The 72,089-nt window shown below is 35.9% G+C and overlaps 5 protein-coding genes across 21 annotated transcripts in view; 1 reads left to right on the top strand and 4 right to left on the bottom strand.

Annotated features, from left to right (window-relative positions):
• Positions 1 to 11,834, bottom strand: part of LOC104889703 (hypothetical protein) — a 13,451-nt gene extending 1,617 nt beyond the window's left edge. For 3 of the 13 annotated variants that reach the window (XM_048639687.2, XM_048639695.2, XM_010674990.4), the window contains exons 1-12: positions 11,412 to 11,831; positions 10,072 to 10,383; positions 9,528 to 9,716; positions 7,848 to 7,983; positions 6,505 to 6,842; positions 5,998 to 6,127; positions 5,669 to 5,797; positions 5,291 to 5,335; positions 3,873 to 3,952; positions 1,102 to 1,198; positions 901 to 990; positions 753 to 806 (exon numbers count right to left, since the gene is read on the bottom strand). In XM_048639687.2, the coding sequence (XP_048495644.1) occupies positions 753 to 806; positions 901 to 990; positions 1,102 to 1,198; positions 3,873 to 3,952; positions 5,291 to 5,335; positions 5,669 to 5,797; positions 5,998 to 6,127; positions 6,505 to 6,842; positions 7,848 to 7,983; positions 9,528 to 9,716; positions 10,072 to 10,383; positions 11,412 to 11,743 (1,932 nt within the window). In that variant the 5' untranslated portion in view covers positions 11,744 to 11,831. Of the gene's footprint in view, positions 1 to 752; positions 807 to 900; positions 991 to 1,095; positions 1,199 to 1,354; positions 2,626 to 3,872; positions 3,953 to 5,101; positions 5,178 to 5,290; positions 5,336 to 5,668; positions 5,798 to 5,997; positions 6,128 to 6,504; positions 6,843 to 7,847; positions 7,984 to 9,527; positions 9,788 to 10,071; positions 10,384 to 10,747; positions 10,894 to 11,411 lie in introns of those variants that run through there. The other 10 variants (XR_789599.4, XM_010674996.4, XM_048639704.2 and 7 more) reach the window with 10 other exon arrangements.
• A 6,217-nt stretch (positions 11,835 to 18,051) lies between these two features.
• Positions 18,052 to 43,433, bottom strand: LOC104889732 (DNA-directed RNA polymerase I subunit 1). The gene is given in 22 exon segments (XM_010675033.4): positions 18,052 to 18,531; positions 18,534 to 18,762; positions 19,279 to 20,029; positions 20,742 to 20,882; positions 21,758 to 22,023; positions 22,115 to 22,313; positions 22,790 to 22,992; positions 26,091 to 26,293; positions 30,926 to 31,070; positions 31,194 to 31,637; positions 31,755 to 31,973; positions 32,077 to 32,224; positions 32,328 to 32,416; positions 33,508 to 33,771; positions 36,409 to 36,593; positions 38,110 to 38,272; positions 40,205 to 40,384; positions 40,547 to 40,762; positions 41,421 to 41,666; positions 41,768 to 41,927; positions 42,959 to 43,128; positions 43,242 to 43,433. Coding segments are annotated over 22 exon segments (4,983 nt in total). The 5' UTR covers positions 43,257 to 43,433; the 3' UTR covers positions 18,052 to 18,184.
• A 5,424-nt stretch (positions 43,434 to 48,857) lies between these two features.
• LOC104890805 (uncharacterized) lies at positions 48,858 to 49,202 on the bottom strand. Its single transcript, XM_010676402.1, has one exon. It carries the CDS (start codon positions 49,200 to 49,202, stop codon positions 48,858 to 48,860), a length of 345 nt encoding a protein of 114 aa, XP_010674704.1.
• Positions 49,203 to 50,809: 1,607 nt separating this feature from the next.
• On the bottom strand, positions 50,810 to 55,004 carry LOC104889742 (PHD finger-like domain-containing protein 5A). Its single transcript, XM_010675041.4, has 3 exons — positions 54,756 to 55,004; positions 54,578 to 54,650; positions 50,810 to 51,463 (listed from the first exon to the last, which is right to left on the bottom strand). The coding sequence occupies exon 3, from the start codon at positions 51,426 to 51,428 to the stop codon at positions 51,096 to 51,098; it is 333 nt and encodes a 110-aa protein (XP_010673343.1). The 5' UTR covers positions 51,429 to 51,463; positions 54,578 to 54,650; positions 54,756 to 55,004; the 3' UTR covers positions 50,810 to 51,095.
• A 3,747-nt stretch (positions 55,005 to 58,751) lies between these two features.
• Positions 58,752 to 64,868, top strand: LOC104889750 (pentatricopeptide repeat-containing protein At3g20730). 5 transcript variants are annotated; one of them, XM_048639751.2, is made up of 5 exons: positions 58,752 to 59,772; positions 59,950 to 62,173; positions 62,883 to 63,035; positions 63,179 to 63,279; positions 64,385 to 64,868. In XM_048639751.2, the coding sequence occupies exons 1-2, from the start codon at positions 59,121 to 59,123 to the stop codon at positions 61,038 to 61,040; spliced, it is 1,743 nt and encodes a 580-aa protein (XP_048495708.1). In that variant the 5' UTR covers positions 58,752 to 59,120; the 3' UTR covers positions 61,041 to 62,173; positions 62,883 to 63,035; positions 63,179 to 63,279; positions 64,385 to 64,868. The 5 variants fall into 5 exon arrangements, with proteins under 5 accessions (XP_048495708.1, XP_048495694.1, XP_048495702.1 ...); XM_048639737.2 differs by having other exon boundaries at positions 59,950 to 61,176; positions 61,946 to 62,173; positions 62,883 to 64,868; XM_048639745.2 differs by lacking the exon at positions 63,179 to 63,279.
• The last annotated feature ends 7,221 nt before the right edge of the window (positions 64,869 to 72,089 follow it).

Below are 72,089 nucleotides of genomic sequence, written 5' to 3'. Positions count from 1 at the left end.
AATTAACTACAATTTTTTTGTTCATTGCTTACTTGTATAGCACAAAATGAGCAAAACATGAAGAATGGGCACAAAGAATAACCTTGTGTACAATATATGTTTTGAATATTCAGGGACAAGGTTTATCAATATCACCAAAGGTCCAAAAAGATACAACTCCATATAGTCTTCATCTTATTCTCCACTTTTGGACAATTTATCTAGCTTATAATGGGAAATCTGATCTTTTTCCCCCCCGTAAACTTTGAATTTCTTTCTATTATTTAAGGTATACAGTTGAATATTTCTTTTCTAAAGCATAGTGTATCCACCTACGGAATCCATATCACACACAACAATGGCAAATATACCACCAATTTGACGGGTGAACAATTATTGGGTACCTGAAGAGCTTATTCGGTATTCTTGTTAGTAAAAGAAAGGAAGGAAAGAGAAGATTGAAGGAAAGTAATTATATTTCCAGTTTTTAGTTTAATAGAGTAAATTGAAAGAAATCCAGCGTTTTGTAAGCAATTAAGGAAAGAAAGTAAAAAATGGGACAGCCTTTTGCTACTGTTGGTAGTGATGCAGTCATGCAACTATGATATTTTCATAGCTAAAACAGCCGCGTACAGTGAAATGACAGAAAGCCAAGTAGCCAACTAACAGTCTCACAGACAGAGAAATCAATCTTACTAATAGCAACATCGTTCAATAACGTGCAAAGCAAAGGAACAATAAGATGCACAACAGGAACCAGTGAGAATAAAAACCTGATTATTTTCTGCTTTGAGAAGGAGCCCATAGGCTAAAATGCATTCCTTGTACTGCAAATATTAATAGTAAGAAAAGAAGTCAAGCAAACATGTGAAGTATAATTTAAAATGTTTTTACAGTATACTAAACAGAGACAATGCTCACTTGCTGTTGTTCTGAAGCATCTAGGAGAAAATGAACAGATCCAAACCCACTAGCCAAAGTTTTTTCATACAGCGTCCTGTTGACGAGAAGCTGTTATAATAAGGGATTGCATGATACAATTAGAATGTGGAGCTTGATTTGATAACATTACAACACTTAGTCCTTTATCTTTAATCAACAAAGAGAAACTTAAAATTTTACCTCATATCTATCCCGCGTCTGTTTGTATCCAAGAGCTACACGTATTACAAAAATGATGAGGGCGCTCACAGAAATGACATCTAGCAGTACATCTGACCTGAGAATGAAGTTACACAGGACTTAAAAGCTTAGCGGAAGTATCTAACAGAAGCAGATATGGTTCAGATGTGGACAAAGCAATTGAGAAAATCAAAGAGAGATACGGAGAATGCTGGGGAGAAAGAGCGGAATTGCTTAGTAAGACAAAAGTTACCGTGGATGAATCAGTGGCCTTGCCTTAGGCTAACCACGTTTAACTATCATATGGGCTCTCGAAGACAATCTGGTCCATTGTGGATGATGTGGTGTTCCAAGCAGCAATGTTCAGGCACTGGCACAGAACATTTAGGAGGTTCACCAGTTATGGAGGCAACCATACTATCTCTAGAAGGAGATATATGGAGGTCACCTCCAAATTTCCTTGACAATTTCCACCATTCTCAGAAGGTTTTAACAAGTATGACTTGTAGCTCTTTGCAAGGCTTCATCAAAACCAAATTTGAGTTTTAATTCCAGTGCACATATATTTTACTTGTTATTAAAGATTTTAGGCATCTCTGGGAGACTGGGAGATTTCGGGGAATCTCTAAATGCCTCTGATTTCAGTTGAAATTTTGCACTGTCCTCCACAAGAGTCTCCGTGGTGTAATTATCTTTGACATGGCCTTTGACAGAGATCATTCTTTGTCAGGTATATTCTGGGATCCTATGCTCCCAATGGACATTGGAGACACCAGTGACCCCTTAAAGAAGCTGCTAGGAATCCAACTGAGCTTGTTCATATTGCTGCAGAGGTATTCCACTTGACTCCAATTCTTTCTTAGACAACCTATGCAAATTGTAACTTAGTTCGTCATACAAAGATCCTTCTAAAACTATATTTTGCCTAGTATGCCTACTACTTATATTTGTTCCCTTAAACCCTTTGTTCCAGTTCAAGTTACATGTATTTTCCAATACCAAAACAAGCCTATGCCTGCCTTAAAGGATGACCATAAAGTTGTTATGACAGCGCAACTTCTTGGATTGCAGGTGGAAGAAAGCAGATGCGGAGTTCATGTCAGCGTGAAGCACTAAAGCATAGCAAAAAGGCCTTTCCATTCGTGATCTGCCCCACCAAATCTCTCCTCCGAGGGGTCACCTCACGGCCTTATTTCCAGTTAACCACCTCCCAGAAGCCTCCGATCTTTCTGTCTCTCCTCCTCCCTCTACCACCATCTTTCTCTCTTCTTACTACCCTCCTCTGCTTTAGGTTTGCTAAAAGATGACTGTTGGAGATGGATTTTGTTCACCAAAGTGCCTGATATGGAATTTTGGTAGCTGGAAACAACCAAATGGTCTCAATTAGAAGTGATTCCAGAAGTTTAAGCTATGAAAGTGGTAACTTTAAGCGAGGAAGAACTGACTTCCCTCCTCTCATTCCAGGGATAGGTGTTTAGACTTTGGAAAACCGAATTTCGCCCACCAGTACGACTGTATTGAGTACTACAATAAAAGTATAAAACCCATAGTTGAAGTTTTCTTACAATAAAAAAATTAACAAGCAATCAAGTGGGATGGATTAATAATCATTCTAATGTTAGTATCAAAGCCTTAGCATGGACCATTCAAGGCCTTAATGAGGCAAAGTTTGACATGATTTGGACATATCAAAAAGGAACGAGCTAAAAATGTTATGTTACATCTTGCTGCGTAGGCCCCAGGCGGTATGGATGGTGGTAATGAGAGTATTGTTAAATGTATGAAAGAAAAAATCATGCCAATATTCATGGTAATGCTTGGACATCCCCCGTCCCCTACCCTATTTTTTCATAACCTCCCATAACCATGAATGACCACTTTAGAGTGGTATTGAGCGGTAATGGCAATTTATGAAGAAAAACACATGTTTAAACTTTAAAGATGAAGTTCCATTACCAAGGGAATTGACATGATACTTTCTTCACAAATTCACGTAAATATTTAATACCACTACCACCATTCATTGCCAGGCTACCAAACTAAAAATCATAGGATGAGAAGAACTCAAATTAGAGTAGCTGAATGCTATGACTCGATATGAGGGGTAGAGGTACTTATTAGTAAGTAGCATTATAGTTAAGTTGTTAGTAGCTTGTAGAAGAAGATAGTTAGTTTGCTAGAGTAGAAGCTCTATTAATAAGGCAAATCAATGAGAGAGAAAGGATGTTCAAAATTATGGAGCGAAATTAATAGTTTGCAGCTTGGGAAAGTGCCAATCCTCTCTAAAGATTGGCAAGGCTGCAATTGGTGGTTAGTCACCTTGATTAACATTAATCCAGTCATATCTTGCTTGTTCTCTCCTTAATTCTTCTTCTTCCTTAATCTCTCATTTTCTGTCCACAAACTCTGTTTTTGTCACTAAGCTAAGCTGATTCTTAGCATTGAATTCGTCAAATGACAAGAAACCACCAACTAAGTCCGTGCAGTGGCAGAATCCCCTTGCGTACATGTTTTGTTTGAAGAAACACAGAATCCTAATCAGAGAAGTACATTAGTTCTATAAATCGAAGAGATTAGTGAAAGGAAGAGGTTTGAAGAAAATACTTGAAAGTTCATTTTAGTGGTTAGCTTGGGAGTGTGTCAAGTCACTCGAATATTTGATATTTATCCTATCATTTTCTGTAATTTCAGCTTCCATTTTCTTCAGCTTTTTTACTAATCTGTACAGAAATTCAGTTCATTACAAAATAGCATAAGTTTGAGATACATACGGAGAAGATAGGACATCCTCAAATTTGTAATTGATGAAGTAAGCCAGAAGTCCTACTGTTGTGGCAACATCCAAGCGCACCTACAAATAAAGTCTCAAAATCAGGTAAGTTACCCACGTAAGCCGAAAGATCGCTTGAATGATAGCATTATGACAGTTTATCAGAATTCAGAACCAAAAAGGTTGTGTATTATCACAATTTCGAACTAAAACACCACATATTTAGCATATAGAATATATTTCATCATAGTGTTCATGAGACAAGCAGAACCTTGTTGCAGATAAGTCCCAAAATCACTGTTAGGTTGGCAAGGTGAACCTAGTCTTTATTTTCACTTACAAAAAGAAAACTACTCTTTATTAAGTATTAACTCCGAAGAATATCATCTATATATCAGAACCACATAGTATATACATATACCTATTATGGCCTTGTCAACTAGATCCTGACCATATAAATACAACTGTCGCCAAAATAATCTAACTGACTAAACTGAGGTAAGAAAGAAACCTTTTGGCACATGATAACAACAGAATGTCAACTTCAAGGGAAGAACAGATATGAAGGCCAAAATACTAACCAGTCAGTCCAAGCCAGTTTTTTTTATGGATTCAGCAACCAAGATTCGACGCCATCAATTACAGGATAAATTGGGTTTATTCTTTTCAACTTATTTTTGCTTATCTGAATTTATCTCAACTCATCTTAACTCATTAGACCTCATCTGAACTTATTGTCACTGTAGTAGAACTTATTTGTGAGTGTATTAGACATTATTTTTGCTTCGTTGAACTTATTAGTCCTTATCTCAGCTTATTTTTTCTTATAAGGACTAAAAATAAGGTGAAAAGAACAGACCTGTGCAGAACTACATACATCTTACCAGCTCCCCGAGAGAACTTCTATACGTAGAGATAAAGAACTCTAAAATAGTACTCAGCATATTTCAGCTTAACATATAATTTTCATCCAAGTGATCCAACACAGCCAGCATCTTGCGAAAAAATAAGAATTAGTGACTAAAAGTCACAGAAGTAAAAACACTGATAATAAAGATGTATGGTGCCATTTAATTTGGAATACTTTCATTAAGAATCCTATCATCAACACTCGATAGGAAGATTTCACTTCAGCCATTTGGCATGAGAACAGAAAACTTCAGATCGAGTATCACTTGTCACATATGCACATTACAGCAAGTAATTTGAGCTGGGAAGAAACTACATTACATCTATACAAATGCATCTATCTGTAGCATCTGATCAACAACCAAAGACCCCAATGCCCATTGTCACAACTCGAAGTCTGTATCAGTTTAAGAAATTCAGATACTGCATGGAAGCTTGAAGTCTTGAACTGTAGAAGTGCTAATGTATAAAATCTTAGTAATAGTTATTTAATATATTGACAGTCCTTACCGTGTCCAGTATGCGGAATGATAGCTTTTTGTGAGGAAAAACGACCTGTGCAAGAGAATCATAAATGTAAGAGACTATGAAGCGCAAGAAATAGAAAGATTGATGACTCCCCCTCCCCCCTCCCCCCCCCCCCCCCCCCCTCCTTTCCTTTTCACTTTTACTGCCCTAGTTGACAAACATGCATATTAAGAAGAGTTCAACGACAAATAGTAAAGGTATTAGTGGAATCCACCAGATACAAAGGGTAGTGATAAATAATTGGGGTAGTCATTTTGAAACAAACCAACTTAAAAAGTAGGAGAACCAAAGTATATTAATGGATGATGTATTTCGCATGCTGAAAGACAACATGTCATAGCACTTGCTAATAAATGTTACCGGTAAATCTGGCACAGGAATATTCTCATAAATCTCTAATTGCAACGAAGAGATCTCCGCTTTTCCCGACAGTTTCGTATCTCCAGTTTGCTCGGTGTACAGCAAAATCAATTCCTGAAATGCAGGTTCCTGGGATGACAGCCACCAGATTAAAAATTATTGGTTATAATTGGTTTATACTACTTTGTAACTCTTCTCTTAAATTTGAAGGTCCAATTATATCAATGCATAAACCTATATAGTACTTGTTTGCAGGTAGAGACGCAAGTACACATCATTCACATGAAGGCTTCAGAAACTGCTAGTGACATTGAAAAACGGATAAATACCTGAATGATTGATTGAGAGAATATAATAGAGAATCCAACTCTCAACATTCTCCACAAATTGTTCCCACAATATTTTCTTGTAGCAGGTCTCCATATATCATTGAGAGAGATTCTAGATAACAGAACTGGCCTGAATGAAAAATACATTTGTTATTGCATCCCCAAAACAAAGCATAAAGAATACAATAATACTTCCTCCATTCCTCTCCGTCCATTATAATTGCATCATGTGGTAGTGGCACAGAATTTATGGAGCCCATGTGATGAGGAGAGAGATAGAAAGAGGGACTAATGTGTTAGGAGGGAGATAGAGAAGATCCATTACCAAATAAGGTAATGATGCAATTAATATGGAACTCCCCAAAATAGGAAATGATGCAACTACAATGGAACTCCCCAAAATAGGAAATGATGCAACTACAATGGAACAGAGGAAGTAACAAACAAGTGCTTCCAATATCAACACATTATCAAAGACACGAGGGGGAGAGTACAACTTGGACAAACCTTAAGTGAGGCTCAGTAGCAACAAGATTGTCAGGATCAAACTCATAAGGGGCTTCTGGTGTAGGTGGTATAACTCCAACCCAAGAAAGAAATTTTCTCAGTAACCTACTACGAGGTCCTATTGATGATAAGAACCCTTCATAACGACTTACAGCCTCTTGTGCAGCCAGTCGGATAGGCAAGTTTGCGTCTAAACCCTGGCCGAATTTTGGTATAGGATTTGACGTTGTTGTATTGGAAAAATATAGCTGTTTGAATAGAGATGTCTCCTGGGCCCAGAGCTGGATTCTTCTGGTCCAAATCTGCACGCCTTCTTTCTCACTGGCTCGTTGAATGGCCTGTTGAAGATAAAGCCGTAATTAATTAGTCTGGAAATGAGAAATTGAACATTAGTGAAGGTGGACACAGCAAAATAAGTCACGAAATATGTAGTTCCAAATTTCCAGGGTAATCCGGAACTGTCCAATGTGTTAGTATAGACATTACAAAAGTTCTAGAGGAAAAAGAAAGAGTTTCCATTGCCATAAAGAGAGTGCCCGCATATTTTAAAGTAATATTTTTTATAGAGTTACATCTTGGCTTTGCCTTTAGTCTTAAATTTATAATGACTTAATCAGACTGTTACTTCTCAAGATCGCAAATTACAATGGTGTATCCTGATAACTTGGCTAAGTTATTTGAGAGCCTTTAACTAAGAAAAACAGCCTTCAACGAAGTCAAACATGGCATAATGCACTAATCCGGATAATAAAGTTATTTAAAATCTTTCCACTAAGAAGAACAGCGTTCAACAAAGTTAAACATGGCTTCATACATTACCGGGGACGGACAAAAATGATTTATTCTTCAACTAAACTTATCAATAGAAAAGGCCCAAGATTTTTCTGCCAAGTATTCACAGATACTGACTAATGCAAGCACACAAGGGTATACATCTTAAGCAATCCCTTTACACTTATGACAGCAGCATTACGTGCATCAAGAAGCAAAAGATCATTTACTCATAAATGGCAAAAACAGCTTCAATTACAACAACAGAGGTACACTCACACATAAAAACAACTATTAGAAGAATCGAAAGTCTCAAAGAACTTCTAAGTTATATATTTGGGAGATTAATTTGTTTAAAGAATGTAGAAGTTCTAGAATACACTTTTGCATGCAACCTACCCCCCCCCCCCCTCTCTGTCTCTCTCTTATTTTTTGGTGTGTGGAATTGAAGTTTAGAGTGAGGTTTAGTGATCTACAAAGTGTATATCTATAGTGAAAACTACAGCAGAGAGTAGTGAGTTTATAAGAGTGATAAGTAACTATGAGATCAGCACAAGTGCAAAACCATGTACCTCTTTTATCCAGAGTCCAATAGTCATCAATGGTTTTGATATGAGGCCAAAAATTTCTAGCAGGACCTTTGATTGTAGATAATCAAGCTTTTCAACTATGAGCATCCCTTTCTGCTTTTCAGTACTGTAGCCCCGCCTAAAGATAGCATCATAATAGTCATTCATAAGATTTTAAGACTCCAAGCAAACCATGCAACGAAATTGTTATTTGTCAGCCAGAATTTTTTTTCTTTTTCCTTTTCCTTTAAACTTCTTTTCCCTTAGTGGGGGGTCTAAGAAACACCTATGTGATTAGCAACAATGAGATAAATTCAGCAAATTTATCTCTGGTTCCAGCAAATTTAATCTCCTATCGTCACTAAGATTGAACATTATCTTCAATTGCACCCAGTAAATGGTGACAAAATTGCACTGAAATTTGCCTCACTTGGCCAGTACAGCACCTCTTCAATCAAAGGGTTTCAGAGATGAAGCAATAGGTGTTATTAGAAGATTTTGCTCAACAAGCTAAGTGCAAAAGGCAAAAGTATCCAGAAGTTGTAGTTTGTAACAGTGTAGTTGTTGCCGGGCTATATAACAAGGATGGGATCATAATGAAGTAGTTTGAAAGATGACCAAATAGAATATATGAGCAGTACATAGGTGTTATATTTATTGGATAAGACTGTAAAAAGGACCTGTTAAGTGACCTATAGTAGAAAAATGTCCAGGATTATACTGCTGTATTATAATAGGCATAGAAATAGCAGGACAACTAGGCACAATTTTCCTTGCTTTGACCAGATGAAATTTGTGGCAGTTCTTAGATGGGAATGGCAATTTGGCAAATGTTGCTATGTGACAACACAAACATGGCAAATCAGCTCAGTTGCCTTAGATTTCTATAGTCAATGTCAATCACTAGGTCTCATGTTGCCACTTGTTGGGCCATTTGAAAGGCCGACCCCAGCTTCTCATGCGGCTCCTCAGTCAATGGCACAATGCTTTAATTGGTCAATTTAACTAAAAGGCAGTAAAGAAGGCTGGATGGAGTGCTTAAAATTTTCAAATTTTACAGGTTATGAATTGTGCTCTCTTATCTCCATTTTGTTACATGCACTTTGTTCTTGCTTCCCCACACCCCCACACCCCCACACCCCCACACTCCAACCCCCCATCCCAATTCCCACCCCATTCCCCCTCCCCCCTCCCTCCTCCCCCCCCCCCCCCCCCAACAGAAAAAAAGAGAGAGAGAGAAAATCTCACTCTTGTTTATCAACATAAGGGTTAGATATAGTTTCTTCAATCACAGTACGCTCCATCATATACCATCTATTCCTCATTGTTTAAATTTCAGATGAATTATCTACCTTGACAATTCTTCAGTCATTCACAATACCTAGAAAAGTGATACTGACAACTGAGCCCATTCAGCAGAGCTCAATATGTTAACTTCAGGTTACAAAAGACTAGATTAAATGTTAATTAACCTGTGCACATTATTCTTATTTGTTGACAAACATCAGTCAATCCCCTTTAAAATCAAAAGTCTAAAAGTAGAAACGTAATCTACAATCTTATGGGTAAGGCTGCTTATGCTTTTCTAGTTTTCACTAGGTAATGATGTAGAAAAAAATTATGATTTAACAGTTCAAAGATTATTCGAGTACGCAAGCACACAAAATAATACTAAGAAATTACCTAAATATAATTGCATTGGACTCAGAAGCTCGCTTCCAATCAACATATATTGGCAAAGTGAGAAGATAATCACTGTTTAGTGCTGATGTAAGCATCAAATCCCTCACTGAAAGCTCTTCAAACTGTGCATCCTGAAGAAGTTTCATAAAAGAGCGCTGGAAACGGGTTGCTGTAGCAACTTCAGAAGTACTGCACAGTAAGTTCATGTTGCCTAAAGGATGGCATGGCATTTATTTCATTACGAGATAACAAACATACAACTGCAGGAACAGATGATAGCCATTAACAAGCCCACTATTAATACTCCACCAAAATACTACAAGATTTCAGTTAGAGACTTTTAATAAAGATATGTACCACATGCAATCCCTGGAATACTAATATCCAAAGCCTCCCATCCAGAAGCGCCTATCTGTTCACGTTGTGAATTGAACTAGAGGAACATAAAAATCTATAGTGATAGCTTCATATGGCTAGCCTAGAAGTGTTAATGTGTTCTACTACCATTGGAAAATAAAGCAACTGGAGTTGTCTGCTGATATACCTGGAGTTCTTGTCATCATTATTCTGGGCATCACCCATTGAAGAACCAAAAATTTGCATAAAGTCGAACCCATCTAAGAAAGACGATTGATTTTCCATTAACTTCGTGGTGTCATCTCCATTAGTCTTCACACTTCCATTCCATCCATCATCAACAAACTGAAATTCTTCAGTAGAACCACCTTCTCCATCCCTTTCATGTCCAAATGTATCCAAACCCCCCTCATCTCTCACAGAATGAGTGGATAAATAATCAGCCCGCATTTCTTCCAAAATGCTTTTATGCTCAGCATGAAGAATCGAGTCTAAACGCCTACAAACAAGATAGAATTTTTTTACAACAATCATTTAGAAAAGACTACAAAATATAGACAGAAGTATGAAAACAACTCAAATCAACATCAATCTCAACGTCTGAATTTCAGTATTCTGGAAAAAAAAAGTAGATATAATCATGAGTTTGATTTGATCAGCTTTGAAATAAGATTTATAATACATCAAAATCATGAACTCCCTTCCCTCCCTCAAAAACATATGAACCCCCTTGGTAGACTGTTACCAACTTTATGAAGCTAACAAGATCAAAATTATCAATTTGTAAGTTTCTCATCTCATACAAGCCAATATATTTTTTTTTTTTTTTGATTCATATGAGCCACGAAGGCAATACAACATACAAGCCAATATAGTTTGTCAGCATATGCACTCCCTCAGTGATGTTTGCATCAACTCCGCATCCCTTGCAAGAGGGATCCCCATATTCCCCCTAACTTGTAAGTGTCTTCAACTTCTCTTAAAAAATTATGTACTCCCCCATACTGATATATTGTCAGAAGTGTTGCAACAAATTATAACAGTGGACTTTCTTTTACAAAGAAGGAGAGGGGGAATTTGAACCTATAGCCTATCATTCACAGCAACTCAATCTTAACTACTAGGTCAAAACATCTTTGGTACTACACATAGATAGTGGCATTATCAAAGGGGCATTTTGTATAATGTTGTGCAAAATTATGAAGCATCTTTAGGATTTCCAAAAATAAGTCATGTCAATTAACAAAAGTAAAAATTAACTTGCAACAAGATTTAAACTTGTGACCTCTTGCTATTATAAGTATGCATGATACAATTACCATCCTACCCAACTTTTAATTATACCTTAACTACATTATTATAATGGAAATGGAAAAAATGCATGTCAAGTTCGGAAACACAATACCAACTCGTGGCACATCGAAATAATAATTTGTAATCAATTATGTACTTTTGTTTTCAATAAGTATACGTTACACAACAATCAAACACTAATAAAGTAAATAAATAAGAGATAAGAATGTTTACGAGGATAGAAGGGTGAAGTGAGAGATAAGGGAATCGTCGGTGAGGAGAGAGAGAAGAGCATCGTGAAGTTGGGATTTGGAAACTGGTATATATTTTTGGCGTGACACTTTAATTTGAGAAATACTCCTTTCATTATTATTATTAACTTGGTTGTTTCTATTCTTATTGTTTGGAAGTTTGGAATTGGAAGTGGGAGACTCAGCAGTAGATGAAGAGGAGAGACAGCAACAAAAGCTGGGGAGTGTCTGTGTTTGCGTGTGTGTTGATGAAGAGGAGAGAGAATTGGGGATAAACGTAAAGTGGCATGAAGGTAATGACTGTGACATCAACATTTCTCATGGAAATTCTAATGGAGTTGGAGGCAACAGAGCTCAGAGAGTGTGCCAACTGCCAAGATAGATAAATACTTTTATAAACTGTCAGATTGCCAGACAACCATTGGCCTCACACGCCCAACCCCCTATAATCTATACTTCCTCCGTTTATATTACTCGCTACACTTTTCAATTCACAAACCCTAAACAATTTTTTTGGAGAAGAAATAGGTAAAGAGTAAAAAGAATAAGGATTCAGGTGAGAGAAGAGAGTCTCTATAAAAAGTTTATTGTCCAAAAAAAGTATAACAAGTAATGTAAAACTTCCCACAATGAAAATTATAACGAGTATTATGAAAAGAAAAAAGTATTTGTCAAGACTCAACAATATCATAAAAGTATGTTTATCCCTAGTCTTGAGATGAAACTTAACTTAAGACTCTCTCAAGTCTTAAAGGAATAATGTTGTATAAGGCTATGTTCAGTTCACCTTATTTTTGCTTATTTCAGATCTAATCAGATCAGATCAGATCAGAAAAAATAAGTTCAGATCAGATCAGTTCAGATAATGCTTATATTTAAAAATCACTATATCTTTCATTACATATTAGTAAAAATTAGAATAATTGAATATTAATAAAGTACTCATTGAGACGAATCAAACAAGACCCCACATGACTATATTTTTTCTTATATATTGGGAAAAATCTAAAAGATAAGATCATGTTATCAGATCAGTTCAGATCAGATCAGAAAAAATAAGTTCAGATCAGAAAATTTCAGGTGAACTAAACATAGCCTAAGACCCACTAGAGTCTCAAGGTGACTCAAGACTCATGTTGGACATGTGTCCAAATTCTATTGGGTCTTTTTTTCTTCTTTTTGTATAATTTAAAGATATATCATTTTTAAAAGAATCTGAATTGAAGTCTTGGGATAAAGTGTAAAAATACAGAGAATTTGTTGTGAGTCAGGAAAGTAAAGTTAGTCAAAAGCTGATGTGGCAGAGTTTGAAGCAAAGTTTTAGAGTTTGGGGATAAACTTACCCTAAGTCCATCATGGGTCGTAATTATAATATGGTGGTACGTTTGCAATGGTAACGGAAGTTAGATCTTAATTAGTTGACTAACAACCCTCCAACAAGGATTTACACATATGCAAGTTGAAGGAGTTAATCTTATTGTTATAAGAATTTTTTGTCTATAATTATCTTAGGCTTCTTTTGCGAGAAACTACCTTAATTACAAAATTTTGTGTCAAACTACCTTTCTTACGTTATTGCTTGTTGACCACTACCTAAAAACTTTTTCCGACGTTGACGGTAGTTTTCCGATGGGTAAACACACATGCAGGCCACGTGACTTGTTATTTTCCTTATCTTATTCTCCTTCTATTTTCCCCCTCCATTTTCTAAACTAATTCACCCTCTTATTTCTCTCTCATCTTTTATCCTAAATTTATCGAGTTAAGCATAAAAGAGTGTACTAAACTTTGGAAAAAAATTGCAGTTTACTCAGCCAAGTTCTAAAAGTTGCACTTTGCTAACTCAAAGTACAACTCTGTTAACTTTTCTGTTAACTTCAATTAAAAGCAATAAAAAAAAGGGTGATTTGGCACTGAAAACGAAAATAACAATCTTTCTCTCTCCTCCTCTCAAAACCAGATTCACCACCTTCCATCCACCACTCAACCTCCTGTCATTCACCACCTTCCAAAATCACCAAAACAAAATCGAACCCAAAACCCACGATTGATGTTGCATAAAAGTAAAACAACATGAAATTACCAAAATGGGAGACATCCAGAAAGTTCAAACAAAACCCTAAAATCTACGATACCGTATTTGATTTTAAAGACGAAAGAGAAAGAAGTTGAGCAAGTGCCAAATGTGTCAGTAACTTGGTGGGTAAATTAGATGAAGCATTAAAAGTTACAATTAAAACCCATTTCTCAATTTCTCTCATTTAATCTTTTTCTTCACTTTTTTTTCCTCAATTTTCTCAATTCGATTTTCCTGTTTTTGTCGTCGAAGATAATTTGTTGTTGAAGATGATTCTTGGGGTTGGAGTTTGATTTTTCTAGGTTTTAGGTTCGATTTTGGAGAATTTTGGTTCATTTTGGTGGTTGTGGAGGTTGGGATGCTCAAATTTTTATTCTTTTCTTAGATGTGATGTAACACCCCCAAAATCCACACGCGCCTACCACTGCTGCGTCGCGTCGACCTCGGGGGCGTTACCGCCGCGATGGAACGCAAGGCATAATAAGGGTTAACGATAACTTAAAACATTAACTTGAAAACTAAAATGCAGCGGAATTAAAATATAAATACAACTCGGAAATCATCAATGACCCCTTTCATTCAAACCACAAACCATATATAAGTCTTAGAAAAACCAATAATACTTATTTCAAAATGCTTTAAATGTAAATACCCAAGCCTAGTCCCCGTATGCTCGAGATTATGCAGCAGCACCAGCACACCTAGTCTGCTCCCCATTGTAGCATCAATGGTTCATCGCAGTTCATCAAACACATAATAACACACCATCAGCCATGCTGAGTACGTAATGAACCATTGAATACATGTAAACATAAATGATGCACACATGAACAATCTTAAGCATGATGCTACACTATGTTACATCCTTTAACCTTTAATCTTTAATCTTTAATTGGCATCGAACGGGCACCGTCATCTTACTAGAATCATACGGGCTACTGAATCCTTAACAGACACTAGGTCTGTTAGATGAAATGCAAATACGGTTTCGAGCCGTCTCACACCCATCACCTTAGTATGCATACCCCCAAGATCGAACGGAACCTTCCGCCTACTTGAGTGTCAAAATATAAGGACACTACTGTCGTCACAGTAGGCCTGCGTAGGAGCGTAGGACAAGTCCCACACTCCCCCCATTGTTCATCACTTGTAGGGAGTCCAGCTACAAGATATTGCCATAATTCATTTTAATATTAACCATTCATTTCATAACCACATATCGTATCTCTTGTAACACTCTTGTTACACTATGGATACATAGAATCAATTACCTGTTCTCTTCATTAAAATGCTCAAATCGTATCTCTTGTAACAACCTTGTTACACTATGGATACATAGAATCATTTACCTGTCCTCTTATGCTCAAATCATATCTCTTGTAACAACCTTGTTACACTATGGATAGATTAAAAATGCTCTTTGAAATACTACGATAGAATTACGCATTCCAATGCAACATATCAATTTCAATTACAAATGTCTAACCAGACAATCTCAATCAATCAAACATTCCCTATCATGCTTCTAGGTTCCAATAACATGGATTGCAACCTAATCATGATACTAATACTTGGGATTAAACTGTACGCGTACGTACCTTTTAACGGAGAATTTTCGCTGTCTTAATCGAACGTTCCGCTTATGAAATTGGGACCTAAATCGTTAAATAAAAGCTTTAGTGCTACGTCGTTGGAACTTAACAACTACTACGTAATTAAGACTATACGGTTTAATAATTCGAAGTAAGCGATAACTAAACCCCTTGTTTATGAATTTTCGTTACTTTTCTCTTATAGAGTGTTTAACGTCTTTTAAGAATCAAAGCTAGTGAACATACTAATATTAGTTAGTGTCATTAGTCCACTATCTTTACCAAACCAATTAAATTAAGTCCAACCATGTTTTATGTCCAAAATCTTATGTCCAAAACTCTTATAGAGTGTTTAACGTCTTTTAAGAATCAAAGCTTCGTCGCACAGCAGCAACAGCAACCTCGCGCAGCAACATCAAGCCTCGCACAGATCTGTCGCTCGCACGCTCGCAGCCCTCGCACCCTCGAACACTCACGGGCTCCCTCGTCGCGCGCCTTTCGCCCAGCCGCACAATACTCGACTCACTCGAGCCCTTAGCCTCGCTCGCACACCCTCGCACCACCAACGTACTCTCCGCACAACCTCGTCCCTTGCTCGTCTCGCACACACCGGCACGCCTGCAACCTCGGACTCGCGAAGCCTCGTCCACGCGAGCCTCGCACAGCAGCACACGGCGAGAGAGAGACGAAGAAAGAGAGGGAACAGCGACAGAGAAGAGGAGAGCAGCGAGAGGGAAGAGGAGAGCAGCGAGAGAGAAAAGAGAAGGAAAGGAAGGTGACGGCTGAAGGAGGAAAGGAAGAATTTAGGGTTTTATGAAATTTCTCCTCTTACTTTCCCTTTTTATACCCTTCCAAAAGTGGTAACCCTAGATCGGGTGAACTCGGTTTAACCTTTATAAATCCGAAATTAACACAACCGACTCGTATTAATATTATTATATTCTTATTAATCTGTAAATAATATTAAAATACCTCTTTATTAACTTCTTTATATTTCTTAATTATTACGAATTAATTCCAAAAATACGGAGTATTACATGTGATGTTGGGTTTTGGGGTTGAGATGCTTGAATTCTATTGTTTACGATTAGTTCTTAGATCTAATTTTGGAGTTTGGTTTGATGGTGGTGGTCGGTGAATGGACAATGGTGAAGGCGGATGGTTGGTGGTGAAGATGGTGGTGGGTGTGGTGGACGGTGGTGAAACCGTGAAAGTGGTGAAACCGTGAAAGTGGTGGTTGTGTGGTTGTCGATGTTGAAGATGATAATGGGTGTGGTGGATGGTGGTGAAAGTGGTGGTTGCTTGTCTGGTTGTCGATGGTGAATGTGGTGGTGGATGGTGGGGAAGGTGGTGGTTGGTGTGGTGGTCGGGGATGAAGGTGGTGGTTGGTGTGGGTGGTGGGATGGTGGCCTAGTTGGGGGAAGGAGAGAGAGGAAGACATAATATTAATGAAAATTTTATGCAAAAATATTTTTTTTATTATTATTTTACTAAAGTTAACAACAAAAGTAACGGAACTTGGGTTAGTACTATTATGCTTAACTCTAAATTTATCCTTGTTCCTTTGCCATTTTGTAATCATTTTCTGGGCACAAGTGCAAGAAAGAAATAAATCACTTGCCTTAACTTCTTGAATAGTAGAAGCAATCAACTATACCTTGGTCAATCCACCTTTAATACCCACAAGCCACAAATCGACGTATCTTCCCTACAAGAATTGAAATTACATCTCTAACCTCCTTTTGGAATTGATAGAAGTGTAGTTTTAGAAAAGGGAGAGAAAAATAAAAGGGGAGGATAAAATAAGAAAAATAACAGCATATGTGATCTGCATATGGGTTTTGCTCACCTAAAAATTATAGTCAACCTCGAAAAAAGTTTTTAGGCAGTGGTAAAAAAAAATAACGTAACAAAGGTAGTTTTGTATAAAATTTTGTAAATAAGGTAATTTCTCGCAAAAAAGAGCACAAGCAACTGAGTAACGTACCCCCTCCGTCCTAAAATATAGTTTCCATTTCCATTTTGGGTGTCCCAAAATATAGTTCACATTTTCATATTTAATTCCACATTTTTCCGCAATTTTTGTCTAGAAAAACCTTGTCCCATCATTTATTTGCTTCTTGAATTTTGTTTTTTCCTTTGTTTATTCAACCAAAATGTTACAATTAATGCTCTTTCACCAATTATTCTCCATTTTCTTTTCTAAAATCATATTTTCTCATACAACATTTATTTAAATAAACAAAAAACCTTTACTATTCCTCTTAGTTTCTAGTTGCATAAATTACCGTAAAAAAGGAAAATCAAAACTATATTTCTAGACGGAGGGAGTAGTTATAAACAAAAAAAATCTAATTATTAAATGTTGGTAAATCATCTCTCTAAAGCGGCTATTTTCTTTTCTGATGTAAATAATATTTTAGAAGATGCTTTGGTGCTTAGTAAGAATTGTTGTCCATCACCTAACTAGATTTATTCTTTTTTGGTATTGGACAGAGGTAGGAGAATCATTGTCCTTTGAAAGTGACTCATTATGTACTTGTGGACGCTTTGTCCATTGATTAATCAATACACCAATCTTTTACCCAAAAAAAATAATTCTACCCACCCATTATTTCATAAATTCTTGAATAAAATCGGAAAATTTACTTTAAATTTTGTGCCTGAATTCATAGAAGAAACCCTAATTCAAACAATATAATAGTCTCTTGTCGTGTTTTGTGCTTCAAGTACCACCAACACAAGTCGTCGAGGTCCGTCGGTTAGCATATTGGTGTCGACGAAATACTATACTTTGTAGGTTTTAAAGTGTTTGTTGTAAGTTCTTATAATTTCCTTTGTAAGATATATCGATGTAAAAAAAAAAAAAGTTTGGCCGATTAATGCACCTGATTGTCACTATCAAGCAAATTATATGTGCATGTGTAAAGCTTGTAATGATAGATGGATAACCGTAACAATAATAGCTAGGCCATTATATATATATATATATATATATATTTCTGTTGGTGTCATAAATTACATAAATGATTAATCCTAAAAATATTTACAGTCTATTGCAGCTCAAATTGCGTACCCCATCGGCCATCACACATCTAAACCATGGATCAAGTCAAAACATCCAGTACCAACATTGGATATTAAGCCAAGACAAATTCTAGCCGAAGGAGTCTTTAAGGTGTCAACTTCTCCACGAGCTGTTGCTTCAGTAAGGAAATTCGAAGATGTCTCAAAGGACATCTTGCTAAGCAAAGATATCGAATCCGTTATGCCCCCAAATCTATTCAATGGCCTATACCGGCCTGTATGTGTCATGTAATCAGCAATTAAGGTTAAGTGTCGTATATCCACTGAAACTCCATAGTGACCAAAAACTGTGACGATCTCTGTTATGATGGTCGCTCTAGCAGCTTCGACCCCATAAGTACCAAGCTTGCATGTACATCATTGGAACTAATGAGCCTAACATCAAGCACATCTTGCATATCCCAAAAGGCAGCAAAATCAACACCAGCAGTCTGGAGAGCAGGACGAGATTCTTTACCTTTTCTAAGCATTGGGATCCCTCCCTTTCCGGAATCATCCAAATGTACCTCTACTACTTCACATCGCTCAATCTTGCCAGCACTCTTCACATAAACTTTCTTAGCTGCCTTTTCAGCCATCTGCATCATTACAGCAACCACACGTGAGGAAATATAGCATAATAACATCCAGGGAAACAAGTACTAGAAAAATTGGATTACACCAAGGTTGTTTGATCAAGTTTAATGAACTCTGCCTCTATATCCCCATACCTTTTATTGCACTCTTAAGGTTTATTGTTGACCTCAGGATGGATAGCGGGAAAATGCAAGTCTTTGCTAATGCACTAATGGTTACCTTTTTTATTATTATTAACAAAATATTAATTGCCAAAAGAAAAAAATTGGCATCCCTGCAATATACCCCTCAATTCCACTGTTGACCCAAGATACAAATAATCTTCATTACGAATAATCATTGAAGTTTCTCCAATGCCCGAGTCATTCAGGCATGGATTAAAGAATAGCTGCTATTTTCGAAAAGGAGTCCTATAAACACAAACCATAGATAAACTGGGTATATTTTCCTCAAAGCGCTCCACCTATTGCTAAGACAAAATATTGAAAATTTACAGAAACAATGCAATCCCAGCATACCTGTGACAGCAATATGTGCGGTTGGTTGGTTATCTTAAAATGGATTTCAAAACATAGTCCATCACAAGCGACGTATATTGCTTTATTTTTATCTGATTTTTTTCTTTCTTTAACTTCTGGTTTCTCCTTACGCTCTTGTGAATCAGGAGGGCCAGAGTAAGTTTCCGTTACATCTTCCTCCATACTTTCTTCTTTATCTTCATGCTCATGCTCATTTTCATTTTCAACTACTTCTACGTCATACTCATGTTCATATATGAGTTTCTCTTCCTCAGCCTCCACCTCAGGGTCGTCCTCGTAATACATCCCATCTTTAGCTTTTCGTTTCCTTTTCTGAACCTTTGAACCAACACAGGTACCCCCTTCTTCATTGTCATCATCATCATCAGAACTATCTTCTTTGTCTGTCTGTGAACCACTCTCAACCCCATCTTCGTCCATGTTATCTGAACCCTTTGGCTGGGATTCAGAATTAATGCCGGATATTTTTGAAAGCAAAAGCAAATGAGCTTTTATTGCTGCTTCCATTTCCTTCACAAACTCATTTAGCAGGGCATTTTGACAGTCTTCTAATGTAATATCAGTGTGACGAGGATAAAGTTCAGGATCATAGAGCTTGACTTTAAGTTTGTAAATACTGCAAATTTCATGTTTCTCAATGGCAAATGGCACAACACTAACTTCCATCTTTTCTATCAAGTCAGCAACTGTAATTCTCTTCAACTTTGCAGCAAGCCACTCGATATCATCCCTGCAAACGTGGAACATATTAATCAGCAGAACTTCGTGAGCAGAAGAATGATATAGCCATAAAAGTTGCTTCATTTTAGGCAGGAAAGTGTCCATCCTCCGGAGGAAAGTAGCGATGCAGAAGTGGCAAAAAGAACAGCAAAGATTTCTCCATTTCAACAACCATATATGTTATATGGTAGCTTCATGTGGAGAAACAGGAAACATAAGCATCCTAATATTAGGGTCCCCCCCCCCCCCGTTCCCCCCTCAACAAACAAAAAAAACCATTGAAGCTTATGATGTAATAGCCATTAAAGCTGTAACAGTAAAGGAAATAAGTAGTCATCCTCCAGGGCATGTGGCAGAGAGAGCAGCAGAGAATCTGTAAGACAAATTCCTCTTGAACTTCGATGAAAAAGGTTTAGTTCGGGAATTCTTAATTTTCACAATCATTACTGTGATAAGGTCGCTTCAAATGTAGAAACCTAAGCATCAAATGTTAAGATGAGTTTTGCTTTTCTCCCCTAACGCAACTCCACTTCAATAAATCGCCGCAGGCGCAAACGTTCTTAATTCACTTCACATTCATCTTCCTGTTCTTTCTAAACCTTTTTGGCATCCTTTTCTTTTTCCAGGTTTGCTCTGGTTATAACTAGCTTTCACAGATAATTTTCAACAAAAAGCAGGGTGAACTGTGATTAAGGGCACAAGAAGGGTAATATAGAACTCACTTTGTCTTGCAGTTTAGCAAAGGGCATGTCATAGTAGGAGTCTTGATATACTTTGCTGCATTCATTAATATCTCTAGCAGACGTGGAATTCCCAGTGTCACATTCATCTCTCCTCGACCAGCATGATGGAATGTATTCAATCTGTATATTTTATCACAAATCCAGAAAGAAGGTGCACAATTAGAAAGTTCCCGGGAAAAGGAGAAGATGGATATTGTCTACAACAAGGCAATAACAAATTTGCACTATAACAAATGCTTCACCCATTAGTAGTTTCAGAGTAGATGAAAGGACACATTGTTTCTTTTGGTAAATATAATAGAACAAAAGCCAAGAACAGGTCCATATAAGATGCTAAAGATACCAATGGGTAACTCAGACTAATGAATGTTGACATAGATCAGAAATTCAAGGCAATTGCTTAACATTACATAGGGAAATTATTGATCGTCACTTGTCAGCTTACTATGAGCAACCCACTAACCAAGAGACCTAGAACCTGTTTTTGAACGGGTAATTACAGGTGTCAATTCAGACTTTTTGATGATTACAAATAGCTATGGGTATCAGTAAAACTTTGGGCATTGACATTGTTTCCAAATATGGGTTTGACCTAGACTGACATCTCAGCTCCATAAAACTTATCTAAGAAGTTTTGAAGATTTTGCTGAAGATGCTTCCTGCATTTAGCTTCTAACAGCTTATCAAAATACATTTTCACAAAAATCTCAATTCATGAGCATCTAATCTCTCAACTCCTCTGAAACAATAGACACATAGCGTCAAGCAGGTTCAATCAGCGGATTTTTAATTCTGTGCATGTACTGTCCTCATATACAGGTGAACTGCATGTCCATCGGCCAATACTACAGAAAATTTGTCATATTTACCATTGGTTACTGCGTGATATGGGAACCAACTACCTTTAAACTCTAGGTCACATAGATAGGTTTCCTGAAGCAGTTCACAACCATATTTATTAACAACTTGCTACTGAGTTAGCATAAGGAACTCACGTCATTTGTGTGGAAGGCTCTCCAATTGACTGAGCTGCAATAATTCCAACTGGCTCCCCAGGGTGGGCAAGACTCGTGTAGTATTTCTTCTTAACCAATTTTATAAAGTTTAAAGGGTCGTCGAGGTGCGATGCATAATAATTACAGAATTCCTTAGCTTCCCTAGCAAGTTGAGCTGGAAATTCATTATCTTCTTCGATATATTTGGATATGCATGCATCATCGATTTGACATAGAGGATGTCTGCTAAGAATCAGCTGTTGATTCTGGAAGGAAAGGTAAATTAAAATAATGTAAGTCTAATATTGATATATATAGCAGTTCTTAAACAAAATGCAAGAGAAGACACAGTCCAACCAATGCTAAAGCTTCAAATTCTTGAAGGTAGTTCTTTTGGTGAACATCAACCCCATCTTCTCCATAGCGGAACTGAATGATGGAACCATCTGCATCACGAACTGTGTAGTCATAACAAACACTGAGGCACTCCAAATTTTTTATCAAGCACCTTTGCAGGTATCCACTGCGAGATGTTTTAACGGCTGTATCAATCAACCTACAAACAAAAGAAAACACATTAATTAGAAAAACAAATACTACTTCCAACCTAAGTCATCAATATCTCCAGCAAACCCTCACCCAGCCTCCTTAGTTTATGTAAAAAATGTGCTACTCAGTCCATTGTAGAATAATAGTCAGAAAACTTAAAACAAGGACCCATATAAAACAATAACACTTCCACAAAAGGATACTAGGAGCTGGAGGTGACGGGTTACTCCCAACTCAAAGCAATACTACTCGGTATATTAAATTATCTCTGAACCCATACTGTAAGGATGATGATCCTAATAAAGTTCTCTTTTATGTTGAAGAAAACATAGGTCTGAATTAATCATTCCAGTTGGAAAAGAGTGAAAGACACAGCCTGCAGGTTCTTTCTTTTTAGCAATGTGATAGAGAGGGTATGAGCTTCACGTGCTTCCTTGTAAAATAGAATTATATGTCTAACAACAGGGACAGAACCGAGTTTACCCTTCACGACCAGCCATGCAATGGTAATAAAATTCTTGGGGGCGGAGGCCAGTAAGATAACGATCACCAATAAATCCACCAGCTCGAGCTGAACTGTCCCAAGGGACAAAGCATGGTAGTGTCTTCCCAGAGACCATTCGAGGTACACGCTTCCCTTCCAATTCTTGTTGACCCAGCAAGAGAGATATTTGTTGGAAGTTGAACTACCAAAAGTAAAAGGCAAACAAATACCAGTCAGGACAAATATGAGATAGCAAGTGCACTAATCTATGAGGAACTTGCCGAATGAAAAACAATCAAGGGGTATGGAAATTATAAATAACAAGCATTAATCTGCAAATAAAGTACGGCAAATGCATATTAGCATCACCATTAAATTCCTTCTAATAGAGAATAATGATACTATATCTCTCGAAATCAACCAAGAACAATTCTCATGTTACCATGCAAAACAAGTGCTCTAGAGGGATCCGCAAAGTATAACTAGACTATGAGGTCTATGTAGAGCTAACAAAAGTTGACCCAAATAGAACATAAGGCTTGAACCGGATATAGTACAATTCGATTAGTATTAAATCTAATTACCGCATTTCTTTAAGCGAAACAACATGACTCTTAACATTTTAATACTTGGTCGGTTTAAATTTATAATTTTCAAGCCAAACTAACACAATTCTACCAGCTAAACTAAAAATATAGTGAGATTATTTTATGTAAAGGTATGAGCAAGCATAATCTGAATTATTGTTAAAAGATGTTTAACATTCTAGCAAGCTAATGGTTAGATCAACATTGATTGATATAACTGTACATAAAATTGGACATAACAAAATAAATTAATTCATTAAACACTTCTTGATATTTTAAAATGGATAAGTTGGGACGACATGCATAAGAATTGACTTAGACACAACAGGTTAGTGTCAAGCCTTTTGACATGTTTGATTAAATGGGTCAAGTTAGTGTCAGGTTGCGTTTGTCCTCTGTTAAAAAAGAAAATTCAGTCATATACCCTTTGAATCTACAATAGTTCACCATGTAAACCCCCCTTTAGAAACTTGAAACTTTGCCACATAACCCTAAAACTAAATACCATCAAACTACGTTAATTAGATATACCAGGTTCCTTATATTTTGTGCCAAAAGAAGCGGTAAATTAACAACAACACAGAGGGAGTTTCTTTGCCTCGCACCCTTGAAAACTAAGGTAACCAACTGCAACCTCTGTGGATGAAGCAATAAACAAAACAAATGGATGCAGAAGGCTTGATTTGAGTGCAAATAAAACTTGAGAGAAATTGGAACTTGGAAGAGAAAAACATGGGAGCACATTACTCTCCAACCCAAAAAAAAAAAAAAAACTTGCCTTCGCAACCATATTTTGCATTGCAAATGATAGGCAAGAATAAAAGTGGTCCAATGTACCATTATCATGTGTTATGCTGTGGGAGAGAACTTCTAGTCGTGATACGGTGATAGTGCTGTTAATCAAAAGAGCAATGAGGACTAGGAGAGACTGGTGGCTATGAAGGGGTGATGGCTGGGAGGGCAAAAAAGGGAAAGTGTGAGGGTGGTTGGGTTGTGGCTTGTGGTATGATGAGTTTGTAAAAAAAATAAAAAAAAATCTAATACTATTAGAATACAAAGGCGATATAAAAAAAGAAAACTAAAGATTTACTAAGCTAAATACGTCAATGTGTCATTGATTGCACGGGAATGTCAAAGACCCAAGCTCACCCTCAGTATTACCTGGCCTAAGTTCGTTTTGGCTTTTGGTTGTTTTGATCTTTGCTCAAGTTGCTCATTTGAATTTGTAAAGATCGATACTACATGGTTATCTATATATGAGCTTCCCATAAACTATTCCCTATAGAATATAATAATATTTGCTGTGTTCCTAAATAAGTGTGTGTAACGTGAGTAAATCGACAATTTCACACTATTCATCAACTAACTTTGACTCTATTTTCTCATTAATATATAAAGTAAAACATAGTCAAGTGGATCTTATTAGATCATCTCAATGTATTCTTTCAAAACATCAACTTTTTGCAATTTTTACTTGTGCATAATTAAAGAAATTAATGATCAACGGCATACATTAATTTAGGTGAATAAGTGAAAGCAACACTTATTTAGAAAAGGAGGAAGCATATCATAAAACAAAGATGTAAAGATCTAATAAATCGGTACCCAAAATTTATAGTAAAAAATAGATACATTTCATACATTCAAAAAATCTCAAATATGGACCCGTGGCAAGTATCAGCAAATTTTTATTTTATCTCATATGAACTCATAAAGGAATACAATCAAGTTGTTTGTGAGCCTAAATGAGTAAGACCTGGCTTCTTCATTAATGAGCTTGAAAATCATACTCACATTTTTTATCATCACATTGATGATCGAGCCTGTTTGAGGGTTGTTCACAAGCATATCAGATCATTGACACCCTGCTTGGTCACCACAACTATTATTGGTGTTATTTAGGGTAAATTTTTTGCTGGTATTATATTTATGACCATAATAATAATGATATACTAAGAATTATTTTTAAAGAGTTATGTGCACACTTCTAAAAAACCCTTTCAGTTCATCCCACATTAGTTTTGAAACTTTCCTTTTTATTCAATCACCACTAATAATTTGATACATTCTTTTAATACTACTAATAAGTTAAGAGTCCCAAACTTTGTCACATTCAAATAAAAGACACCCCACTTTCTCCTAACACGTCTATTAAGTCAACAAAACAAATACCCCGCTAACCCACTAACTCCTATCCATCTACCTTACTAATCAAATGCTCCCTCTATAAGACATTTGATTTTCCATGGCCAAATTTCATTGATTTTCTGTATTAGCATGTGTGGTCTTGTTAGATTTATCTCAATGATTATTTTCACTTTCTATAATTTTTACTAATACATTGTTGAAGTTATTGATGGTCGAAGTTAGTCTTGGAGATCATGAAAATACAAAAGTTGCGATCCGGGATGGAGGGAGTAATAATTTAACAATCAAACAATTATTTTAAATGATACGGGTTAAAAGTCAAAACTAATATGGACATAGGTAATATCATTTAAAAACATATTAGCTTTGCCTACATGATGTCCACCCTTTTGGCTGGTTCACCTTGGCCCTAGAAATGTGTCATGACTCATGCCTCTAAGGGCATCAAGCGATTTGAAACTATGTGATTCAACATATGATCATAGTTAATTGCACCAAGAGGAAATAATGTCCAAGCACAAAGAAGAGCAAAACTGAAAGCTAGTTAGGAAAGTGAACAACTTACAATGCTGCCTTTAGCTCCAGAGAGTGTCATAAGAGAAAGACAGTTCTTCGGGAACGGCTTAACTAGTCCTTCAGGGAATAATTTAGTAACTGCTGAGCTCAATGTATTAAGCTTACTTCTCATCATCCCGTCAAGAAAGACACTTCCAGATTCTCCATTATGTCGAATTGCTTTTTCAACTTCGATTTGCATCTCCAAGAAGTCTAGGACAGAGAAGGGTACATAGAATGAGACTTGATAAAAACTTGACCAAATATGACTTGCAAGAAGGTAGAAACCCAGGTGACAAACAATTTACCAAATAACAAATCTACAGAATTAAGCCAAACTGGCCAGCCAGAAGCCACGTACAGCATCCGTCTACCAAAGGAACAACTTTGAAGCCTTCCTTCAACAACAACAAAGTCTTAGTCCCAAAATGACTAAGGGTCGCTCATGAATCATCATAAATCGTCATAAGGAATCCTTTATGTGAACATTAAAGTCTTTCATTAAACCTTAGGTGATCAGAGATCCCCAAGGACCATAGTGAGAACATTACGACGAGCCTACATATGTAATGCAAAAAGGCACAGATATATAATATATTTGACTACTAAATTTTGAAAAACATCAGATCTTGCGCCAGTGAGAAATACATACATCTAAGACCTAAACCCCTCCTTGTGAATCTATCTTCAATAACTTGTCCTTAAGTACTCTACTTCATGCATTCTAATGAGACAGAGGAACAAACTAAAAGTATACTAAAAAGAAATTAGAAAATCTCAGGGCTTTTAGGATTATGTTCATCTCTCTAACGCTAAAGTCATGGTTAGACCTGCTCCACACTAAAATTAGTGTGGACCAAAAGGTTATGTGCGCCAAAAATTTACGCGGAATACATAGTGACCTTTATTTTGATACAATGACCTTTCTTAACATATATTCTAGTTGTTCATGCCTGTGCCTAGTTTAAAGCCTTTAAAAAAATGGTTACTATGTTTTATACAAGGGTCAATATAATAAAAATTAGGATTTAAGGGTAAATGTACAAAGGTGACTTTACTTTGTGAAAATTATCTAACTATTGACAAAGCCATAAAGGTGACTATGTCTACACGGATACTTTAATTATGAGTTAGAATATATGTCATAAGAAAAAGGTCGATGTGTTAGAAAAAGGGTGATTGTATTGAAATAGGGGTCACTATGTATTCCGTGTACAATTCTGACACGCGTGACCTTTAGGTCCACACTAATTTTTGTGTGGACTAGGTCCATGCAAGTTTTACTCTTCTTCTCCAATACACCAACAAACCCAGCACTAAGCACTAGAGAGAGCATAAGTACATAATGAAGTATATGAAAAAATGCAATAAGTTTAGACACTAAGACAGTGTACAAATGCCTTATTCCCCTAGACACTAAGACAGTGTACAAATGCCTTATTCCCCTAGACACTAAGACAGTGCATAATAAAGTATTTGAAAATACCCAATGAGTTAGACACTAACACAATGCATAAATGCCTGTGGCTTGGCGTAGCCGTCATGCGTTATGCGCAGAGTCTAACGTGGACGGTAAGATACCAGTTTCTTGGTGAACCATTCTCTTTCCTCTTACCTGATTTCTTCCGTTTTTGCAGACTCTATCTTTAACGATTATTTCTATCCGATTTTAATATGATTAATATTTATCCTAATTACAAGATTTTGAGAAGATCCATTGAAAATACTTTGAACACAAATATATTTAATGTTTGTGATCATTAGTAAAACCAATTAATTAACTAACTTCAATAATTAAAAAATGGGGTAGAAAACAAGTTTTTGAAAATGACTATGGAATTTGAATTGAACATGGATCAAGGGACTTTAGACAGACTTGAATTAGAATAGAAAATGGATTCAGGCTTTGCTTCGTTCTTCCTTCATAAGGGGTTCAACAGGGACGGGGAACATAAACAAATTTTTGTGTCTACAAGTGTATATATGCACACATAGACATAATAAGCTTGTCGTAGTATACGCACACAGAATAGCATGTTGGTGATGCACAACTCTTTGGTTGGTCGACAAGATATGATTATCGACTAAAGAGAAATTTTCTCCCAATATTCAATAAGATACACATAAGTGAATGTCTGTGTGTGCATGTGTATATATGTATATATGCGTGTGTGAATGTCAGTGTGTGTGTGTTATGCATAACACACAATAGTGAGATCTATGAATGCTATCTATTCTTATATTGTGTTTCAAAAACAAAGGAGTCGTGGTAGAAGAATTTAAGTTTCATGTCTCTAGTCCTTATAGTTTCTTCTAAGAAAAGAACTTATTCCTTTGAAAAACAAGCATCAAACAGAACAAAGATACCTTTTGGAAACTTAGACAAAAGTATGTCTTTGTGATGACCCAAGTTATTGGACGAAAAACACCAGCATCATCTTTTAACTTTGATAGAACCAGTCAATTAGAAGTTGTTCATCGTGAGACAAAAAAGTGTCAATAATTAACAAAATACAAGTAAGGGGGTGATATTTTCAGAGATTTTCAGAGTTATTATAAGTGAGAGAAGTGTTTGCATATTCCTATGCAAATATGTACAAGAGAGAGCACCTGATAGGACCTCCCACCTCCAGACAGGGGACTCTCTTTTCTGTTCGCAGAGGATACAACAGAATTTGAGAAAACTTATCCAATTGGAAGTTAAATGAGCCTGGGCAAAGACAATTTCATGCTTATTTGAGCTGGCTCATTGTATAGAGACATGATGGAAGCTTTCTTGTACTCCCTCCGGATATTAATCGATGCAGTTTGACAGGACCAAAGTTTTAGGAGCTCTATTTGACTTCTTTATTTGTATTATTTGTGGTTGGTAATTGGTAATTAGGTACTATTTATTTTATGGATTGTGGTCAGTAAACTTTGAAGTAAGAGTGTGGTGATATTTCTTTATTATTGTTCGGGTACTCACAAAAAGAAAGAAATAATTTGGTGAGATTATGCCATTATATAAAGCTAGTCAATTAATGTGGGCTGGACGAACAAAGGAAGTGTATCAATTAATACAGCACGAAGGGAGTATTTTCATATAACAAGAAGCTTGTCAGGCCTATTAGTTTGATTGACAGTACCCACAAAATCCTTGCAAAGGTTTTTACCGCTAGGTTGAGATATGAGTTATAAGAAAATAGGTGGGTCCTTTCTACCATAACTCTGTTACTAGTCGTCCAGTTTCAAGTGCCACGCTCATTTCAAATGAGTGCGTTGATTTATTCCTAAGATCCAACCAAAACGGCTTATTGTGAAAAATGGATAAGAGAAAGCATACAATCATGTTTCTTGGGAGTTTATGATCTCAATACTTGATATGATAGTTTTTCCATACAAACGGAGGAAGTGGTCTATTTTGTAATTCTATAACTCATTCACAGGATTAGGACAGCCGGCCAGAAGAGAGTATATCAAGGCCATCCTCTCTTTCCATTTCTTTTAATCCTTATGATGAATATAAGTGAGCTTCGAACTAAGGCTACTAACCTAAGCATCTTGGATGACAAATGCATCAAAAGCAGCTATTTCAATCAGCTCATTGTTTCTCATCTCCTCTTAGACGATAAAATTTCATCCTATGATGCTCCGACTCAGATACGAGTGTCCGAGAAGGGTATGGATCCTAGAGTTGGTTCCTTGAAATCTCACAATCAAGGACCTGGGGACACATTTTAGAAGGATCTGAAATTTAAATATGGACTCGGGACTCGTCATTTTTTAAAGGTTAAATATAGTTTTAAATCAAAAAATTATTTTTCCTGTAAAATTGTACTCTCCTTTAAAAACTATTAAATTCCTCTAGTAAAAGTTTCTATAGAAAAAGAAAAATATGCTGACTACACAAGAAATACACAGATAATAGTGACGACTGCCTGACCCACCGTGATATTATTATTTAATAATTAAAGCAGCAGTAAATGAACCCCTTGTGACTACTGAGTATTGACTAGCCCAGCCAAAATAAAGTACTTATTTAATTGGGGGAGAGAGAATAGTCAGAAAGAAGAGGAGAAGAAGAAAATGGAGTAAGAGAAACAAAAAAAAAAAAAGCAGAAACCCTCGACTATAGCCACGGTCGCCAGAGAAAAATAGAAGCAACGAGTCCGTTTTCTCCCCCCCAAGTTGGACCCATATTCCGTGTCCAGACCCGGGTCTCCAACTGTCAACACGGGTACGGCTGGGTAGTATGCCAAGTCCGAGCATCATGACTGTATATTTTTGCAAGCGCAATGAGATGATATCACCTCTGTTTTGCACCCAAAAACATCTTAAGTTAAGTGTACCCAAGAAAAGAGTATTTGCTCATTGGAAACTTCAAATTCGTAAGGAAAAAAAACCCTTGTGTACACCTAACTCCATCTCCATGTGAACCTGGGTGCTAAAAACTCATTGAGATACATTTGGGTTATTCGAGATTTTCTTTTTAGGATCCGGATCCCTTATTCATCCAATGGAAACTATTGTTAAATATTCTACGGATAAAAGTCAATATATGGTTCTTCAGGGGAGGGGGAGGGGGAGGGGGGGGGGGTTGTTAACAAAACACGTGCCAAATTATCCTAAAATACAAAAGATTATGATTGAATAAGTAACATACACAATTCAAATTCAGTGGTGATTGAAACAAAAAAGAGCAATTGAACGAGAGAACTACAAATTGGCAAATCCTCAAGTGGCAAGAGGTTAGGACAGTGTGATAATATTCTTCAACAGAAAAAGTACATACAGAGAGAAAAGCAACATACACTTGACGAGTAAAAGAGGACAAGAGTTTCACAATGAAGAAGTATAACATACCTAAATGTTCCTTTTCACGGCCAATGAATTGCTGATGAACTTCCTTGCCACTATCAAGGCAAGCATCAAGCAATTTCTTCCTCTGTTCCTCATAAGGTTGTACAAGGAGAAGATCTTTAATTCCACAAGTAAAACCATGCATCATCTAAAACATACGCAAGAGATTTAACGGTATAAGTCAAAACGCACCATTGCAATATCCGAAAATATAAGCAAATCCTTCTACATCAACTGGAAGACCAAGGCAACCAGCAAGCGGGATAACCACCTGAAGAAAAGCAGTCAATACGCGGCCCAATGCAGAAAGCAAGTTTCCGGCAGCCTCAGACCCATACATTTCCTGAATGGTGTGAACTAATCCGTACTTCCCAAACTGCTCTTTGTCAATAACCCCTTGAACCAATTCATTCTTGAAAACAAACACATCATTTTCATCGGTGTTGTGCTTGGAGCTCCCCCACATCCTGCTTTTCTTGCTCTCTGAATGTCTTTTGCCACATCCCGAATATTCTTCCAAATCTCCAACAATCATCTTAGAAGTCTGATTGTTGTTTCTCTTCTTTCGACAAGGTTCACCAGCTGTTTTAAGACTTTCATCTTTCTTCTTCTTTGATTCATCCATCCCAAAATATTCTCGTGCAATTTTAGCACGCTTTTTGACAGTAAATGGTAGACAACCTCTCGTTATGTGATTCAAGATGGCAGTTATGACCTACACAAGAGTCATTGTAAACTGTCAAACTCTATCAATAAGGTCAAAGAAACAGAATTCCAACACCGAGATATACATATGACAGATCTAGTGCAATTGACAAACATTAATTCTAACCTGCTTCCCTGTCCAAAGCCTTTGCGGTCGAATTATAGCCGGTGGATAAGCCTGTATGACACTTTCTGAATCCACTACTGATATTTTCTTGCCAGATTTAGCTTTAAGAGCCAAGACCCCATAAGAACTCATACCAGACACATAAAGAAGTTCATTAAAATCTTCAAAGGTAAAAAAAGTATCCCTCTTCGTGAGAAGTACAGCACCTACAATGTGATCCTATACAAAAGTACAAACATTGGAGAAAACATAGATTATTGAAGAGAAATATAGCATGGAACAATGGAAATAGACCCTCAATAGATATTAGAATCATAAGAACCTGAATTAAAGCTCTTTTAGGATCGCCACGCGTTGGAACAATATATTGGTTATTAGCATTTACAATGTTCTGAGCTTCAGCCCGAGAAATTTCATCTTGAGGAAAGTGGACATTTATTTCATCTCCGTCAAAATCAGCATTGAAGGAACTAAATGAACACAATAAACAGATAATGACAAGCATCACCATCAAGTATAATCTTGCACAGCTAAATGACAAAAAAAGAATTACTGAAGAGGACGTGGACATACTCGCAGTTTGCATAGTGAAAACGAATGGTCTTCTCTCCAGGCAAGACACGAACCCTCAGTGCAATTAGACTTGGTTTATGGAGTGTCGGCTGGAAATTGAAAAGATATCAGAAGGACTAAAGCACATATAACGCGGAAGTAAACACATCCTCTTTCTTCTAGGGGATGAGGCAATGTGCTTTTCAGGAAGCAAGCTCAGTTCACCAATTCCCATCCAAAACCAAAAGTAGAGTCCATAGACAACCATCTACTGTTGCCTTTCTTGTTTTTATTATTAAAGAAATACATAAATAACTACTACTAAAATGAAAATGAAAATAAAATTAGTTTAGTTGACTTTACATAAAAAGATATAGGAGTAATTAACTGTAGCACATTCACTTTTAAAAAAGAAAAACTATCCCAAGACGAAAAGACCAATTCAAACATATATCTCCAAACTTCTACTCGCATGTAGCAATGACTCACTGCACTTAAGAAAGTAATTTCATCAAAAAGGGGTATAGGATTATATGAGAATCGAGAGAGCATACATAAAATCAACAATTTACAAAAGGCTGTAGGACCTTTTATATATGTTTCCCCATTCTCTTTTGTTGAATAATTCTAACAAGTAACGGGCGTAACTGGAAAAAGAAAGAGTCCGTGTTAAGTCATGGACGACACAGTGAAATGTATTTCTATGGCGGCGACGGCATTGCATGGAACGACAAGTTCAAAATCCCTTACATAAAGATTGTTGCATAATGGAACGGCCAAGTTTCAAGTCCATGATAGCCAAGCTACCCTCTAAACAGATTGGCCAAAACCACGACATTCATAATTTTTTCAAAATTGAGAAACAGACAAGAGGCGCCATGAGGGTTGAGAAAACAACCATTTAGTGACAGGGACATTGAGGAACACGAGAGTAATGTGTTTGTTCCTCATATCATTGGTGACAACAACCATCTCCCCAAGCAATGATCTTAGGTTTGAAACATTGATTATAGTTTGCCTTTTATTGATGAGGAAGGGGGGTTCTGTTTGGCATCTATTTTTGGACACGAGAGAAAAGGTAACACGCGAGTTCCCTAATACGCCGAATAAGGGACACAAGCAGACATATATACTCATACATATAAGTTTCCCCACAACCAGGTTGCTGCATTTTTAAGTAATGTGTTTGTCATACTCATACCTGGCGATTCACCAGAACTAAATCCCCATTGCGCAAGTGACGGTGTACTAGCTTCCCTTCGTAATCATCAGTGTAAGTCTTCCCAGCGTGTATCGTGACACCTCTTGAAGAAGGTAATTTTCTTGATATTGAAATACGAGATTTCCTGCTAGGTGGTAATTTCCAAGTAGAAACTTTATCAACATAATCTGTGGCCCCAGGGTGAATCCCAGGCCCATTAACAACGGCATCTCGTAAGCTTGCCACATTCCAAGAAGTCACTCTCTGTATCAACAACAGAAAATTTCAATAGGAATCACAACCTAATTGACCAATTAAACATTTAAGAAACTATCATCTCTATTTCTATATGTCAAGAGGGGTAGGACACCAAAAAAATTGAAAAAAAAAGTAACTACTTTCATTAAAAAATGGAAAAAGAAACTACTTGATTAATTAAAAAAGTAAAAAAAATATAAAAAAAGGCATTACAAAAAGAAAACAGTCAACAATTCAAAACTTCCTAATATATTAGATATAATTAACAATTAATTTAATTTTTACATCCCTAAAAAAGTTAATTTTCTACGTATTTTCGCACGCATCGCGTGCATATAAAACTAGTAAAGCAAGCATTGAAAGTTTGAAACCAGGGGGAGCATGAGTCCCAAGAGCCATTCTTCAGGTTACCAGATTGCTTCAACATGTCATAACTCGATTACTTATTACAGCACTTTCAATGTATTACTCCAAAGCCCAAATGAGTAGAAAGGCAAAATATAATAATATTAGTGTTAAATAGCACTCTTTCTGATTTTTTTCTTAGAATGGTGGGGTCATTGGACTGGACTCTAGAGTCACTCAGACACATAGGTACCTTTAGTGAGAGAAGAGGTGAAGGTGGAATGAACTATAAAACGGACCCAAATTGGACAGTAGAAAGAACAAAAAGAGCAAAGGTGGCATAAACTTGTACCATGTGCACACTGTCAAAGTACATGAAGCTTGTTAGCGGCTTGTACAGCCATTGAAAATGTATTTACGGGTGAACATAAATAAGACGTAAACTCTCCTTCCATGGAGATCTCTCATATTATGTGAAGCACATGATATAGAGCTTTGTTTGGTTCCACAAGCTAATAAACAAGGAGGGTTAAGGTAGCCAACAAGCTTTTGAAAAGATAGTTTCTAAAAAGCTGAGCAGAAGAGAAGTTACAGGTAGTCAGGAACAGCATGATGTTCACCATTATCCCTATCTCAACACGGGTGACAAAAGAAAAGACACCACTAACTTCCCCACTCATCCTATGAATCCTGTCGACATCAACTTTAAGATTTAGCTCAAGCCTTCATTACCCAAACTACTTAAAGAAAATCAATAACACTCATCTTTTCCCAACCACATCCTACCTTTGAAATAAAATGTGTTCTTATTTCTACAACCCACAAGTTCCATTACCTTAAATCTCAACTCATCTACTTGTCGGCCATGGTGCACCCACTGGCAAGTGGAAACATTGGAGAAGTTCATTAATCAAGAGCTGTAACAAATTTGATTTGCATGTGTTGATGAAAGAGAGCTACTAACTACAACTATAGAAGCTGAAATTTGATTGAGTTTCTAGTCAACGAAGGTGTTGTAGATGAATACAATCATTACCACCTTGAGGACGAGGTGGAAGTTTGGGAAGCCGGCAACGTAATGAACCGGCATAAAGAGGATGGACAGTGATTTGCGTATCACATGAGGTATTGTTAGGGGTACCATGGGGTGAAACAGGAGAGGATTAGTGACAGGGTGAAGGCATCTAAGAGTTTTTATAGTTAGATCAGATTTACGAGAGAGAATCATGTTAAATATGGATAAGCATTTATTTAGTTTCCTTTTGCATTTGCGAGAGAACAAGCCTCTCCAGAGGTTGTACCTATATATAATATAACTAGTGCTACTCACGGTCATTAATCACAATCTGTAGAAGTTAGTTTTATGATGTGGTCTAGTTTGAAAAAATAGTTCTTTGCATTTTCCATATTTGGGAGAATCCTCATAAGATGACACAATCATATGAAACACTCCGTCCAATTATTTACAGCGTTATCATCTGCAGTCCTATAAAAAAAAGGTGATGTAAACTCATAATAAAAATATGATAACCTAAGTTGGCTCATTTTACGAGTTCCAATTTGAAATATTTTTTTTATAAATCCTTTTGAGGGTGGATTAGACCTCTAATACTTAGGCAGTGAAAACAAGTCAAACGTTTATCTTAGGAATGATGGATTAGAGGCGTAACCTAAGTTCTAAGTGGTGGTTTCTTTTGAGCTTCCCTAGTAAATATAACAGTTCCACCCAGTCATTTCAAGATTATACAGTGAGTTATTGTTTGTACAGGCACCCAGTTCATGCTTCATAAGTTCAACCTCCATTCAGCGCATTTCTATATGTGATAAAAGAGAAAAGAAGTTTCCTACCACATCTGATTGTGGAGGACTGAAGGGATTTACAATATAAGATTTGCATTGAATTTCATGGGTAGATTAGTATTGTGAGCTGCTGTTTGGTCTTCAGTTTGGAGACTTTATCAGACAATCCTTATCATATATAAGTCCCATTGGCGCACACTTTTTTCTTCTTTGATCGACTACTACTTGCTTCCTTAGGTGTGAAGTTCTTCCATTTATTAATGAAAAATTTACAAGGAATTATTCGGTGGAGGCATGGCCTGGATACAAAATGTAAGTAACCGTCCCTAATGATCCTTTCCAATACTACAATGGAACAGGTAAACAGAAAAAAAAAAAAAAAAAAAAAAAAAAAAAGTGTAACAAGCCTGTAACTGAATACTGCTGGCTAAAAGGAAAATGGACAGCATGTTCAAGATGTCAGGTTGCAAAAATTCAATTAAAAAGATCAACTCTCACCTCTGGATAGGTCAGCTTCAATGCAAAAGCTGGTGGAATACCAATCTCGTCGACAGCCAAATAAGGATCTGGAGATATTACAGAACGACAAGCATGATTGACTCGCTTCCCCATCATCTTCTGCCGGAACAAGCCCTCCTTTTTTTCCAGCAAATTACATATGCCAGAAGCCATCTCCCTTCGTCCTACACATGTTAGCAAGACAAAAAATGGGCATGTATTCAGCTGCTAACAGAATGGCCTGATTGAGATTGCAGCATAATGCTGCACTCTTGCTCCATGAAAATGGCAAGATTCATTTATCAATGCTCTTGGAAAAATACCGAAGAGCTTACTAAACATAAGAATACCAATTGGAGAAACCAACGGTAAAAAAAAAAAAAAAAATGTCAACCATGTTATGCCCCAAAAAGCGTTACAAATAATGCCACATAGCCCCCCTCCCCCAACCCCGGCCCCCAGCATAAATAAATAACAACCAGAGGAACCATCCCCACATATTCTGTCATTCACGGCCTGTTTGGTATTAGAATGGGTACCTCGATTTACTATATTGTAATCGTACCTGTTTGTTATATTTTTGTTGTTATTATGTTAATTAATTAATCAAAATTCTAATTCTATAAAAGGAATATAGTACAAGGAATGTAGAGCTAAAAAATAAATTCGCTTTCAACATATAATATATCATAATCGACTATATTTTCTTATTCTTCATCTTTTCTTCTTTCTTTTGCTTCTACTAATTCAAGAAAATAGAAGATTGCTTATAAATTCAATTTCCAAAGGATCTGTTAGAGTATGACCTGGGTAAGTTATGGCTAATATGGTGATGGATTTAAAGTTCACTTTTGTTACAAGAGCCACATGCCAATGACCAAAGTAATGCTTATCCACCTCAAATATCTCTTCTCCTTTAAAAAAATTTATTACCATGAAAAGCAATACTGAGCGGTAATGGAAATTCATAGAGAAAAACACTTGCAAGGGAATGAAGTTCCAATAAAATGGAGATTGACATGGAACCTTCCCTACAACTTGACACATAGACTCATTACTTTTCCTACCATTATTTCCCCTACCAAGCAGACCATCTGTTCTAAACAATAATAAAAGATCGAAAAATTGTTAACTTTTTCATGCAAACATTGTCCGACAACAACTAACAATCAGAGAACTAGACTATATATAAACTATTTTCCACATGTGTCCACGAGTCTGAACTCATCTCCCACAGCAAACCATGAGTCATGACCAAAGTATCTATGTATAACCTTTTTTCTCACTGAAAACAAAAGATCCGCAGTTCCAAAGCTATCCACCATATTTGCATTGATCTTTTGGCCATAAGAAAAAACCAAATATATATATTTGCTCATATAAATAAAATAAAGTAGTTTAGACCATTTTATCAATGAAGTCAAAGTACCCCAAATAGGAACATTGCTAAAACAAAATTGGGATACTAATTGACTATTGAAACAAAAACACCTACTCTATTTGCAGCTTTAAAAACATATCCAGGGAAGTATAGCAGATTAGCAGGACATAATAATTATTTGGGCAGGCAACAGATTTTTACTAGAAGACCTAAAGCTCGGATTTCTACAGTAAGGTGAGACAAAGGTCTATCACATTGTTTCAGAACAGTCATAAATCAAATATCACGCACAAGGTGTATAGCCAAAGATGCAAACTCACCTACTGCCCTCTTACTATCAAAGAGAACATTTACAGATTGTTGAAGATTCATCCAATCTCTAAGAATAATGTTACTCTCAGCATCCTTCTGAGCAGCATTTGCCACGGATATATTAGACTCCAAAACCTTGCCCAATAGAACAGTGTGAGGATGCTCCATCACCTAAAGGAATAACAATCATAACCCTATAAATAAGTGTGTGAATAAAAGCCAAAGTGAAACCATTACAATGATGAATTATAACAATAAACCAATGAGTCAACAACGAATACGAAATCCATGACCAATAAAACAAGACCGATGAAACTTACGTCAATTGAGCTCTCATTATTCAAGGATCAACAACACCTAAGTCCTCCATAGATCTCCCATTAGAACTTTAAAAGCATTAGATAGGCGTTAATGGATTCAAGAATTAAAAGAAACAAAAATGACACGCAGATTCCCCGCCTTCACCTTAATACCAAGCAAGGCTACTACATTTCAGAAGAAAATTCACTATGCACAATTAACGTCTAGAAAGCAAAAACCCTCTTCCAATTACACATGCCAAAAAAATGAACCTATCCAAATCATTTGGATTTGTACAGGACAGGTTGGGTAACATCAGCTCAGGTCTCCCACAGCTAGAAATAGATCAGTTGGATTCAAGAGACTTTGTTACTTCCAGGGTTCGATAAAGACAGTAAAATATTGTTGGTTGAAATCCAAAAGGTTAGCGTTTTACCGAGATTTTAAGCTGCAAGTCCATTTCCACTCAAAGATGGGATTGCAAATTGGACAAATTTGCGTTTTCCCGGGATGTTGGCTTGTTTTGGATGTCTCTTCCTAAGGAATCATTCCAGAGAGTATTGTTCTTCGAAGACATCGGTCATATACATACAACTGTACATTTTATTGTCTGACTTAACTCTTGAAGTTCATGTTTAATTGTTTGACACATGATCTAAGAAAGACATTTTGTCTCTAATCTTGAGATGCCAAACCCCATACCAGCTTCTAATATTAGATAAAATTGGCAATGAATATAACAGTGTATCTAAACATGGCATATCATAGCTCAAGTTATACAAAATTGTGAGCCTGTAGGTATTTGTCACAAAGTTTGGGAATGCAGCGTTAGATAGCTACATCAACCTAAGGGTATTAGAAAAAAAGTTGCATCTATGCATTGTGATTGCACTGTAAAGATCTCTAAACTCATCGCAACCTCAATATTAAGCTACAACACTCACAAAACATCAACAGTGCCCGTGAAATTAGGACACTGGATCTGTGATATTTAAACCCTGCTTGAACCAAACATTTGTTGAGTCCTCAACATCAATTTTTTAAATAGAAAATTTTAAAGTTCTATTTGGCTAAGTGGAAAACAGTTTTAACTAGAAATAGATTTCCAAAGAAAAATAGCAATTGAAGATTGGCTTTAATGAAAATGAGCAATTTCCCGAAAACATAATTTCCACCAAGCCAAAGGCACTCTAGGGGGAAAAAAATAAGACCCCCTAAACAACCCACCTACGATAACCCAGATCCCAAATTTAACCTACTTGACCTATTAACACCTTTGCCTACAAATCATGTTTATAGTTTCTATAATATGATGAACCCATAATTGTCAATGCTCTAAAAATTGCAAACCACCACCAAGACATTGCAGCCTTTCAATTGAATTTTCTTTAAAGGAAAAAAGTTCACAATATTCCAATTCTCTTTTATTTGAACTATGTTCGTATATTGCATCTAACAAGAGGTTTGTTTCTCTCATGATCCTCCTCCATAAAATCCTTAGTCTTCAAGTTCAAATCATACATTATGCCCTTCCAAGTCCAAGCATTCCCACATCCAAAACATCATCAGATAAGTTGCCAAAGCTTGCTATTACCTTATCAGCAACTATTTGTTGTCTCTTTCCAGCTAACAAGATTAAAGAAGGAAAGTTTGCTATTACCTTATCAGCAACTCTTTGCTATTACCTTAGCCAGCTAACAAGATTTGAAAAGACAATTAGCTAAGCAAATCATAATAAAAAAAGACAGCGAAATTTCCAAAAGTTACTTGGGGTGTAAAAGGGAAAAAACATCTGAAACTTACTAAATCACCTCCTTTAGAGGGAGGACGGAATTTCGTTGGAGGCACAAGAAGACTTTTTAAGAAGTACATCGAATAAGATGTTTTCTTCTGAGATGTGTTTCCCTGGTGTTGCTGAATATCACAAATAAACGAGCATAACCGAGCCTCATTTTCCCATAGACGCTCAAGTATCCATCTGACCTGCATTAATCAAGGTTATTACATCTCTATATCAGAATTCACACAATAGCTCCGTACCTTTTGCTCATACATCAATGACTATCATAAAACTAGAAAAGCTTGACACATAAGGTGGTAGATTCACTCTTATGACTAATGATTTGAAAGAGGAAATGAACATACTTCTGTTGGTAATAAAGGTCGTGGTTCTCTCCACTTCATCATTTCTGACAGCGAGTCGACCATTTCCTTCGTTCGCCAATTTGATGCTACTGGACCAGCATTACGATAACCAAGATCTTCTACCTCCGACAAAGAATGATCACTCTCATCCATAGGTCCGTCTAACTTTTGCCTTTTAATAATATTGGCTCTTACTTTATTCCCGCTCAAGGCGCCCTAAAAAAGAGTACGTTCATCCATATAAATATATATACAAGAGAATTAATTATTATTCCCTTAGCATAAACGAACTTTTGCCAAGTGATAGTCATGGAAAAAGTAAAAATGTCCATGGTGAAGCTACAAGAAATTATTTTCCTCATTAAGAGAGTTAACAAAAATGTTTTATAAATATTTCCTTCATTTCCAGCCGTAATAAGTCCAAACTTCATGATTCCGTTATTTCCACCAAAATTCAATGTGGCCACCAGAAGAATGGAAAAAAGTATAGAGTTGATGGTAGAAGAAAAACATGATAACAACTAATATAATTTTCTTCAAAGGAGACATGATGAATGGTTCAGGACCAGTAGACAGTAACCTTAGAAAAATATCAACACGGGAAATAAGTAATAACCTTCTTTCTTTCAATTAGAAAAATAGAGAACAATGGGTCACTTGAGTGCAGAAAAATCCCAACTAACCCGTAAATGTAATTTTAAAAGATATAACTAGTATAGAAATGCCTAGAGTTAGATCTATAAAGAATAGGGATTGACATAAACAAGTCAGAAAAAATAATAGCAGAATAAGCATATTAGTATTTTAAACTGCAAACACTAAGTAGCTTCTACACAGGAACACTTAGTAGCACAAATAGGGAAAAGTAATTTACCAGACGGATACAACCAAAGGTAGGTTTAGTGATGGGAGGACTCTTAGCCCCACAATGACATTTAGTATATTTTTTTTTCAAGAAACCGTCCAGCACCAAAACGGCTTCTGTAAGTTGAAAAGAAGTCCAACCAAGCTTGTTGTCCCAGTGGTCATCGGGAGCCTCACTTAGAAGAGGATCAAATTCTCTAGAACGAGCAATATTGCCTTTCTTAATTAGATTCAATTTGGAGATGCACATTTCTACCTGCATTTGTAAAACAAACTTTAGCAAGAATTTACAGTAGAAAAGGAAAAAGATTATCATTAAACTGAATAAGATTGATTTGTCAAAGTGACATAATTTACCTCCTTTCTATGTGCTTTAAAATGATAACAAGCCAAACACGTGTTTTGTAGAACACGAAAGAGCTTATTAAAGAATAAAGGATGGTAAAGCAGTACAACGAGATCTATATGCCCACAATGTCCAGGGCAATAAAAAGACCGATTACCACAATTTTTGCAACTGCACAGCAAATAAATTCACAAAATGATGATTAACAAATCAGACAAATCAGGCATTGATATGAAGATGATTGAGTTAGGGTAAGATTCAAGAAGTTCAATTTAAAATACAATATAAGGATCACAAATCTAACACAAATAGCTTAATCCTATAGCAGCACCGGCACCACCAAATACCAATACCATACTACGTCGAACAGGGTTAAGAAAGAGGTATCTCCAAATCCTATTGTCCTCACCAAACTACTGGCATTCAAAGGTAGTTAATGAACTAAGGTCTAAGAAGCAAGAAAACACATCCACACAGTTGGATAAAGCCTTTATATGGTTGTTTCTATTTCTACTTTAACACATGACTGTACATCCTTACTTTTACCAGGTGATTATGTGAAATCCCAACATACTTATTTCTAACATTCCAATCCATGTTCAACCAGTTCAGAACCTAGTACTAGTACTTTAGTCAACATGCTACTCCTTCATATCCCTAATAATCCATACACTTGGATTTGCACAAAGTGTTTAGAAAGTTGTTATGTGGACCATCGTTTTGTTGGTTTATTATAAAAGTAGATGTGGTTTTTTTCTGAGTTATTAATGAGTTAGTGGGACCAGTCAATGAAAGCAACAATAAAATTGACAAAAAGTACATCGTTGTCCACTCTCAAAAGCTAGGTCTTTCGTATTTGTTATTTAATACAGACCACTTGTTAGATATTATTATTTTTTTAACCTTCGAATTTGGGATCCTATTACTTCCTCCATTTCGTTTTAAATGCAACAATGAATACTTTACTCATCTCATAAATAAACTCATTTGTTGCATTTAAAACGAAACTCATTTGTTGCATTTAAAACGAACTGACGAGCTCGAGAAAAACTAAAGGATTGTAAATCACAACTACTAAAACGATAGAAAATTAAGTTTAATATTGAATTAGCCAACCAATAATCTAGTATAGTGAAGTATAGTAGATATTTGAAGATTAAAAACATAGTAAACAATTATAGAATAAAATAAAGGGAACTGACAAAGAATGATCATCGAATGGACCGAAAGCATGATCATATAAACCACCAGGCTCAGGATTCCCAGCAACATCAAGCAATAAAGGATTTGTAACTTTCACAACGCTAAGCTTTTTCACTTCTTCATCTGTCATCACTCCAAATTGCACTGCGTCCACCCACCTCGTTGCCACCTACAATTTTTTAATTTTTTTTATTTCAATAAAACAACAAAAACGTTGTAGTGGATTCAAAAACCATGAAAATTCAGAAAAAAAATAGTTTTTTTAGATCAAATTTTGCATACCTTAGTTTCATCCATAATTTCGAGAAATTGAAGTTCAATGTAGGTAGAGAAAGAATATATTTCCCTTCTAAATTGTAATCTGCAGGAGAAGGCTTAGGGAATTAGGGTTTGCAGGAGAAGTTTATCGTTTCTCTGTTCTCTGTTCTCTGTTCTCTGTTCTCGTTCGCGTTCTCGTTCTCGTTCTCTTTACTCTTCCTTATTTTGTTTCCTCTTTTTCTTTCTCTATCTCTATTATATAAGGGAAGGGGTGCAATGGCGTCCTCTTTTGAAATGTCTATTTTATCCTCCTTTTCTTTCTAAATTACAAAAGGAATGTCAAATAGCAATGAGTTCAAAGGGCTTCTATACAATTAGACTTAAATTTAATTCATTTTCATATAAAACAAATTAAGTTTTTTCTAAAAAAAATGCCAATATCAAAATTTTCGCCCAAAATTTTTGCAATAAATCCATGTTCAGAAATAAATTTTGAAAAACAAAACAATATCAAATTTTTTACGAACAACTTTTGCAAAAACCATTTTCAGTTAAAAAAACTACATTAATTTGCGAAAAGTAACAATTTTTGTTTTTCTAAAAAAAATCCAATATCAAATTGCGTATGAATAATTTAAAATTTCATTTCAAATATAATTGAAGCTCAAAGTCTTAAAATTTAGAAAAGGAAAAAATTTAAAATGATGAAAATTTTAAGTATCAATGTGTGAAAACATAATTAAGAAGTTAGACAAGGAAAAAAAGCTTAATTTAGTTTATACTTTTCAGTTACAATTTTGGGATCATGAATCAAATTTTACCCTTGCTAATGCCTAAAAAAGGTAAAAATTGTGTTTTAAAAAATGAGGCACGCATCGCGTGCGTAAATTGCTAGTATCCTACTAAGGATGCGTTCACCTTAAGAAGCTAAATTTCATGTTCAATTAATTCAGTTTAAGTGCGTTCTATTCCTCGTATTGGCTCTGAATTTATCGGATCTTATCTGAACTGAACTTATTGAACCTGAACTGAACTTATTGAACCCTATTAAATCTTATTGGACCTGATTCAACTTATTGGACCTGATTGGAACTTATCAGACCTTATTGGAACTTATTGACCTTATTGAAACTTATTAGACCTTATTGGCCCTGATTGAAACTTATTAAACCTTATTGGACATGGTTGAAACTTATTAGACCTTATTGGACCTGATTGAAACTTATTTGACCTTATTAGACAAAAACATTGACCATAAATAACATAAATATTACCACTAACGTAAATACTAACCCTCAAAATTTTTTGTGGAGTAATAATTATTACAATTCGTCCTTTAAAAAATAATGATTATTAATTATCTCTTATGATAATTAATTTAACAAAAAGATTTACTATTTATATATTTGCCTATACATAACTTTCACCACTAATATATCTAATAGTCTTGTTTTGATTTTATAAAACACTACTAGAAAATCAAAAATTAATTAACATTTATTGCTAAGTTAAAATTGACACATATAAAAAATTCTCATTGAACTTTCATTAATGTGAAGGTAAGTAGATAGCATTAGCTCCTTCCTTCATTTCTTCTCCTTTCTTCTCCTTTCATTTATGTGAATGTATTAGAAGATAAAAAGAAAACGAAAATAAAGAGAAAAAAAAATGGTCAAAATCATCGTAGCTTTGCATGACATTGCTTCATTTATTTCTTCTCCTTACTTCTCCAGTCTTCCTTCTGCTTTTTCTATTTTTTGCTTTTCTCCAATACTCAATTAGAGACACAAACATGAAGTCACCAATCATAATCACCCATCAATTTTGCTGATTGAATTTGACTAACAAGATGAGAACAAAGAATATGGAGATAACTCGGGCGAAAATTGCAGATGAAATATGGTTGGATGTTGGTGAAGAAAACGTATTGATTGAAGAGGATGATGTAGAAGATGAAGAAAGATACTCCGATGAAGAGAGATACTCCATGATGATCATGAAGCAATCAATTGATAACATTTATATCTTTCATTGTTATTAGTAACGAAAACATGTTATCTCTAGTTATTTAAAGACGAATTGCAAAATATTGTAATTATTATTATTATTATTATTGTTAACCTAATTATTTGACCATGATTATAATATTATTTTATAGCAATATGAATAATCATATAATAGACAATAATAAGTATAATACTATACATTGTGGTACTTTAATAAAAAATTCTAATAATAACATAATCAGCTAATAGTAATATGAATAATAAAATAATAGACATAATACAAATAAATAATAAATAATAGACATAATACAAATAAATAATAAAATAATAGACATTAATACAAGATAATACTATATAATTATTGTGGTACTTTAATTAAAATTCTAATAATAACATAATCAGCTAATAGTGATATGAAATTATGAATAACAAAATAATGGACAATAATACAAATGTTTATTAAACATTGACTATTTGGACCTTATTGGACCTTATTAGACCTGATTGGAACTTATTAGACCTTATTAGACCTGATTGGAACATATTACACCTGATTGGAACTTATTGCACCTAATTGGAAGTTATTTGACCTTATTGGAACTTATTGCCCTTATTAGACCTTATTGCAACTTATCTGAACTTATCTGAACTTATTGAACCTGAAACTTAATTTTTTAAGTTGAACCAAACGCACCCTAATTCAAGTACTGGTTTTTTTTTTATCATTCTCAATTTTTTTTTAGGCGCATGCAACTTTTTGAACTTAAATATCTTTCATTTTATATTATTAAAAATTATAACGATTGAATATTAATAATTTAATGATTGAGACGAATTAAACAAGACCCCATATAACTATATTTTTCTTATAAACTGAAAACAATTGAGAGCAAAATCAATAGTTAGACCAATTTTAGGGGTCACCAATTATTTTATTACTTTCTCTTTCCTCCACCTCATTTATGCCAACTTATGTACCACCTTCGTGGCTCATATGGATCCAAAAAAAAAAATATGCCCAACTTACCCAAAATCCCTTATTTTTTTTACTCCCAATAGTTAGACTGATTTAAAAGATTATTAAACTCTCTCTCCTACTATCTACCATACCTCAAAAAAACAAAACTAAATTATCTAACCCAATATACTCTTGCCACATATCCACCTTTATATAACTTTGGCTGACAAGTTTTTGGGATGGACGGTCCATCCCAATGCCTAGTTTATCTTTCTCTCTCCTCTTTATATCCTCTCCTATTTTTTATTATTACTTTTCCACTCTCTTTCTCCTCATGAACTCCCAAGTCCCAAGGGTTCAACCATTGTATATGTTCTGATAGTGTCAAGATTCTAAGTGAAAATGATAAAAATAAAGAGGGAGTAAGTTTCAATCATGTGCCATCAGGTTAATAAGTTCTAATCAGATCTAGTATGGTCAAATAAGTTTCAATTAAGTGCAATAAGTTTCAATTAGGTGCAATAAGTTTTAATCGGGTACAATGAGATCCAAATGGTCAATAATCAATAAATTATAATTAAAGTACCATTATGATTATATAGTATTATACTAGTTTTGAAGCCTGTGTGTTGCACGGGTTATTGTTTGTTTTATTTTTGCAAATTTTTGTTAACATTATTGATTTTTTGTTGTTGTGAAATGAGATTTCTCATGACAATTGTTAAATAATTTTTCCATTCTTTTTATATTGTAATAATTACCACTTTGAGTAGGTTTTCATCTATTCGAATCATTTCACTTTTGTTAAAAAAAATATATTTGACAACATTGCATTTACTTTATGTTAATAAAACCATCATAGATTACTCAAATTGCCTCATAAAGTCGCGTTTACTTTATTAAGGATTCGAATAATTTTGAATTACGTAGCAAAAGTTATACACAATTTACTTAATATAATAATATGAGTTTTTTGCGAGGATATATCAGGGTATATATTAGAGCATTTTGTGGGAATATACCTCACTATTTTTTTTTTTTTTGTGGAGATATACCAACCAAAATTTAACTTTTGTCAAAAGGTACGAAAAACACTATTTCTGATAAGAAAGTCAAATTTTCGGTCTTTTGATGATATTGGCTCATATGTTGTTACCACTCAAGGTACTAGCACCCTAAACTTGAATTCACATTAATTTAATTTAATGATATAGTATACGAGAGAATTCATTACTATATATTCCCCTAGAATTCAATAATATATATACGAAAGAATTTTTCAACATGAAGCAATTCCAAACATACATTTGTCTTCCACAAAGTATTCAATTTTACAAACCAATTATTTTCTCTAAGCAGGGGAAAGAAAAAAAGGTTATAACGCGCCTAGAGTTAACTCTACTAAAAAATTAACATAAACAAGTCCGAAAAAAATAATAGCAAATGAGCAAATTAGTATTTCAAACTGCGTGCAAACACTTAGGGGCTGTTTGGTTCACAAAATATAGGTATGAGGTATGGGGTTAGAATGGGCTAAACCCATACCTAGTGTTTGGTTAGTAAAATTTTGATTTTAAAACCAATACCTTAAACCCATGAGGTATGGGGTTTAGAAACCCATGGGGGGAAGTGGGTTTGGCTCATATCAACCCTAGGTATCAAATTATTTAAGGTAAAACATCTTATTGCACAAAAATAAAAAGCGTTCATTTTCTTCCCTGTAATACTGCCTGCCAGAGCCAGGTACTCCCTTTTTTTTCTCCAGTTTCTTCTACTGCAATTTTTTTTTATCTTTTACTTAACCTGCATGTGTGTAAATTACAGCAAGATATTTGTTTCAATATAAATCAAGGTAACGCACTATGTCTTGTGCCATTACTTATTTGATTTTATTTTCTTTTGTTTTCCACTTCAAAACAAACGTAAAAGTGATTTTTTCATCAATTTCCTTTGGCTTGTTGTTAGTGCTTATCCTACGATCAAAACATCAATTTTATTCGAATCTTCTAGTATTTTTAATATTTTACAATAATGATTTCGGATAACTAAAGAAGTCTAAAAATAGAAAAACATTAGAATTGCTTTATAGTATTACGGTTGAATTATTCAAAACAAGATATAAGACAAATTAAAATGATATTAATTTCATTCTTGATTCCAGAGACATTTTAAACCAAATACTAGGTATGGGAATAATTTTGATTCCATAACTAAACCAAATACATGGTGTGAGGAATCAAGTTCCAACCCCATACCACTCTTATTTGATTCCTGATTCCAAACCCATACCAACCTACCAACCAAACGCCCCCTAGTAAATTCCGAACTCATAAGGTGATACAGATCAATGCCACTCACTAACATTAACACGATAAACCAACCCTTCAAACACAACTAAAATTTCATTGATAAATATTTCATACTTTACTAGTACAGCAAACAGGCTATAAATTAAATAAGCTGAACATTAACCTAACTAAAAAGTAAAAATTAGAAGTAGAAGACTCTTAACTGACCCGCCACTAACTCACCCCCAAACTAGACAACTCTACTAACTAAAACAATATCCTATTATTAAATCATGCACCTCCATGGCTCCATATGTTCCTAAACTATAGGAACTAACTAATTTTTAGTTAAGTCACTCAACATCCATTGGAACACCGTCTACAAAACTTAGCAATCACTATCATCCTCATCACCACTACCATCTTCTTCGTCATCACCTTCATTATCAGCTTCATTCGGGTCGGCATCCGGAACCACTTCACCACCAACACGAGGCTGAGACTCAACTTCATCATCATTATTATCATCATTATTATCATCCTTGTCGTAGGGGTCCGGAGTCGGGAGCGGTGTAGGTGTAGGCGGATCAACATAAGGGTCTCTCCTATCCTTAGAGTCTATTGAACTTTCCTCTTCTGCTTCGAAATCAGTTTTCTCATTTGAGTCGGATTCGTGGACGGTGTCACTCGAAGCAAGTGAATGAGTTGAATCATCACTATTGTAACTGGACATGTTTATTTGATGTTTGGGTTGATTTTTCAGATACAGTTTATAGGTGTATAATGTATATATTATCTTGAACGTTATTTTCTTCTTCTCGTATCGTAAATATGTGATCTATATAAGCAAAGCTCGTAAAGCATGCTGCATGCATGCTTCTGTAGTTGTATTGTGAGTCAAATGGTCAAGATATGATCTTCATGATTTGATTCTTATTGATTTTATTTCTGGGTCAAACGACTTACCCCTTACCCCATGTTTATTTTTGCATGATCGATCATGAGTTTGAACATCATAAACAACCACATACACATGGGTCTCTTTCCATAACTATTTTTGGAGAAGTTTTCAAGTGGATAAGAAAAATGTTTATTTTGACTATGAACTAAGAATTCTAAATTCAACTTATGTGCCACTTTTTAGTTTCTATTAGAGGTGATCATGGACCGGGCCGCGGTCAAAAAAATTTGTCCATTGGCCGGGCCGGGCCTAAATTCGAGCCGAATTTTTGTGTCCAAAGCCCGCTATTTCGGGCTTTTGCGGGCCAAAACGGGCCGGGCCAAAAAAAAGACTAAAAATTCGTTTTTAGCTTGCCCAAAGCCCGTCCAAAGACAAAAAAAAACGACCGGGCCGGACTGGGCCCGGTCCGCGGGGTGAAAAATTCTGCCCAAAACCCGGCCCAAAAACGGGCCGGGCCAAAATGATCACCTCTAGTTTCTATATGGATGATGGATCACAAAATTAAAAGACTAAAAATCCTCATTTTTCAGATAATTCAGAAAGGGATGGAATTAACCTCACGACTTCACTCATTTTTTAAAAAAAAACTTCTTTATTTGTCTTCACTCCACTAATCTCATGACAAAACATATTATTATTGTGCTGAATTAGTTCTGATAGTGAAGGAAATATTTGCTTCATGAGTCAATCATCACTTGCTTAGAGATACATGTCAAGTGATCTGAAGTTCTAAACACGTTTTATAATGTAAAATGAACATCTAATTAGAATTAACCCGCTATTGGGTATTAGAACTAGAAAGAATGTAGTATATCTGTATATAGGTGACTAAATAAAATATTACAAACAAGTATTAGACGGAGTACATTTTTCTAAGATGTAGTTACTGTGACTGATTCACTATAAACAAGGGTGTAATGAGTAATGACAAAGCTAGTAATGACATGGAGGTAGTATACTGTAGACTTGTCCGACGGATCGAGTGGTTAGGTTTCGGGTGTTTTCATTAGCTATTTAACTTGGTTATTGGTTTTTTGATTGGTTGAAAAGTAACTCTTAAACTAAAATGAAAAAGCTGCATGAAAAATCTTTTTGGATTGGCTTGTTGGTCCACAAACTCTCTAATAAACAACCAACAACCACAACTAATTTTACCAAACACTTTTACAAACAGCTTGCTTAAACAACCAACTTAAAAAACCAATACATACCGTCAATGCTTACAGTCAGTCAACTAAACAACTAAATCTGCCAACAACCAACTAGTATTTGATTATCCCAACTTAACCAGATCAAATCTAAATTAGTTGAAATCTAACATACCATGAATTAGCACTTAGCAGGTAGTTTTTATTTAAATAAAGTTAAAATACGAGACACAATTGGCAAATATATGCCCAGAACAATTCAATATTCATCAATATCTTCACCAATAATCCAGCAAAAACTGCGGCTCAATGAACTAAGCTTTCCTACATTTACAACAACAATATCCAAGTCTACCATCCAAATTCACATGTCAAGTCAGCTACTTTGATGGATAAGGCAAAATTACAGAGTGACTCCTCTACTTACCAGAAGAAGTTACCAGATAATACGAACTTGTAAATTCAATCTCAAATAGCAGTCTAAAAGAAGCAAAGTGAAACAAAATAGAATCTTATATCATCTTTTCTTGAAACCATATTTCTTCCGTTCATAGAAGAGATCTGTTTTCGCACTTCCTAGATTGACAATTTTCGGACACCCATCTCTATCCTTCTCCTGTTGGGTACATTCTTTGCAGTAATAAGCATCTGATATCCCGACACCTCCACAGATAACGCATCTTCCCTGGAATGATCCATAATTGCATTCATCACAAACTCGGACGAGCGTGCATGGACGGACATATGAATCACAAATTACACATTTTCCATCACATTTCTCACACAAACGTCCAATTGCAATGCCTGGCTGTTTCCGGCACATGATAAGATCAGGATGATGCTTTGCCATAGTTTCTGCTAGGACCTTAGTTTCTTATGTAGTTTCTGCATATAAACCACATGTCATTACCAACATTAGAATTGAAAAATAGCTATGAAAAAAGCACTGAAAGATTGAATCTTAGAGACATAAATACATCCAGGCAAATTTGCCAGCTAACCCACTATGTTTTATTTTTACCCTTTCGTGCCTTGCAACCTTTTAAAATTTCTTTGAGAATTGCTATCTTATGAAGCATATTAGCGTTAATCTTGCTACCTTTAGCTAGAATCAATCACGTTTTTTGTATTCTGCTAAACATGAATATTATTATTTTTATTTTTATTTTTAAAGGTAAGACGAAGTCCCTTGCAAGGAAGGGGGGAAATTGGGGATCTCTCCTTGCAAGGGGTGAGACTCGATCCCTTGACCTCTCCTAAACATGAATATGACATTATGTAATTTTGCTCCTCCAAAAAATTAAAAACTCAATTTAAAACTAACTTCTATTCACAAAACAGGGTACTCCATTTCTATAACCCCCAGACTAAGGGAGGCCATAATAAGCTGATCAATTGCCTATAGTATATAGTACCAGTGTACCACAAGTCAGGTGATTAGGGACTTAAGAAGCTAAACCAGAAAGGAAACAAGCATGACAGATTTCTTTTTTTCTTATGCAAAATATTCCGCGTGTTGATACTTGATACCAAGAATAGCAATAACTATAATTAGACATTATGGCAAATAACCAGAAGCACTAACAATAATATTGCAGTCAATTTACACTTGACCACAAGAGGATCTGAAAAAATCTGAGAGGGGTAAAAAGATATCAACATGGAGTAAAAAAAAAGTCAGGCAACATGCAAGCATATAGGTCATGCAAAGAAAACCATTATGCAAATTTGAGGACAAATTTCATCCCTTCAGCTCAATATCCATCTATAGCTAGTTTTAAACAATATAAATAAAGGAAAAATTGATAAGAATAATCCCACCTTTTGGTGGTCTTCTATAAACAGTCCCACCATTTACTAATCTCAAATTAATCCTACCTTTGCACCTTATCTTCTAAAATTGGACTTTTTTACCTGAAACTTATTGAATAGTTTCAAATCACTTTTTTTTTCTTTTCGTTTATTTTTTCAATAAGCTCCTTCTTTCTTCTCCCTATACTCAACCCCACAACCACCTCTTTCTCTCTCCTCCACAACCAGTACCCCCGACTGAGGAAATGACCCACCCAGCCCCACACCAAAACCACCCACCCACAAGGCCACAACCACAAACCCCACCCTATCCAACCAAAAACCTGCTTAAACAACTAAAACCATTTACATTGCTGTTAATAATTTCTACACCAAAATTCACAAATCACCACAACAACAAAAAAAGCAAAACATCCAATTTGAGAAGCAACCAAAATCCACGAAAAACCAAACCCACAAAACTTTTCATCCCCAATATATTTGATTCCTTAATTACAATCACACATAAAACCGGGAAAAAAAATTGAAAAGCAACAAGCTAACTCGGATCAGGTAAAACAAATTGGGTGTGATGAAGAAACGAGGAGAGAGAATTGGGGTTGGTGTCTTGGTGATGAACCATTGACTAGATTAATGGTTTTGCGGCCTTTCTCGAGGCAAGGTTAACATCACCATTTTCTCCCTATTGGTAATTGGCCCGCGATATTCTGTTGAATGCTAGTTTTGAGTGTTACCACTGGTAATTACCATCTAATCATCTTGAGTGTGATTAAACTATTGTCAATAGCATCCTTCCATAACTACTGATGTCTTTTTTTCTTGATTGAATTATAAACCGATGTTTTCCTTGGTCTTATAGAAATTCTTTAATCTTGTTACTAAAGTCTTGTCAAAACAATCAGACTAGTGACCAGTCTTCTCTGAAATTTCTGGCATCTCGCCGCTTCTTTTCAGTCTTACCCAAAATGACTATAAGTAGAGGGAAAGATGTTATATAGAATGGAAATTGTTGGGTTGGATTGCAATTTCACTTGCAATTATCACCAAGAGTAGAGAGAGAAAGGGTGATGGACAAGGGGAGAGAAAAAGAATGGTGAAAGGGGTGCTAATGGCCGGCTAGGGTGTCAGCAAGGGGGTGAGAGAGAAAGGACGATGGACGAGCGTTGGTGACAAGGTGGCAGGAGAGAGAAAGGGTGGCTGAGAGGCGTTGGTGGGAGGCACGGAAGGAGAGAGAGGGAGGCAGTTGAGGCCTTGAGGGGAAGGGGGTATAAGAGAATTCTTTTAAAATCATGAAAATTTAATTAAAAATTCTAGACCTATGGAAAAAACATGTATCAAATTTTCCCTATTAAATAGGTTATCAACTGGTTAGGACCATCTTAAGAATGAGTGGTGCAAAGATGGGATTATTTTGAGATTAATAAAAAGTGGCTGTTTAGAGAAGATCACCAAAAGGTGGGATTATTCCTATCAATTTTTCCTATGATAAAAGGGTAATCCTTATTCATATTTCATATAATAACACTATTCACCTGAAATCTGACACATAAAATGTTGAAACTTATAACTAAATTTCCTCAGCAAACATGAACACAAGTTCTTCTCAAATCCAACCAGTTTCTCTTCACTAGTCCCAGAATAAAAAAAAAGTATAACGTCGATTCGTTTGGTAGAAAGAAGACAAATGAACTCAGAACATACTAATGTTGAGACCCAAACATCAGAACAACATTTCTAAGGCTATAATCTTCCACAGTTCAGTCAGCTAGCCAGACCATTTGCTGCATAAGCAGCATGAAAACACTCATATAAGAAGCATAACATGAATATAGAAATTAACACATACAAAGTTTACATATACTTGAAAGATGCAACAGATATCAATACATCTAAAACACCAGTACCTCAGTAATATTATCAATCCCACAACTACAAAGTAAAATATAGGCGGCAAAATCCCAGAATTTGTTTTACTTAAAACTTCAAAAAAAAGCCCAATAATAACAGTAATAAACTAATAATAGTATCAAAAATGATTATAAACTCAAAATTTCAAGGTTGCGATTCCAATATCTTCATTCTTTAACCTCGTATTTAACAAATAAACCTCAAATTCAACAGTATAAAGCCACAAATTTTAGGGTTCTAAAAAACGGCCATAACATGTAAAATTCGTCTGAATTATACCTGAAACTTCGAGATATATGTTGACTGATAATCGCAAGCAAAATTGACGAAATAATATCGGTTGATGGAAGATCTGACGAAAAAATCGAAAAAAAAGAGAGCAAAAAGCATCAAGATCATGAAGAAGACAAAATTGATTCATAAATCAGCAAAAACTGAAATTTCACATGAAAAATACCTTGATGAAGTGATAATAGCGTATGAAATTACTAAACTATCGCATATGAAATCCCTAGATTAATGTCATGGTGGTTTTTAAGTTGAATTAGAGGAGAGAGGGGCAATCGAAATAGAAGAGAGAGATGAAGTTGAGCGACGGCTTTATTTCAGTAGACTCTACTGAGTAGTGAGTAGAGTGATGGATTTTCAGTTGGTAGATGGTAACTCGTTTCTAGTATTTTTATTTTTTATTTTTCATAGGTAAGATAAAAAAGCATTAGAAAATCCTTCGCTAAAAGGGAACTCCTAATATATACTTGTATCTCGTATCAATCATGAATTCAACTTCCAGATTGATCTCGTCTTTAGGGAAGCGAACCGGGCAGCAGATTTCATGGCTCACAAGGGGCATTCGTGTTCCTCTCTGCTTTACTCGTTTCCTCCGTACTCGCGTGATTTTTCTCTCCTCATCCGAAAGGATGTTTTAGGGTGGCCTCCAGATTGATGGGGTCTCCTAAGTTTTTCTCTCCTTATCAAAAAAAAAAAAAAAAAAATGAATTCAACTTCCATCATGAATTCAACTTCCATGATAATGTAGATACAAAATTAAAACGAAGTCAATACAACGCAAACCGCACATTTTAGATTGCCAATCCAATAACATTATCTGCCCAAATTAGTACATACACTCATTTATAGAAAGTGAATTATAATCACAATGAATATGACGGTCAAAGGACAATATTGTGTACAAAAAGATCGGTATCAATGACCTGTACCAACTAGACATGTACATATGTCTATTTGGCTATTATCCATGTACATATGTGCATAATGTGTTGTCAGAAATAGATTTGACTGTTGGGTCAACTTTATTCTGACCTGACTTGAACCTAGTTTGACATGTGAGGGTCAATCCCCAGACCTGACCGAAATATGACCGAAACCTGACATGGAATTACCCGGACCTAACTGGCAACTGGCAAGATTATATGCAGACCTAACCAGACATACCTGAAATTTTTCGTTGATTTTGGTTTTCTAGTTTTTGCTAGTGGATGAGAGAGGGATGTAGATTAGGGTTTTAGAGAGGAGAGATGGAAGAGAGAAGGGAAATCATAAATGGGAGATGGGTTTGAGTCTTTGAGATATTAATGGTTAGATTTTGATCCTTCTCAAATCAAGGGTTCTAATTCATGATCCATGATATTAATTTTTGGCCAATGGGAAAAAAAGAATGATTAACACATGGATTGATGACTTGTCACATGATTGACAATCTTATATTTTTTATAATCTTACTAATTCTTGTCTTGGTTTAGTAACTTCTAACTTTAATAATTAGTCAATTATTTTATTAATTTGAAATTATGGTCATTTTTATTGAAATTATTATGATTAGTGTTTAGGTATTATTTAATTAGAGTTATGAATTGAGTTTCTAAATTTTAATTAGACTCTTTGTAGCGTTACTTATACAACTATCAGTCTATTACTCAATTAAGTAATAGTATAACTATATTCACTTAAGTAAACTCATATGTAGTATTACATTGACATAGATTATCGACTTATTACAATGATACATTTATTGATCTCGTCCAATAACAACTTGTTTCAATCCAATTACATGTTTTTAGTTTCGAAATGCATTTCACATGAAGACTATTAGATAAAATATTGTATTATTCTTGAATTAGCTTATAATCTATACTGATACATGCATTAAGCTTATCTAGTAACAACTTATTTCAATTATCGTGGAACAAATTAGTGAGTTACTGAGTTGGTATAATTCTAAGTGAGTAACTAGCTAAATGCTAAGTTAACATATGGTTGCTAACACGTTACTAATAGTAATTACTTGTTAACTTATTGACTTATGATTGTTATATTTACCATCATTTATATATATAAACTATTGTTATGTTTATTGTTATTATTATACAACATATTAACTCTCGTAATAATAACTTAGGCGGTTAGGCTCATATGAACCGTTGTTATAGATATATGATTGTCATTTGTTATAATATCATAACATATCAAGAGTCGTGTACTAAGTTGATATTACAATGGTTTTACAATTATATTAATACCAATATACTACTAAAATGATTAAACATATTGATAAAATAACTTGTTTATACTTTATCATATATAGTCACAACATAATAGATATGTACTGTGTTATTTTTGTTATTGTTATTGTTATTATTAGCATTGTTGCTACTATTATTATTAGTATTTATATTGTTATTATTGTTAGCAAGTATTACTGTTCTTATTTGTATTATTATTGCTATTGTTAGCATTGTTACTATTACTGTTATTATTATTATTATTATTATTATTATTATTATCATCGCTTTATTATTATTATTATTATTATTATTATTATTATTATTATTATTATTATTATTCTCATTATCATCATAGCCATTTAAAAACTTATATATTAATCATAATGCGTATAATAATAAATCATTTATACAAACCTTTGCATTGATCGTCTACTCGTTATTATTATCGTTGGTTATAATATATAATATTAGAACATATGAAGAGTCGTTCTTTTTCTTTACTCATTAGAGTGGTTTTACGCAATTGATTAGTCGAAATAAGAATTGACTAAGAGAATACACTAAACATCACGATAAACAATATAGTGTTTTATTAGTTTTTCATTATCATCCATATATTTATCGCACACTTACATATGTATATATATATATATATATGTCGATCTTAATGATTTTAATTTAATAATATGATTCGTTTACAAAATCCATTACAAAATCAAAATGACCCCGATTAGGATTCAACCGAAGTTTAATTAACGTTCAATAGCGAATGGGCCCGATGCTTCACAATGATCGAACTAAGGTCATTAGTGATTCAACCCAAGTACACTTTATTCTACACAAGCATACATGAAACCCAAACACGACTTGCGCAAACCCGATAAAAAATTGACCACAAGCGATCATATCTAATAATGGATCGGCTTGTAAATGAAACGTTCAGACATGTTCGTCACCCAACAATCCCATGATTCAAATGTGATCAACCCAGTTAAACAAAAACATGACCAATCACGACGTGGGGCATTGACTGACAGAATCCTGACCTGCCCGGGTCTGACATGGTTCACCCTGAGTATACCCATAACCTGTTTGAGAACCTATTTTGACACCGCCACAATGCAATTGGTTTGTTATTCATGTTCATTCGGTTTGTTATCCTTGTATACTTGACTTGTTATTATTCATGTATCTTTGACTTGTTATCCATGTACATGTACACACCATACTCTATATACTAATGTGTGCACCATATAAGCTTTACAATATTTATTATTTAAAGTGTATTCTTTAAAAAAAAAAAGAAAAAAAACTTAACAAGTTCAAATAAAATATGATCAAGTCTAACACATTACACATCACTAGGGATGGCAATAGACCCGACACAGACCCGTTAGGACCCGACCCATTTATAAGGGTTTGGGTCTAGAAATTTTAGACCCAATGGGTCCGGGTTCGGGTCTGGGTCCCGAAGAGCGTAGGTCGGGTCCGGGTCCACATATGTTAGACCCAGACCCGCCTCGCGGACCATTTACATATTAGAATTTTTTTTTTTACCTAAACTCTGAAATTTTATGAGAGACATTAACTTTATAAATTGTAACATTTTAATATTTTATCAGTTAATTCTTAAAATTATATTTAGAGAATGCTTTAACCATGGATATAAGAACCTATATATGTTAGGGGGAAAATTTTTAATTACATATATTTAAAAATGTGATAAAACTTAAAAACTAAGAAGGACCCATTTATGACCCAGTTAGGACCCATGGACCCACTAGACCCAGCGGGTCTGGGTCTGAAAAATCTAGACCCAGCAGATCTGGGGCTGGTCTGGATCTGTGAAAAATAAACGGGTCTGGATCTGGGTCCAGGTGGACCTGACCCAGACTCGCCCCATTGCCATCCCTACGCATCACACAAAAAAGAAAAATCCAACAATGATCAATCACATCTAATAAGCTCACCACATAAAAAAACCAGACGTTAATGAACAACGAAAAACATAAACCTATTTTTTAAATTCATTCCACCAAAAAGAATCGGAACAGGACAGGTTGAAGAGGAAAATAGACATGGCAATAATTGCCGGCGAATCGGCGGCGTCATAATACCCGTTTGTTGCTCGGTGCATGGCGCTATGATTTTAAGGACTAATTGGAAATAGGCTTAAATTTGTAGCACATATAAAGTTACAGAATTTGTGCTACTTGACTACTTATTTTTCGGCTCTGTTTGAGACTTTGAGTAGCTTGATCTACTCCACTGCTAGTGCCAAAATCTGAAAATTTTCTTTCATGGGTAGTAGATTATTTGAAGCTCTAAAACCCTTATTCAAGAACCCAATTCCTTTAAACCCCTCATTTTATTTGAATTTGCTTCAGATTTGCATCGACGCAAAAGCAGGAAAACATGGCCGTTCGATTCACAAACATCTGTTTTTAAATGGGTTTGATTCAAACGTGAGTTTAAACACCAAATTGATCATATTTTATGGTAAAATTGGTGACATATGGCATGCACGTAAGGTTTTTGATGGAATGCCTGAAAGAAATATTGTTTCTTGGACTGCTTTGTTGTCTGGGTACTCCCAAAATGGGTTGTTTAAGGATGCTGTGATGGTTTTTTGGGATATGCGTCGTTCAGGTGTAAAGGGTAATCAGTTTACTTATGGTAGTGTATTGAGGTCGTGTACGAAGTTGATGTGTTTAAGTAGTGGACAACAAATTCAAGGGTGTCTGCAGAAGAGTAGGTTTGTTAGGGATTTGTTTGTGCAGAGTGCATTAGTTGACTTGTATTCGAAGTGTGGGAATATAAAGGACGCGAGCAATGTATTTCAGATGATGTCTGAGAGGGATTTGGTTTGTTGGAATGCAATGATTGGTGGATATGCAGTTCAGGGATTTGTGAATGCTGCATTTCAGATGTTTCTGTCAATGATGAAAGAAGGTGAAGTATAAATGTTTATTTATTTTCGTCTCAATGTGGTTGCCTTTGTTGTTTACGTGAATTTCATTAGACAATTGTTTGGCACATCTTAAATTTAAAATCTTGTTGAGAGAATCTATTAGTTGAGAAATTTGCAACAGTAAAATCTGATATGTTTGTTGCCCTTAAATGTACTAGGTACAACACCCGATTGCTTTACTTTTGGAAGTTTACTGAGTGCCTGTGCTCAAGGTAATAATCTTGCCAGAGTCTGCCAAATCCATGGATTAATCATACAACATGGTTTTGGATTACATGATCTGTTGAATAGACTGTTAATAGATGCGTATGCAAAATGTGGAAGCATGAAGCACGCACACATAGTTTTTAGGAGTATGATGGTAAAAGATTTATTTTCATACACTGCTATGATTGCTGGCTATGCACATAAGAGTGACCATTATATTGATGCTTTGAGTCTCTTCAGTGAGATTTATAACAGTGGCATGAAGCTGGATGGTTTTCTTCTATGTACCATGCTTAGTGTTTGCTCTAATTCATCATTGTTAATCTTTGGAAGACAAATTCATGCTCTTGCACTAAAGCATATTCCCACATCTGACGTGGCCATGAGTAATGCCCTCATCGATATGTATGCCAAATGTGGGGAGCTTGAGGAAGCCACTCGTTCTTTTGGTCAAATGGAGGAAAAGAATGTTATTTCATGGTCATGTTTAATTGATGCATATGCCAAGCATGGTTATGGACATAAGGCAATGTCATTGTATAGGAAGATGGAATATGAGGGCCTCAAGCCAAATGACGTGACCTTTTTGTCTCTTCTATTTGCTTGCAGCCATGCAGGATTAATCAGGGAAGGTTGGGAATGCTTTAATAATATGGTTGGTAAACATAGTATTGCTCCAACTGAAAAACACTATTCATGTATGATTGATGTATTTGCACGAGGTGGCCAATTAGAGGAAGCTTTTGATCTAATCCGAAAAATGAATGTTCAGCCCAACGCATTGCATTGGGGAGCCATTCTTGGTGCTTCTAATGTCCATGGAGACATCTCCTTTGCAAAAGTAGTAGTGAAAAACCTTTTCAATTTGGATACCAAAAATTCCTCTAATTATGTTGCTCTGGCTAGTATATATGCTGCAGCTGGTTTGTGGGACAATTCCTGGACTACACATAAATTGTTGGAGGAAAAGAACTTGAAGAAGAATCCTGCTCACAGCCTTGTCTTGTCTCACGGAAAGAGTACAGAGCTTTTGCAAAACTGAAAGCAATTGAAAAGAAAATATGATCATCTGTACACTTGCATTATATCAAAAATGAGCAAGAGTGGTTACTATTGCAATGAACAGCACCCACTGACAACAGTGATTTAATCCCAGATCTTGCGTTCAAGTCCTCTTTGTATTTCTCTGCCCCTTCTCTTGTTGTTTTGAATATGATGTTTTCTCCCCCCCCCCCTCACCACACACACACCCCCTTCTTACCTTGGCAGACAATTGAATCCCAACTTCCATACCTTCCTTACCTGTTTCCTAGTTTTCCTCTCCACCACTTCTCCAGTCCTTCTCACTTATCATCTAAAAGGAACAGATAACCACTATACTATGGGCTACCACCATTTCTTAATGTCCGATTCGGTATGATAATGTGCTTAGTATGTTCCCCGAAGATGATATTTCTAGTAATTAAATGACATGAAACCCATCAGAGAATTAGAGTATCATCATTCTTTTTTTCATTTTACTTTCAATTTTAGAAATGATTTTGAAAATTGTTGTATAAGGTTATTAGTTTATTGCCTGCTAACGAAAGAGGTAGGTATCGAATTAATGAGTTCTATAATACTGCTATCAACTGGGTTCATTTCCTTATTGAATTAAGAGATTGAAGGCACAACCCTTCAAAGGATCCATCAGACACTTGAAAAAGTAACATCTTACCAAAAATTTGTTTTATGGGGGCTACTGATAATCAAAGTCTTGGTTGATCTTCTTTAAAATTTACATTGGTGTCATTAATGGGAAAAATCATGAGAAAGTCACAAAATTGATTTAATGTTATGACCCAAAATCTCCTTTCATAGAGTTGTTGAATTTTGGTTTAATTTATATCTATTATTACTTTTACTCTTTAGTTACCAGCCTATGGCAACTAATTATGTGTTCGACAGGTTTTTCTTTACCATAAAATCTAAGAGATTCAGGGAGTTCTGTAAACCACCTACTCTATATCCTCAAATCCTTATAAATCCTCAATATTCTTCTGGGTTTGGACTCTATAGTCTAGGCAGTGGAATATGGTCAAGCTGTACTGGAATCTCAGTAGTGAAATTCAGATCTCATCTTTTTTCAGCAGTAATGCAGTCTCAGCAGCCGAAAATCATGGCTCTGCTAGACTGGTATGTTATGCTTTGTTCTTTCCTTTCCTCATTCTGCCTCATTCTTTTTTCTTAATATTATTGATAATATTTCTTTAGCTACATAAAACTGACTAGTAATATGTCATTGAGAGGTAGTTGATGAAGGTAACCACTGTGTTTTTACTATTAAAGTGCCTTGGAGGGGTTTTATGTTATCTTTCTAGTAGAGTTATAAGCATGTTGCACTAAAGATCAAGCTAACTAAACTGTGCTCCATCAACTTACAAATTTAGTTATGGTACACTATGTAATGGACTGGGTGTAGAAGTCATCTTTGTACAATTACTGGTTGCATTTGTGGGTTGCCCCATGGCCATGCCCTATGGCCTTATTGGCCTAAACCTTGGTGGCGCTAGCTCTATGCTAGTTTTGAGTTGGGTTATTGTCCTTTAAGTCTAAACCCAGCAATGAGGATATGTTAAATCTCCATGTCTATCGTTTTTGGCCCCTCATTCTATGTGCAGAGAATCGATGAATGAATTTGTTAGATTGTCCCCCACACCCCCTTGTTTCTATTCATTTATTAATATATCGATTAATTGTTTACTGCTTCTGCTATCTATATTCACTTGCTAGTAAAACTGTAAAAGTCAGATGTCTATCCTAAAATATGATCCTTGTATTCTGAATGTAGTTTAAGGTCACTTGGTTCTCTAATTTTGACAATATGATTTTGCATAAATTTCAGCTATTTACAGTTGGAGGGGACATGATAAAAACTTGGCTCAACTGGGATGTCATTACAAGTTTTACAAAGGTTTGAGAAGACATGAAAGATTTTTTGAGGTTCAAGGCAGAGATAAAATGACTTTGTTCTAAGCATATTTCTTCACTGCAAGAGGTACAAATACTGACACCTATCTTTATGTCTGTTGATCTCCTTGCAGCTATTTGTTTTCTTAGGATCTTCTCTATGATTTTATTGGGCTAACGACTGTAAGATATGTTCCTTGTTCACTAATCCTTCCTGCCGTAACTTTCTAGCTGATGAATGTATGATGAGGTAAATGGGAATTAGGTTGCAATTCTAGCCTTTCTGCTACCTGGATAAGACTTGCTGCTCATGTTTGTATTCTATCTCTCAAGTATGTATTTTCACTTTCACTCGCTATCCTTATCTGTGTAAGTGATTACCACGCATGCTCCTCTGTATGGTCGAGTTTACTCATAGACCTTGCTGTTCACTGTTGGCTTTAACTGATGGTATGTTCTAAGCTTCTCATTCCTTGTCACGTGCTTCATCCTGAAGGATGGAGAAAGCTCTTTAAAGTGGACTTTGCTAATGTAAGTGTTGAGCTGTTAATTGGAAGGTCAGATGCAATTCCTTGTGTTGGTATGCTTGGATTCAGCAAGGGAGAATGTTGCAATTGACTTGTGTGTCATTATTGGATTTTCTACTTCTGGCTACTTTAATTTCACTCATACGTCATGGTTCCTTAGGCTGATTCCACATGACTCTAGATGCTTGAGGATACTTAACATAGTATGCTTCATGGATTTAATACAATTTGAAATTAGAGGGAATTCCTTGGAAACTTTCCAAGTTTGCCTCAAAACTTTGAAGTTGGTACTTAACCTTAAGACACGTGTTGACGTGTATCTATGGAATGCATCTCTCCAAATATTTATTAAGAATGAAATTACGGAGGGATGCATCATCTAGAAGTTGATGACTAGGATGTAGATATGGATGATTCTGGCAGTATAGCTGTATAGGGGGAGTAGGTGTTGGTCGTTTCAGATCATTAACGATAGGCAAGCTCACCATTCACCAATGTTCAACAGAACACGTGGAGAGTCTGACTTTGCATGAAGTTTGCCATCTTGAGCCTAACTTCGATAGGCTTAACATTCTATACTCTTGTGCTCTTATGCTGAGCTTCTTGAAATTGAATTTTCACTCTACTTATAGAAGAGTTGATCTATCTCAGTGTTCTAATAATTGAAATCTTTATATACTAGGTTATGCAACTTGCGTTGCTTTTATGTTTGTCCACTATCCCTTTTTTTTTTTTTGAGGTTGTACTAATCTTTTTTTAGGTCTGTAAACATACATTACTTTATCCCCCCAACCCCAACCAAGAAACAAATAAAGAAAAAAAGTTGTAGTTTTTTCTTATAGAAACTTTAAGATACATCACCAAATGCAGGAAATGACATAAATTTGGTGTATGGTTTTGATGGTTGCAGGAAATATAGCTTCTTTGCTAGCTTTGCTCTTGGTTGGCTAATCTCTGACAATCTGACAGTGATGATCCTGCATCTTCTTAACTGATTGATACTATCTTAAGCAGAATGAGGATGACTTTTGGTGAGACTGTCAAGTGTCAAGTATTAGATTATCACCAAAACGCGAACAAGGTTACAAGGGTGCCAAGTCCATCTTGAAAGGTCCTTGTACCAAAATCCTGTGTGGCGTTGCTGGTGAATTGGCCAGTTACAACAAGCTACAGATCCTCGTCTTATAGAAGTACAGTTTTAGTGTCTTGACAACTATGGATGTAGATGTACTAAAATCATGTGTGACATTGCATTTGTATTTTAGGATAATACAAGTTCCAATTGATATCACTCTTCGAATATCACACTCTTTGAGGTCAGTGTTGGAATTTGGAAGAGAAGTTCGATGTAACTTGGAGAAATTATTGAAAGCCGACTTCTAGAATTACTATTATATTAATGCATAAACAGAGCCGTTTATGATATTTTGTAGGCCTAGAGCGAAATTAAAGCTTGGGGCCTCTTACATGTGGTGGCAGAGCTAGATTTTTCGCCACTAAAAAGTACTTTATTTGACACTTACGCAACAAAATAAGCACACTGTTTTTTCTTAAGTACACATTAAAATAGATAGTCAAAGTCAATGTATATATCGTAATAGTATTAAAGTTAAAGTAGGAATTTAAAAAACGGAGGAAGTATATTTTTTAGGGTAATTATACTATTTTTATATTATAAAAAAAAAATTATTTTTGACACTTACACCTATCAAGATATATAACTTTAGAGGATAAATATCGATTATTATGTTGTCAAAAAAGATGAATCTGATACAAGGTAGCCAAGTGGTTATTTTATTTAGAGAAGAGAGAGTGATGGATTATGTTTGTTGAGGACAAAAAAGATTGAAATAGCAATGAATTGTATTAAAAATGAAATTGTAAAGGCTAACATAGGACAAATAAAAATAAAGTGTGAAAAATTGTGAGATAGATATTATAAAAAAATGTAAAAAGAAAAAAAAAAATCTATCCTAAAGGGATTTTGAACTCGTGCCATCACTCTCTTGAGCACTAATAAGTATAGATGCAAACCAGCAAGCCAAACTTGATTTTTGTTTAATGTAGTTGTTGTTAATTTCATTTATTTAAAGCTTCTTGAAAAATTGGACCCTATATGTTTATGAACCTGGGCGGTTGCCCCTCAACGATTCCCAGCATTGGGCCTGTGCATAAACTTATACTGTTCACTTGTAGTGATTTATCATTTAATGAATGACTGAAAAGAATAAAAAAGGATAAACAACTCTAAATCCAATTCGAATTTAGAATACGTATGTTTGTTAATTTATACATAACCAAAGCATGTAACATATAATAGGCGGTCTTGGGTACTACTAGGCGATTAACTTTTGATTTAGTACATATTTTGGGAGTTTAGTTCCTTATTATTGGAATTATTCATATTTTGGGAGTTTCTATATGCATAAGAGCTACAATATGTTCCCTTTTGTCTGCATAAGGACTACTCTATAACGAGAGTTCCTTGGAACCTTTTCATATTCCAGATGTTTAAGCAAATATCGGATAATATTGAATTGGTGACTACAATACATGCTTCTTAATCTATCCTCTAGGAGTTTTCACTTAGAATGATGTATTAGAGTAATCACTTTTAACAACTCATATACATATATGATCATTCTAACTCCTACATCGACATATAACGACGACGACTAGGTATGAACCTGTAACACCCCCAAAATCCATACACGTCTAAAGCTACGTCGCATCGACTTTGGGAGTGTTACCGCCGCGATGGAACGCAAGGCATAATTAGAAATACGGTAACTCAAATTCATTGTCTCAAAACCAAATTGCAGCGGAATAGAAAATGTAAATACAACTCGGGAATCATAGTAGACCCCTCTTTATTCAAACTCAAACTATGTAACAATGTTCTATAAAATTCAGTAATAATCAAACCAAAAGTTACTTCAACTACAGTCTAACCCCCTTATGCTTGATATCATGCAGCAGCACCAGCTCACCTAGTCTGCTCCCCATTGAAGTATCAATAGTTCATCACAGGACAACAAACACATAATAACACACAGAGTCAGCTATGCTGAGTACGTAATGAACCATTGAAACTTTATGAACATGAATGATGCATACATTACAATTGTTATATGAACCTACGTTATCTCACATCCTTTACTCTTTCATTATTTGGCATCGAACGGGCACCGTCATCTTACTAGAATCATACGGGCTACTGAATCCTTAATAGACAACTTGGTCTATTAGATGAAATGCAAATACGGTTTTGTTCCGTCTCACACCCATCACCTTAGTATGCATACCCCCAAGATCGAACGGAACCTTCCGCCTACTTGAGTTATCAAAATATAAGGACACTACTGTCGTCACAGTAGGCCTGCGTAGGAGTGTAGGACAAGTCCTACACTCCCCCATTGTTCTATACTTGTAGGGAGTCCAACTACAAGTATCGCCATAATTTCTTTTATTACCAATCATTCTTTTATAACTTTAAGGAGTCATTTACATACTCTCTTAATTACCAAACTCAATCTTATCCCTAGTAACACTCTTGTTACTCTATAGATCAGATTAATAATGCTGATGTCACACTACGATAGAACTTCGCATTTCAATGCAACATATTTCAATGCATCATATTGATTTCACGTTATAAACGTCTAACCAAACAATCACAATCAAATGTTCCCTATCATGGTACTAGGTTCCAATAACATGAACTGCAACCTAAACATGATACTAAGCTTTGAAAGTAAACTGGTACGCGTACGTACCTTGTAGCGGAGAATTTTCGCTGACTTAATAGAACGAGCCGCTTATGAAATTGGGACCTAAATCGTTAAAACAAAGCTTTTAGTGTTACGTCCTTGATAACACTAACAACAACTACGTACTAAGACCATAACGATCTAACGATTCGAATTACGCAATAGTTAAAACCTTATTCCAGAACTTTCGTTATAATTCTAATCTAGTGAATTTAACGTCTTTTAGAAGTCAGAATTAGTGAGTAACTAAGTTATTTAGTAACATTAGTCCACTAATTTACCAATCCAAAATGTCATAAGTCCAGCCTGTCTTATGTCCAAAAGTCAAGTCATATGTCCAAAAAGTAAGTCATATGTCCAAGAGTAAGTCATATGTCCAAAAGGTAAGTTCCATGTCCAAAAGTAAGTCATACGTCCCAAAGTCAGATTTCATGAAACAGGTTACTCTTGAAACAATAATAACTGTAACTAATAATGAGACACACTTTTCCTACTTTCAACTTATTCCAATTACAAACCTAATCAGAATTTATACTTAAAACAGAACAATAACTTAACTAGTTAACAATCTAATAAATTACTAAACACTCTAATTATTAATTATAATTTACAAACCTTTCTTAACTACGAAAACAGTAAATATAAGAATAGTTAATAAACTGACATACTAAGTTAAGTACAAAATTATACCACTGACTTTCGCCGGCACAAAATTCCGGCGACGGAACTCCGGTGGCCTTCGCTCGCCACACAGCCCCACTCGAGCCTTCTTCGGTTCGCTGGCGCGCACAGCAGCGACGCACCCTTGCTCGCCCCTCGACTCGCACACACACACGACCACTTTTCTCGCAACACCACGCCGACCCTTCGTCGCAATACTCGAACCACACACACGAGCCAACACCACTGCTCGCAACAAAACCTTGACCCACTTTTCGCACAACCCTCGAACACCGCACAACTCTTCGCACCAAACTCTCGAACAACAACCTCGGCACACCCGCACGCCTTTCGTACCAAAACCTCGAACCACAACCTCGGCACACCCTCGTCGCTCGCAACCTCGGCACACCCTCGTCGCTCGCAGCGCGAGTTCGCACCACTCGAGACCACGCCCGCGCGACCTCAAACACCGACTGAGAGGGAATCCGAGAGAGGAAGAAAGAAATCTGAGGGAGAGAGGCTGAAAAATTCGAAGAGAGAGAGAAGGAAAGAAGTCGGCTGAGGAGAGAGAGAAGAAAGAAAAGTCGGCTGAGGAGAGGGAGAAAGAAGGGTTTAGGGTTTTCTGAAATTCCCTCTCCTTTTCTTTTTATACTCCCTTCAAAAGGTAGTAACCCTAGGTCGATTAGGTTACTCTTTTAAAATTCCGAAAATTCCTAACAATTCATATACTAATAATTTATTCCTATTAATTGTAAATAAATTAAAATACCTTTTTATTAATTCTTTTATATTTTCTTAATTAGTACGAAATTAGTATAAAATACGGAGTATTACAGGCTTCCCCCCTTAAAAGAAGTTTCGTCCCGAAACTTTGAGGTAGCCCGTCTTAACGACGATCTTTTGCACTTCTAAGTCCCAAATTTCACAAGCGTTTTCTAACGTTCACACAATAGATAAGCATTTTCACACATAACTAGCATATAACTAACATAATCAACATAATTAATACTTTAGGGTGAAAGCGCGAAATTCTATCGCATTCTTCCCCCCTTAAAAGAAAAGTTACGTCCCCGTAACTCACGTACCTCTTGGAAAAGCTCAGGGTACTTCAGACGCATTGCATCTTCGGCTTCCCATGTGGCTTCCTCGGTAGTTTATTTCTCGACAATTCTCCTTCCGTACTTCGCACTTTGCGGTCTAGGATCTGGACAGGTTTCTCCTCATAGGACAAAGTTTCGTCTATCTCTACGTTTTCAGGTTCAAGGACATGTGACGCATCAGGTACGTATCTCCGGAGTTGGGATACGTGAAACACGTTATGGACCCTTTCTAGGTCGTTGGGTAAATCCAGGCGATAAGCAACTTTCCCTACCCTCGCCAGTATCTCATAGGGTCCTATGAACTTAGGGCTTAGCTTCCCCTTTTTCCCGAATCGCATCACTCCTTTCATTGGGGACACCTTAAGCAACACTTTTTCCCCAACTTCGAAATTTTCGTCCCTTCGCTTCTGGTCCGCATAGGATTTTTGCCTGTCCTGTGCAGTCTTAATCTTTTCTTGAATGACTCGCACTTGATCCATCGTCTCTTGAATCATATCAGGTCCTAACACTACGTCTCACTGATGTCGTTCCAACACAAAGGGCTACGACACTTTCTCCCGTACAACGCTTCAAATGGTGCCATCTTAATACTAGCATGGTAGCTGTTGTTGTATGAGAATTCTATGAGGTCCAAATGGTCTTCCCATGACCCTTGGTATTCTAAAGCACATGCTCGCAACATGTCCTCTAAGGTCTGAATAGTTCGTTCCGTTTGACCATCGGTAGCTGGGTGAAAGGCTGTACTCATTAATAGCTCACTACCAAATGCTTCCTGGACCTTTTTCCAGAAATTCGACAGGAATCGAGAGTCTCGATCTGATACTATACTTGTGGGTACTCCATGCAATCGAATGACATTTTTCACATAAGCCTTGGCTAAGGCTTCCATACTCCACGTATCTTTCATAGGTATGAACCTTGCTGTCTTGGTTAGTCTATCCACTATCACCCAAATGGTATTATTGCCTCCCCGACTCCTAGGTAAGGCGACAACGAAGTCCATGGATATCGAGTCCCATTTCCATGTCGGAATGTCTAAGGGTTGAATCTTTCCCTGAGGTCTCTTGTGTTCACTTTTGACTTTCTGGCATGTTAAGCATTTGGAAACAAACTCAGCTACTGCTCTCTTCATACCAGGCCACCAAAACATCTTCTTGAGGTCCTTATACAACTTATCTCCCCCTGGGTGGACAGAATACGTCGTGTTATGACCCTCGCTCATTATCTTTTGTTTCAGCTCTTCACACTTTTGTGGCACGCACCACCTACCCTTATATCGTATGCTCCATCCTCATGGATCGCAAACCCCTCTGCTTTGCCCTCCTTAAGCTTTGCCTTGACTCGCTCAAGTTTCACATCCCCAGGTTGACTCGCCCTTATCTCTTCTAGGAAGTTAGGTTCGATGGTTAGGGCACTCAGCAATCTTTCTACCTCCCCTTCATGAACAACTTCTATCTGAAGTCTAGAGAATTCCTCACAAAGTTTGTCGGCAACGACTAATGTATTCAGGCTATGGCTAGACTTGCGACTTAACGCATCAGCAACAACGTTGGCTTTACCCTCATGGTATTGGATGTCTAAGTCATAGTCCTTGATGAGCTCTAACCATCTGCGCTGCCTCATGTTGAGGTCTTTCTGGGTGAAGATATATTTAAGGCTTTTGTGATCGGTGAAGATACGGCAGGTTACCCCATAGAGGTAGTGTCTCCAGATTTTGAGTGCAAATACTATGGCGGCCAATTCTAGGTCATGTGTTGGGTAATTGACTTCATATGGCTTCAACTGTCGGGACGCATAAGCTATAACTTTCCCGTTTTGCATCAGAACACAACCCAACCCATTTTTGGATGCATCACTATACACATCATATCCTTCGTTCCCATTAGGCAAGGTTAGGACAGGGGCTGAGGTTAATCTCTCTTTGAGTGTTTGGAAGGCCTTCTCACTGTCCTCATTCCAGGTAAACCTACAATCCTTCTTCATCAGGTTTGTCATAGGTTTTGCTATTTTGGAGAAGTCTTTCACAAATCTCCTATAGTAACCGGCTAAACCCAAGAAACTTCGTATATCCGTGACATTCTTTGGAGTAGGCCATTCACTCACGGCTTTGATTTTCGCAGGATCGACTGATACACCCTCCTTAGAGATAAAATGACCCAAAAATGACACTCTTTCCAACCAAAATTCACATTTCGAAAACTTTGCATAAGTTGGTTGTCCCTAAGTGTCTGCAAAATGACCCTCAAATGATCCTCATGTTCCTCCTTGTTCTTAGAATAGATCAGGATATCGTCTATGAAACTACGACGAATTTGTCTAGGTAGGGTCGGAAAATTCTATTCATAAGGTCCATGAAAACTGCAGGTGCATTGGTTAACCCAAAAGGCATAACCGTAAACTCATAGTGGCCATATCTGGTTCGAAAGGCAGTCTTAGGTATATCATGATCAACAATCCTCAACTGATGGTAACCAGACCTTAAGTCATTTTGGAGAACATCCCCGCACCCTGAAGTTGGTCGAACAAATCATCAATCCTAGGTAATGGATACTTGTTTTTCACAGTGACATTGTTCAACTCCCGGTAGTCTATACATAACCTCAAGCTACCATCCTTCTTTTTCACAAATAGACGGGTGCTCCCCATGGCGACATGCTAGGTCTAATATACCCTTTGTCTAGAAGTTCCTCTAACTGGTTCTTTAACTCATTCATTTCTGCCGGAGCCATCCGATACGGGGCTTTCGAAATGGGTCCAGTCCCAGGTACTAGGTCAACGGTGAACTCTACATCTCTCCTTGGAGGCATACCAGGTATTTCCTCAGGAAAGACATCCTGGAATTCTCGGACTATGGGCACATCTTCAGGCCTTAACGGATCATCCTCCATCTTCTCACTGAACACATAAATAGGGGCCAACCCTTGTCTACGTAGTTCTTAAGTTGTAACGCATTGATAACTTTAATTCCTGGTTCTCGAGGTATCCTCCTATATGACACTCTTTTCCCCAAGGGTCCTTTAGTTCCACTTTTTGCGCATCGCAATCTATCTTAGCCCTGTACTTCCCAAGCCAATCCATCCCC

The sequence above is a fragment of the Beta vulgaris genome, chromosome 1 (genome assembly GCF_026745355.1).
Source record: "Beta vulgaris subsp. vulgaris cultivar EL10 chromosome 1, EL10.2, whole genome shotgun sequence".
In the NCBI taxonomy this organism is placed as follows: Eukaryota; Viridiplantae; Streptophyta; class Magnoliopsida; order Caryophyllales; family Amaranthaceae; genus Beta; species Beta vulgaris.
The sequence above is the reverse complement of the archived record's forward strand: the minus strand, read 5'-3'. Positions and strand labels throughout refer to the sequence as shown.

Excerpts from the sequence above, each read along its gene's own strand:
- LOC104889750 (XM_048639737.2), top strand. The coding sequence starts at position 59,121 with ATGGGTAGTAGATTATTTGAAGCTCTAAAACCCTTATTCAAGAACCCA. Across the intron at positions 59,773-59,949 it reads TCTGTCAATGATGAAAGAAG|GTACAACACCCGATTGCTTT; the intron begins GTGAAGTATAAA and ends TAAATGTACTAG.
- LOC104890805 (XM_010676402.1), bottom strand. The coding sequence starts at position 49,202 with ATGTCCAGTTACAATAGTGATGATTCAACTCATTCACTTGCTTCGAGT.
- LOC104889742 (XM_010675041.4), bottom strand. The coding sequence starts at position 51,428 with ATGGCAAAGCATCATCCTGATCTTATCATGTGCCGGAAACAGCCAGGC.